The following is a 72089-nucleotide window of genomic DNA, read 5'->3' on the forward strand; positions in this document are numbered from 1 at the left end:
ATTTTTGAAGGCATGATTAAATTTTGATAACTGGGGAAGTCACTCTGAGCAGGCTGAAATAGAGATAAATTGACGGAGGGTCTGACATCTCAGTGGAGAGCAGGCAACTAATTAGTGTGTGAAGCGCACTCTGAAAGAGATGTAAAAGGGAGGCAGGTTTAATCAGAAGAGCTGCCGAGGTACCGGAATAGTCGGGGATAATTGCGGCCTAGGTAGAAATCACAGGCTCGATGAGCTGCTTTTTCGGTCCCTGTGATTGGCAGTCGCTGACCTAGTGGCCGGCACCCTTGAACCCCTACAACAGTTACAGCCTTGTCAGAGCAATTTGCTTGCAGCTCTCTGTGACCAGTTATTTGAGCTGCCGAGCTGGGACAGCCAATTTGAAAGGGCGCTCTGCTCCCCTGGCTGGCAGAGCTGGGCGGAACTGCCTCATTACTTTTGATGACTCTGCTTTTGAACCCAAGCGCCCTTCCTCGCCCCGAAACCCTCCGCTGCCCACTCACTCACAGTCGTGCTCTGGGCACAGCTTCTGTAAAGATCTTGGTGTCAGGGCCATGGTGCTTTCGTTTGGGGAGCTGTGATCCGGGGCATGATGTGATGAATGGGAATTAGATGGAAGAGGAAGAAATGCCAGGCTGGGTAGAAGCCTGCTCCTAGGAAAGCCTACTAACTGGTTGCCTGCTCTTTTATGGCCCAAGGCAGTTAGACAAAGCTCAAATGGGTACCGAGATTTCTACCGTCCTCCTTGGTACCCGGGAGCTCAGGGGCATCCCCTCTCACGACCTTCTCCCTGCTTTCACACCTTCTGACCAGAAGCAATTCTTGCCATTTTACCATGCACCTGCTGTGGTAGATTCTGCTTCTCTTAAAAAGAAGCTTTTCTGACTCGGATGTCTATATAAGAGGCAACCTGGCATCTTCACACACCATCCCCCAAATGCACAACCGATATGTGACGTTTTCTCCTTTCATTGTTTGTGGAAGAGACCAGCCTGAACTGACTCCAACCGTGCAGAGAGATGGGTGGGAAAGAGTCAGGGGACTGGAGGGTAGGACGCGTGCTTCTAAAGAAGGTAGATTAATGATGCCCCCTCCACTCCTCCTCCGCCTTTACCCACCAGCCTTTTCAGGCCCAGTTTACCTTCTCTTCCTAAGCTTATCCATCATCCTAGTCTGAAATAGTGCCCAAAACCAGAATACCTGATGCGATTTATTTTTGTAATGACAGTCGGTGCTTTAAAAGAAGCCTTTAGCTAGCAGAGACTGTTTTTCAATTTATTTTGTTTCCTTTTAAAATTTTAATGGCATTTCCCCTCAGCACGAGAGTGAAGCTGGTTGTTTCTCAGAACACCGCCACTGGTTCTTCTATAGGTGTTGTCTGGCTTTGCCAGGAGGAGCCCTGTGGCTGCCTGCCTGTCAAGAATCAACATGGCCTCAAATTATTGCTCACTTCCCTGAGCCAACTTACTTCACAGTATAAACATCAAGTTTATAAGATGATCCATTCGTGGTTGTAAAATTTCATGTTCTTCTCAGAGAACGGCCGCTTTATGTGAAAATTAGGAAACATTCTCCAGTTCTTTGGCCTAAGTGTTCCCAGGCAGCAGGAAGTTCAGGGCACATGTGCTGGTATCCAGACTGCCTAGCTCCTGTTGTCACCTCCCCTTGAGAACAGTGCCTACCATTTTTTTTTTAACATGGTAGTCATTGCTTACTATGTCCCTTTTAAATATCCAAGAAATGCAATCCAGAACAATGGAAAACCAAACGATGGATGGACGACAGTGCTTAGATAGCAAGTTGTCCCCACTCTCAGACAAATAAGGTCCTCTAATAAAGAAGGCAACGAGAAGCCCCAGGAATGCCAAGTTACACAGTAGGAGGAGTCAGAATTCTGTCAGGATATCATTTCTCTGCCCCTAATGAATTAGTCAGAGGTTACCAGATAAAGGCAGGAAGAGATAAATTGTTATGAAAGGGTCCAGAGCTTGGGGGGGGGGGAAACCTAGATATGACTTCGGAACCCCGAAGAACATTACCTTGGAGATGGCAGCCAGATTTCAAGAGGTCTTGTATGATTAAACCTCTTTCAATCCCCAAGCTTGTGTGGGAAGTGTCACACAGTGGATGCTTGATAATCATTCATTTAATGAGTCATTGGAGGAATAAGTTAATAAAGGAACTAGATGCTGGCAGGAAACCTCTTAATGAGAAGGAAAAGAAAAGAAAATAAGGAACGTACATAACTAGGGTCTAATAGGGGGTTTTGGAAAGGGGAGAGCAAATGGCAAAGCAGCGAGGGAAAGCAGGAGAGGAAAGGGGGAGGGTAGGATTGAAACTTATGTGCCCTCAGGGGAATAAGCAAGAAGGGCTAGAGTGCTGGCTCAGTGGTTAAGATTACTGACTGCTCTTGCAGAGGACCCAAGTTCAATTCCCAGCATTCATACAGTAGCTCACAACTGTCTGTAACTCCAGTTTTGGGGAATCTAATGCCATCATTTTGTGTCCCTCGGCACTAAATATCCATGTGTCTTTATAGTGCACAGACATACACTCAAGTAACACATCCATCCACATAAAATTAAATAAAAGAATGTAAACATCTCCTACTCAAAGTACAGTATTGTATTACATTCACATTTTTATCTGCATTTATAAGATGAGTTGAAGGCGAGGAGCAGGGAATGCCTCCAAGATGGTGTTTGAACACGGGGTTGCCATAAGCAGTGGGAGTTGTGAGTTGGGTTAGTGAGACCCTCTGTCAGGCTTTCACACATCCCACTGTGGTCTGATAGATCTATTCATTGCAGATTTGTTCTTCGATGCCATGCTACGATATTAGGTAAATGTGTGTTTTCTTTTGAATTTTAAAACAATAACTATAAACTCTGGTTGAGTTCCCTAGACCATCATCAAATTATTTAGATTCTATAGATGGACAATCATTTACTGAAATAATAGAAAAAAATGAGTATCATAGTATCGTAGTATCAGGATGTTGTCAATAAAAATGATTCATATAGCACATTTGTCTTTAAAATGATTGTTTACTGTAGATTCATTTAAATGTTTTACAAGTTTAAGTGATAAATTTTTTTCAAATTTCCCAGTAGGACTGTGTCATGATTACACATGAATTACAATATAGAGCCTGAGGTTAAAGAGGTTGTTATTACTTTAGGTCATGTAGCTAGTGAGTAGCAGAACTCATATTGAGTATAATGTTCCCATCATCTTTATTGCCAAAACTGCATCTTGGCTTCTTCTGTTAAACTTTTCTATATGACCTTCAACCAATTCTAGAAAAAAGTAGCTTGTCCTAGAGGGTAAGCATGTACCAATTGGTGGTTTCATGTACTGACAAAATATTGAATATTTTATGAATATAACATGTTTGACAATCTTTAATAGGTACCTTCAATTGATCTTCTGCAAAGGCAAGAAGAGGTCCATTAATTTCTTCCTGATACCCAGGGACACAGGAGTTATATCTGGCGAAATAAAGACTCAAATCTAGTTCAGGAACTCTGGAGACTCTAGAGAAACCTAGTCCTAAACAGGACATGTTGGAACCAGTTTCTCTGAGACATAACCATTGCAGTGTTGGAACATTCCACTTTGGGAGTACTCCTTGTCCTTTTATCACCTGAAATATGGGTTAGTTTATATTTGCCTTAGAGGGCATGACAATGTTTTAGTTTATGTATACAATAAGAATTCCACAAAGCAGCTTATTTATCTATTAACAGCACCCAAGAAATTAACCTGCCATCCCTTCTGCATTGGGATTTTTAGATGAACAGAACTTATTATATATCTATCTCTATCTCTATCTCTATCTCTATCTCTATCTCTATCTCTATCTCTATCTCTATCTCTATCTCTATCTCTATCTATATCTATATGCGTTTCCTATTTATCAGATTAGCTTACACAATACAATTGGTACAGGCCAACAATAGTTGCCTCAAATCAAAAATGTCTGAGACCCAGGTAATTGCTCAGTCCATGAAGCTAGGTGACTCATTAGTCCCAGCCTGGTGCTGAAGGCCAATTCCTGGGGAGAAGTTGGTGTTCATTTAGTTTTTGCTAGAATCCCAAAGAACACTTTCAAAAAGCATAGCAGCAATAGTGTAGATGACCTTTTCAGAACGTGTAGTGGTAAGTATTAGAAAAAGGTGATGGGCTCCAGTCATGGCACCATGCCATCCTACCACCAGCTACTCACTGACCCCATCAGTGGCAGCCTTCTTGGCTAGTTTCTGCTTGCTGTGGTCTCTCAGCTGCAGTCACTGTTCACATTCCTATTAGTCTGGTCAAACGGAAAACTCTTCAGGCTAGTAATTTATCAATCAGATTTATATCAGTAAATTTTCACTCCACAAAACACCCACAGAATAAACTCAGAGTCAACTGATAATGATATAAACTGCTTACTTAGATAAGACAAATTGTCCTGTAATAATCTGTAAGTCATGCATTCTCTGGTAGTGGATCCCAATAGATCTGTCACCTGAACCAGGAGCCTCCCCTACCTATATGTTGTCTGTATCTTATTTCCTGTCCAAAACGAAAGCCTCTTTTTTCTGCCTCCCTTCTACTACTCTCTGACCAGAAAGACCTGCTTACTTCGCACCCAGTAATCCATAAAATGTTTTTCACTGCCCCCATCACAGGCCTTGCCTTATCTGGTGTATGCCCTTATACACACACACATACACACACACACACACACACACACACACACACACACATACACACACACACACACACACATATATGTGTGTGTATATATATATATATATATATATATATATATATATCACAAGCAAGAGTTAAGACGAGTGAGCAAATCAGCAAAAAGCTTTTTCTCCCATTTGGGTTGCTACCAGAGGATACCACTCACATTGAGCAAGTGGTCTTTCTACAACAGTTAAAGCAAGCAAAACAATCTTTCACAAATATGCCTATAGGTCAACTTGATGTACACAATCCTACCCTGTGGTTCTCTTAGATAATTCTAGGTGGTGTCAAGATAACAATTAAAATTAAACCATTGCAAGTCCTTATAAATGTGCTTCCTGTCCCGTTATACTGCCATAAACTGTTAATACAAGAAAGATAGATTCCACCTGACAGAAGTCAGAATGGCTAAGATCAAAAACTCAGGTGACAGTAGATACTGGCAAGGATGTAGAGAAAAAGGAACATTCTTCCATTGTTGGTGGGATTGCAAGCTGGTACAACCACTGTGGAAATTAATCTGGAGAGTCCTCAGAAAATAGGACATAGTGTTACCTAAGGACCCAGCTATTCCAATCCTGGGCGTGTACCCAAAAGATGATCCAACTTATAACATGGACACATGCTTTATCATGTTCATAGCAGCCTTAGTTATAATAGTCAGAAGCTGGGAAGGACCCTTATGCCCTTCAACAAAGGAAAGGATACAGAAATTGTGGTACACATACTCAGTGGAGTAGTACTCAGCTATTAGAAACAATGACTTTTATAAAATTCCTAAACAAATGGATGAAACTTGAAGCTATCATCCTGAGTGAGGTAACCCAGCCATCCCCTTCCCCCCCCAAAAAAACCCCAAAAAAACAAAAAACACCACACATGGTATGCACTCATTGATAAGTGGATACTAGTCCCCAATGCTCTGAATACCCAAGAAACAATTCACAGACCTTTGGAGCTCAAAAAGAAGAAAGGCCAGAATGTGGATGCCTCAGTCCTTAGAAGGGAGAACAAAACATGGAAGGAAATACAGGGACAAATAGAACAGCAGGGGTTGAAGGAAAGATCATGCAGAGACTGCCTCACTTGGGGAACCATACCATATGCAGCCACTAAAACCCAGTCACTCTTGCTGATGCTAAGAAGTGCTTGATTACAGAAGCCTGATATGGATGCTTCCTTAGAGATCCTGACAGAGCTATATTGATACAGATGAGGATGTTCACAGCTAACCATCAGACTGAGCTTGGGGACCCCAATGGAGGAGGTAATGAAAAGACTGAAGGAGCTGAAAAGGTTTGTAACCCCATGGGAGGAACAACAATATCATCATCCAAACCTACCATAGCTCCCAGGGACTAAAACACCAACCAATGAGCACACAGGGAAAGACCCATGGCTCCAGTTGCATATGTAGCATAGGATAGCATTGTCTGGCATCAATGGGAGAAAAGATCTTTGGTCTAGTAAAGGAGCATTTTTCCAGATTAAGAGAATGTCAAGGCACTGAGGTGGAAAGAGTGGTTAGAGGAGGAAGCACCTTCATGGAAGCAAGTGGAGGAGAGGGGATGGGAGTGGAGGTAAAGGGGCTAACATTTAAAATGTAATTACAGGGAATACCCAATAAAAATTAAATAAAAGAAAGATAAGGTATAGGAGGGTCCAGAACTTTCTCCTTAAATATAATTATGTCTGGTGACTATTCTCATAGGATCTGTCACCTTACAGTTCCTCCGTCTCAGTTATGGCATGTCCTTGAGGTAGAAAACAACAAATCAGTGGCTGGTCTAGGAAACATTTGTGAAGTACTAGTATAGCTTGACTGTTCAGGAGTTTAGAAAATTGCATGCACTTTGTTATTTAAAATTATACAGTGTGTTTTCTAGTGAATGACTCTCTCAGGTGATGATATTTTATTTATTTTATTTATCAGAGTCATAACCCAAATCAGAAAAATCATATGGTATGGCCCCATCATTAGTTTGATCATGGTTAACTACTACTACTACCGCTGCTGTTGTGACTTTTCTTTCTTCCTTCCTTCCTTCCTTTCTTTCTTTCTTTCTTTCTTTCTTTCTTTCTTTCTTTCTTTCTTTCTTTCTGTCTGTCTGTCTGTCTGTCTGTCCTTCTTCTTCTTCTTCTTCTTCTTCTTCTTCTTCTTCTTCTTCTTCTTCTTCTTCTTCTTCTTCTTCTTCTTCTTCTTCTTCTTCTTCTTCTTCTTCTTCTTCTTCTTCTTCTTCTCCTCATCCTCCTCTTCCTCCTTTTCCTTCTTCTTCTTCTTCCTCTTCCCCCTTCTCTTACTTCTCCTCCTTCTAGAGTTGAATGTTGTTCAATTTGCACACCCATAGCAAACTGTACTAGTATTGTTTCCAAAGTAGGGCAATGGCAGCTGCCTGTCCACGCTATAGGAAGTGATACCTCACTGGCCTTGTTTACAGTGATGAAAAAAATGAAGGTTTGGTCTTATATTGCCTGGAGCACATTGGAACACATTAAGACTACACATCATAAATGCACATGTCATTAATTTTACATGTATGTACACCCTTATAACTACCATGAAAATCAAGACATAGAGCTATTTTTTTTCTTTTGTTCTTTTTATTTATTTATTTTTAGAACTATTTTTTTAACACCTAGAATTTTTTATGCTCTTTTCTGGCACTACATGCTACCTCAACTACAAGGTAAATTTCTTTCATTTAGCTTGGTCTTCAAAAGCCCGCTGCACATAAAACCCAATATTATGTACATTTGTGACCCAGTTTTTTTCTAACGTATTAGAATGAAATTCAATCAGTTGTACATGGCAGTATCATTACGCTTACTTCAGTGTAGTAACTTATGTGATTGTATAGCAATTTATTTACTTGATCACATCAGTATTCCACTAAGAGCCTTCAGATGAAGATGTAGAACTTTCAGCTCCTTCTATACCTTCCTGGATGCTGTCATTTTCCTACACTGATACTGGATTGAACCTCTGAACCTGTAAGACAGCCACAGTTAAATGTTTTCCCTATAAGTGTTGCCTTGGTCATGGTGCTTGCTCACATCAGTAAAACCCTGACTAAAACACCTGTCTTAGAATAAATTTTTAAGAAACTTATAATTTAATACTTACATATTTCAAAATATGCAATTGAATACAATTATTTGGAAAGTATATTGAAATGAATAACAGTCTTTATAAAAGAACTAGAATTTCCCACCTACAAAACTTTACTTTCAGGAACTTCATTATCTCCATCCCCCACAAAGTCTCTGTATTTCATTCCATTTGCTGTAAGGAGGAAGTTTCTCTGATGATGCCTGAGCAAGGCCTTGATCTCTGAGCATAGCAGAATGTCACCAGAGGTCATTTTATTACTAATTTGTTATATAAAAGCAGAATTTTGCTTTATCTTAGGTCCCTGGGCTATTTAGTCTCATATTCTTGACCACATGAACTATTATATTTCATGGAATGGGCCTTATGTCAAATAATATATTGGCTGGTTACTCCCACATCATTGTTCCTCCTTTGACATAACATATTCTACAGGCAGGACACCACGGTAGACCAAAAATTAGTAGATGGCTTGGTGTTCATGCTTCTGTTCTCGTAGCCTGCAGAACATCTTCCTGTACTCTGAACGCACTATTACGTAAGGGTAAAGGATCTATGTAGGCACTAGCTTGACTTCTCCCTGTTCAGAGAATTGTGTGTTTTCTTCAGCAAACGGACTTTGCTGCCAGTTTGTGGAGAGCAAGCCATAGTCTTGGAAGAAGCCTGAGTTGTTTAGGGGTTCCCATGGGACCCCTTTGGCCAATAACCAGATTAGATATAACCCAATCACAGTACTGGAAATTTTCTTTGGTACAAGAGATGTCCAGTGTGGAACCTGTTTTTCCCATTGTTTGGATATTTCATTTAGATGTTATTTGTATGTTTATATATTTTAGAAAGCTTCTACTGCATTAAGTGTCTATACTACTCTTCAGATGGCTCTTAAATTTAGCAGTCTCTGCTTTTATTTCCTCACATATCACTCTATTCTCTCCCCTCCCCAACATGACCCTCCCATCCCAGTCCTTCCTCTTATCCATAACTATCCATTCTCTGTCCTTTTTAACAAGAGCTCTTTCCCCTCTAGTCCCTTACTTTGTATAACAAATGTTTATACTTATTTGGATTGTAGCATTTTTACCACCAACTTTGATAGTATCCACTTATAAGTGAATAATATCACATTTGTCTTTCTGAGTCTGGGATGCCACATTCAAGATGCTTTTCTTTTCTATGTACCAAATTTCTTTATTCATTTTTCTGTTAAGGGACATCTAGGTTGTTTTCAATTTTTGGCTGTTATGAATACAGCACCAGTGAACATGGATGAACAAATGTCTCTGTAGTAAGGTGAACTTTCCTTTGGGTATATGCCCAAGAATGGTATATTGATTCTTGAAATAGATGGGTTCTCACCTTCCTGAGCAACCACCACAGATTTTTACATTGGCTATACAAGTTCCCATTCACACAAGCAATGATTGAATGGTCCCCTTACTCCACATCTTCACTAGCCAGAGCTGTCATTTGTTTTATTGATCTTCGTAATTTTGACAGGTGTAAGATTGAATCTCAAAGTAGTTTAATTTGCATTTTTCTGAGAACTAGAAATTTTGAATCATTCGATAAATGTTTCTCAGCCATTTGAGTTTCCCCCTTTGAGAATTCTGTTTAGATGTCTATGAAATATGTAAATTGTGCTTTTGCTTTCTGGGTATCTAGTTCTTAAGTTCTTTATCCTGCTAGCATATATGTACTTGGTAAAAACCATTTCATCAGAATGATGCCTGTTGCTGTGCAGCACGTTTTTAGTTCATAAGATCCCATGGGTTAGTTGTTTGTCTTTGTGTCCATACCAATAGTCTTCTGTCCAAAAGGACTTCCTTGTCTGTGAATTCCAGGTCATTTCATACTTTCTTCTCTATTAGATTCATTATAGCTGGCTTTCTGTTTATGTTTTTGATCCATTTGATTTTTTGATCCATTTGGAGTTCAGTTTCATGCGAAGTGATAAGCATGAATTGATTTGAATTCTTCTACATGCAGCCATCTACTTTGACGAGCACTATTTGATAAAGACACTGTTTTAGTTTGTTTGTTTGTTTTTTTTTTTTTTTGTATTTTTTCCATGTATGTTTCTGATTTCTTTTTCAGATGTCCATAGGTGTGTGGATTTATATCTGGTTCTTTATTCCAATTCCACTGATCAATGTATCTATTTTATGCTAATGCCAAGCTAATTTTTGTTTATTTTCCTTTTAACTATAGCTCTATACTACAATTTGAGATTGGCAATAGTGATACGTTCCACCATTCTTTTATTATTCAGGATTGTTTTAACTATTCTGGTTTGTTTTTGTTTTGTTTGTTTGTTTTTGTTTTTTTCCATATGAGGTCCAGAATTGTCCTGTCAATACCTGTGAAGAATTGTGCTGGAATTTTGATAAGAACTTCACTGAATCTATACTAGGATGGCTATTTTTACTATGTTAATCCTCCCAATCCATGAACATGGGAGATTTTCCATCTTCTTGTATCTTCTTCAATTTCTATTTCCAAAGATTTGAATCTTTTAGCATATTGTTCTTTCACTAACTAGCTCAAAGTGATCCCCAAGACATTTTATATTATTTGAGGCTATTGTGAGTACTGTTATTTCCCTGACTTCTTTCATAGATGGTTTGTCATTTGTATATAGGAGGGCTACTGTGTGTGTGTGTGTGTGTGTGTGTGTGTGTGTGTGTGTGTGTATTATTTTTATAGGCAGAGTCTTTACTGAAAGTGTTTATCACTGTACAAGTTTCCAATCTTTAGGGTCACTTATGTATACTATCATAATATATGCAAAATAAGACATTTTAACTCCCTCCTTTTCCATTTTTATCCTTCTGGTCTCGTCTGTTGTCTTACTGCTCTTGCTCAGATTTCAAGTACTATATTGAATATGTATATAAAGAGTAGAAAACTCTGTCTTGCTTCTGATTTCTTGAAATGGTTTTGAGTTTCTCTCCATTTAAGTTGATATCAGCTATAGGTTTGCTGTGAACTGCCTTTATGTTGTTTAAGTATGCCTTTTGTATTATTAAGCTTTTCTGTACTTTTGTCACTGAGCTGTGTTAGATTTTGTGTAAGGTCCTTTTTGTGTCTAATGAAATGATCCTGTGGGTTTTGTCTTTCAGTTTATTTATATGTAGGTTACATTTTTTGATTTATTATATATAGTAAACCATTTCTGAATCTCTGGGGTAAAGCATTCTTGATCATGGTTGATGATCTTTTGGTATGTTCTTAGATTCACGGTGGTACTGAGGAGGATGCCATAGGTGGTCTGCTGCAGAGCTAGGAATAAGACTAGGGAACTGAATTTGGAGGAGAAGGATAGGTGAAGATTTGCAATTAGCATATGTAGTTCCCTGGTCCAAGTAGCCTATGGGTTCCCAGGGAGTGCTTGCTGAATTTGAGGTCTAGGATAAAGCAATAAGTGTTGGTGTGAGGAGAGTTTGGTTTGGAAGATCTGGGTGATCTGTTGGAGATGAGGGTAGGAGAGGAAGGGAGGCTGGAGTGGTCTGCAACAGAAATTGAGATAACAGTGGGGGTTTCAGAGGAGCTGAAGGAGAGGTAAAGATCTGTAGTCAGACTACCTGCCTAGCTGGTTGGAACCTGTTTTAGCTTCTTTATACAACAACCAATTTAAAAGTACTGAGTTATCAATGAGCATATTAAAGGATGCTTATACAGAATTCACTGGGACAAAAATACCAAGAAAAACGTGAATTTCTGCCTTACCATGTGCATTTCCAATTTCTGCCAAGGAGCTTGCTGGCAAAGAGAGAAATGCCTGTTGGACACGATGCCTGGCTTGATTCCCGGCTCAACCAGCCCACACCTTGTTTGGCATCATGGACTGAAGATTTTGCATGCTCACAGGGCCAATGCATGATATTTCCACACAAACCTTCTTGTAGTCACCTCAAAAGGTCTCTCTTCATTCAAAAAGATAAGCTGCACTTTTGGTGAGCCAAGTATGGTCTAGAGATTAGCAGCAAAATATCAACAGGGAATGTGTTAGAGAGGCAAAAGTGTCAGGCCCTACACCAGACTTTCAGAATCCTTTCCAGACCCTCACATGACTTCTGCACACATCAAATTTTGAGAACAACTTACTTTTACACTCAAAGTCATTTCTTCCTGCTATTATCTCTCAAGTGCAGGGACTATAGACAGGTACCACCCATGCTTGGTTCCTTGATCTATTTAAACAAGGTTGGAAATCTCAAACCTTGAAACATGCCACACATTTTGGGACCAGTGCTCAGCTTTCCTGTTTCTTGTGCCAGTACTGTAAGGAGATTGCTTGTGAAAATCAGTCCAGAGTTGGAATGATGTTTTCATAAGGACCAAGTTCTAGACCTGCTGCACCTCATTCCCTATGCTCTCTATTACCTGGAAGAATAGGTTTCACTTTAATATGGAAGCTGCAGCCTTGGGATAAAAGAGTGTAACATTCTGCAGCATAAAGAGCATATTTCCCAGGAAACGTTTCCTATAAAATAGGATGAAGGTATTCATAGAAAAAGTATAGGGATGGAGGACTGAGGGATGGAAAATGTGCTATGGCAGAAATGCAGTACCTATAAATATTGCTCTTAAATCAAATAGAGAACTTTAAAGATAAGCAAAGAAAGTTCTTTCTGGCTGAGCTGCCTGAAAAATTAGATGCTCCTGGAATGCAAGTTAGTATGTTTTCTCCAGTTTAGTAAAAAAAAAAAAAAAAAAAAAAAAAAAAAAAAAAAAATGTTTGGATGAACCTCTTGACAATGATAATTACACAGGTGCCTGCCTATATTTTCTGCCTCGTCATTTTTCGCAGGACTAATGTTAATGGACTATTAGTTTTATTTAATGTCCTTTTCTCTTATTTTTTGGTATTAGTTTTCACTTAGTGAACTTTGACTTTGGTGCCAGGTTGGACAGGAATGTAGCTTAGAAGATATAGGTTATTACAACAACCCAAGTCCAGTAACCATGATGATTTAATTACCATGTCGGCGAAAAGACTGTGATCCTTAAGTTAAAGTATTGTTTTAAATGGTTTTTAATGTAACTTTTCAAAACTCCACTCAGTCTCTTGGCATTTGAAATGGTACCAACAATTCAAATTCAGCAGTGCTAAAGAATGGTGAATTCATGGGTGCTTTGAAACACAAGATTTCAACAGTTCTATACAGCTGGGTTGGGAAGAGGATGGAGCAGGCAAACAAAATGCAGACTACAAACATAACGAAGGCAATCAATCCATCAGGGTGACCAGCAAGCCCGTGTTAAAATGGAGCTTTGTACTTTCTGCCACAGTGACATATTCTTTAAGCAATATCCTATTATTATTTCTCACCTTAAATGGTTTAATAAAAACACTACTGAAACCAGGAGAAATCAATCTAAACACAAGCAAAAGAAGATCCTTTGATTGGAAGTGTAATGTCTTTCACAATCCCTGACAAGTAGATTATGAACAATGGCAGGAAACCTCTGTAGTCTAACAGTAGTTTGAGCAAGCTCAGGCTCTCTGTGCTGACTTTGTTTCTAGACTTTGTGTTGAGCCACTAGAGAGGAAGGAGATGGCTGCTTGTACTTTTCAAGGGTGATGGCTTTTAGAGGATAGTGGGTTAGGTTAGGACTTGGTGCTTCCCAGAGGGAGTCTTTTATGGATGTCTTACTCTAAGTCTGTCTACTCTGAGGCTGTTGGTTTATTTTCTATCTTCCTTCCTTCCTTCTTTCCTTCCTTCTTTTCTTTTTTCTTTCTTCATTCCTTCTTTCCCCCTTCTTTCTTTCTTCTGATCTTCCTACCTTTTTCCTTCCTTTCCTTCCTTCTTTCTTTGTTTTACTTTCTTAATTTCTTCCTTCCCTCCCTCCTTCCTTCTGACCTTCCTTCCTTTCTTTCTTTCTTTCTTCCTTCCTTTCTTTCTTTCAATCATTCTATTTGTTTACATCAGAAATGATATCCCACATCTGCCCTCCCAACTCCCCTTGGCCTGTATGGGAGTGCTCCTCCACCTACCCATATTCTACGGCCCCACTTATCCAGCATCCCCCTACACTGGGGTACCAAGCCTCCCCAGGACCAATGAGTTACCACCCTGTTGCTCTCAGGCAGGGCCAGCCTCTGCTACATAGGTATCTGGGGCCATAGATTCCTCCTTGGTTGATGGTCTAGACTCTGGGAGGACTGGGTGGTCAGGCCAGCTTAAGTTGTTCTTCCTATGGGTTGCAATCCTCTTCCATTCTGCCAGTCCTGCTGCCAGCTCCCCCATCAGGCTCCCTGAGTTCAGTCTGAAGGTTGGCTCCCAACATCCACATCTGCATTGGTCAGTTGCCGACTGGACTTCCTCAGGAACTGCCACAAGAGGTTCCTGACAGCAAGAGCCTCTTGACCATGGAAAAAATGTTGGGATTGGTATCAGCAGACATGATGGATCCCCAGGTCAGGCAGTCCTTGGTTGACCCTGTCTTCAGTCTTGGTCCATTTTTTGTCCCTGTTCTTCTGTTGGACAGGAACATTTCTGGATTTAAAACTCTGAGAAGGGTGGGTAAACCTATCCCTCAACTGGTAGCTATGCCTATCTGTTGGAGGAGGCCTCTACAGGATCTATTTTCCCCCTCTCTGTGCATTTTGGCTAAAGTCAAACTTATTGGGTCCTGGGAAGCTCACTTCTCCCTGGTGTCTTTGACCCTCCAGAGGCTATTGCCAGTTCCTCATACTCCCTGCTACATTTTTTTTTTATTTCCTGACCCTCTGTACCTCACATTTATTCCAAATTCCAATACGGTCACTCTTATTTCCTTGCCCTTCTTTCTCCCTCCTCAGTTCTTTCTTTTTACCTGCCACAATCGTCCTGTTCCCTCCCCCCAATGCAGGACTGAAGCATCCAAATCCCGGTCTTCCTTCTGTCTATGCTCCATATTTTTTGTGGGATGTACTATGGATATTGTGTGATTTGGGGCTAATATTCACTTACTAGTGAGTATATGCCATGTGTGTTCTTTTGTGTCTGGGTTAACTCACTCAGGATGTTATTTTCTAGTTCCATCCATTTGCCTGAAAGTCTCATAAAGTCATTGTTTTTAATAGCTGAGTAGTACATTATTGTGTAAATGTTCCATATTTTCTGTACCCATTCTTTTGTTGAGGGATATTTGGGTTCTTTCCAACTTTTGGCTATTATAAATAAGGCTGGCATGAACATTGTGTCTCATGTGCTCTTGTTATATGTTGGAGCATCCTTTGGGTACATGCCCAGGAGTGGTATAGCTGGGTCCTCAAATAGAATTATTTTCAATTATCAGGAACCATCAGACTAATTTCCAAAGTGGTTTTACCAGCTTGCAGTCCTACTAGCAATGAAGGAGTGTTTTTCTTTCTCCACATTCTTGCCAACATCTGCTGTCACCTGTGTTTTTGATCTTAGCCATTCTGACTGGTGTCATATCAGGGTCATTTTGATTTGCATTTCCCTGATCATTAAGGATTTTTAACATTTCTTTAAAAACTTCTCAGCCATTCAAGATTCTGAGGTTGAAAGCCTTTGGTCCAACAAAGGCTTGTTTTCCCAGTGTAGGAAATGTCAAGGCACAGGGGTGGGGAGTGGTTGGGAGAGAGAGCACCTTCATGAAGGCAATGGAGTGGAAGGAGGGATGGGTTTGGGAGAAAGGAAATAACATCTGAAATATAAACATAGAATATCCAGTTTAAAAAGAAAAAGACAAAAAAAGTTTCTTGCTGGAGAAGTCTCTAATTAGCTCTGGTCTCCACTTCTCATTAGGGTTATTTGGTTCTCCGTAGTCTACCTTCTTGAGTTCTTTGTATAATTTGTATATTAGCTTTTTATCAGATGTAGGGTTGGCAAATATCTTTTCCTAATTTGTTGGTTGCCATTTTGTCCTATTGAGAGTGTCCTTTGCTTTACAGAAACTTTTTAATTTTATGAGATCCCATTTGTTGATTGTTGCTCTTAAGGCATAAGCCTTTAGTGTTCTGTTCAGAAATTTTTCTCCTGTACTCAAGTAATTGAGGCTCTTCCTACTTTCTCTTCTATTATATTCATTGTATCTGGTTTTATGTGGAGAACCTTAATCTACTTGGATTTAAGCTTCATACAAGGAGATAAGAATTGATCAATTTGCATTTTTTACATGCAAATCCCCAGATGAACCAGCACCATTTGTTGAAAATGTTTTCACTGGATGGTTTTAGCTTATTGTCAAAGATTATAGATATGTGGGTTCATGTATGGGTCTTCAATTCTATCCCCTTGATTTACTTGCTTGTTTTTGTACCAGTACCATGCCCTTTTTTATCACTATTGCTCTATAGTATAGATTGAAGCATATGTGGAAGATGAGCAACTATCTACTCAATGATAACTTGGTCCGGGAATAAATAAAAAAGATATTAAAGATATTTTAGAATTCAATGAAAATGAAGGCACAACATATCCAAACTTATGGGAAACAAAGAAAGCAGTGCTGAGAGTAAAACTCAAAGCTATGGGTACCTCCATAAAGAAATTGTAGATATCATACACTAGCTGCTAAACTGACAGCTCTAGAACAAAAAAAAATATACACCAAAAAGGAGTAGATGGCAGCAAATAATTAAACTCAAGGCTGAAATCAACCAAGTAGAAACAAAAAGATCTATACAAAAAATCAACATATCTAGGACCTGGTTCTTTGAGAAAATCAACAAGGTAGATAATCCCTTAGCCATACTAAACAGAGGGCACAGAAACAGTATTCATATTAACAAAATGAGGAATGAAAAGGAAGACATAACAACAGAGACGGAGGATATTTGAAAAATAATCAGATCCTACTAAAAAGTGAATACACAACAAAACTTGAAAACTTGGATGAAACAAATGATTTCCTAGACAAATACCAAAGTTAAATCAGGATCAGACAAACTATCCAATAGAAGCAGTTATTAGAAGTTTTCCAACCAAAAAAAGCCCAGGACAAGATGGGTTTAGTGCAGAATAATACCAATGTTCCTCAAACAATTACATAAAATAGAAACGGAAGGAACACTACTCAATTCTTTCTATGAAGCCACAGTTACAGTTACACTGATACCTAAACCACAAAAAGACCCATCAAAGAAAGAGAATTACAGACCAATTTTCCTTATGAATATCAATGGAAAAGACTCAATTAAATTCTTGCAAAATGAATCCAAGTATACATCAAAATGGTCATCCATCATGATCAAGTAGGCTTTATCCCAGGGATGCAGGGATGGTTCATTATATGGAAATTCATTAATGTGATCCACTATATAAACAAACTCAAAGGAAAACAAAACACACGATCATTTCAGTAGATGCTGAAAAAGCCTTTGACAAAATATAACACCCATTCATGTTAAAAGTATTGGAGAGATCAGGAATTCAAGGTGAATACATAAATATAATAAAAGCAATATACAGCAAACCAATAGCCAACATCAAACGAAATGGAGAGAAACCCAAAGCAAGACCATTAAAATCAGAAACAATACAGGACTGCCAAGTACCTGTTCAATATAGTACTTGAAGTTCTAGGTAGAGCGATTAGACAACAAACAGAGATCAAAGGAATAGAAATTGGGAGGGAAGAAGTCAAGATATCACTATTTGCAGATGAGATAATAGCATTCATAAGTGACCCTAAAAATTCTGTAAGAGATATCTTACAGCTGATAAATAACTTCAGCAAGGTGGTTGGATATAAAATTAATTAAAAAAAAATCAGTAGCCTTCCCCTACTCTAAGGATAGAAGGGCTGAGAAGGAAGTTAGGGTAACAACACCCTTCACAATAATCATAAATAATATAAAATAGCTTGGTGTGACTCTAATCAAACAAGTGAAGGATCTGTATGACAAGAACTTTAAATCTCTGGAAAAAGACAAGAAGACTTCAGAAGATAAAACAATCTATGCTTCTGGATTGATAGGATTAATATAATAAATATGACCATCTTACCAAAAACAATTTACAGATTCAATGCAATCCCCATAAAAATTTCAACTCAATTCTTCATAGACTTAGAACAATTCTCAAGTTAATTTGGAATAACAAAAACCCAGGATAGTGAGAAGTATTCTCAACAATAGAAGCTGTTGATTTTCATAGCCTGTACATTTCTTTCTAACTAACATTTCCAAGTGACTCGTTTTAAACTTGGCACAATTTATCAAGTTATTGTTCCAGATAAGAGAATTTGTATTTTCTTTCATGGAGAAAGAACTCATTATTGCATGCATCAGCATCTAAATATAAAAGTACTAAAGATGGTCTGCAAATAAGACATGACTAAAGACAGATGTGCCATTTCTTGTATTTGTCGGACAATGCCACACAGCCCAAACGATTCTCAAAAGCACCTGGTTATAAATAATGCAAAGTTTAACTTCAGAACAATTGAAACTATGAAAATAACTTAAAAGACAAAATAATGAATAATATATTTGGTTGATAAATGACTACATGCTATATGTCACAGAATATTGACCAACAGCATACATGAGCCACAGATTCATAGATTTTTCTGTTGTTGTATAATCCTGCACTAAAGGACTATAGCTCCCCTAAGAAGTTTATTGTTATTTGCTAAATGCATAAAAAACAACACAGGACACATGTCAAATTTTACATATAATCAGTAGAAAATTACAATGTTAAACTGACCTTCCTATCATATTGCTTTGCTTTCTAATCATGTATCTCCATCTGGGGCAGGTGCTCTGATTCCATTATTGCAGTAATTTTGAATGTGTTAAAACGTTCTGTACTTTTTTAAAAGTTTTTTTATATCTGTTTTAACCCATAATTCAATGATTTGTTTATATAATAATTTAGAAAATCAATTTATAGAAACATTTACTAAGTCCATATGTACACACTGTGCCATTAATGTATGGGACAATCCATTAAGCCAAACTGCCACTCTCTTAATCAGATCAGACATAATCATGAGCCATGTAGCACCATAGCTAGTCTTGCTGACTATTGGCTTTCCTTCTTAGGAGGATGGGTGGAAATGCCTTGGAATCCTCACCCGAGTAGCCAAACACTTATCTAAAACAGTTGTATGAAATTCTGATGTACATAGGGTTTCAGAGAAGAGCTAGAATGTGGGTGTGAGATCAACTAGGGAAAGGGGTCATCTAGGCTTCAGTGGAAGAGTCATAATCCATGCTGAGTAAAGACCTTCCCTCATGGCTAATTTAAAGATGCCCATACTGCAGCACATAACCCCTCAACCCTTATTATGGAGGAAGTCTGAAAAATTTCCAGGTTTCCCAGAGTGTATTTTGATGAATGTGTACCTCAGGGTGCTTGGAACTTATGAGGAAGTGATAGCATTTTTTGCATAGGCCATAAACTGTATCAGACACAAATGTTTATAATAACAAATAAATGTAATGACATTAAAATAAACTTAAAATGATTTTGAAATTTTCCATATGTGAGACATTGTTTATTTGTAGTGTATGTGTGGTATATAATGTAAGTCTCAGAATAAACTTAGGAAGTGCCATTACTCTTCCCATTTACTGATGTGGAAACTGAAGAAAGAAGAAATTAAATATTTAAGTCTAAGTCAAAGGCTTATATATGATAAAGCAGAATTTGAAGCTGTATTTACTAGAAACTACACAGTTTGTGTTTTGAAATATTTAATTCTTTTCTGTTGTTTAAGGTGGGAGATGGACATATAATTATAATATAATTATTGTATATTTGTAAAATAAATAAAATATAGTTCACAGAGAAAATGACGGCTTTAGGTTTCAGTAAATATTTCATCAAAAGGCAACACTTTTAAAGATGTACACTTAAAAAGTTCATAGGACATTGAGAAAAAGTGACAAATTATAATAAAAGTAGATCACTGTGACCAGGTAAAACCATGGCTAAGGACACTGTCAAGAAAACAAAACGGCAGCGAACAGATTGGGAAAAAATATTTACCAACCCCACATCTGATAGAGGTCTAATATCCAGTGTATACAAAGAACTCAAGAAGTTAAATGCCAGAGAATCAAACAATTGTATTTAAACATGAGGTACAGAGCTAAACAAAAAATTCTCAATTGAGGAATATTGAATGGCTATGAAGCATCTAAGGAAGTGCTTGACATCCCTACTTATCAGGGAAATGCAAATCAAAACAACCCTGAGATTTCACCTCATACCAGTCAGAATGGCTAAGATCAAAAATTCAGATGACAACAGATACTGGCAAGGATGTGGAGAAAGAGGAACACTTCTCCACTGTTGGTGGGGTTGTAAAATGGTACAACCACTCTGGAAATCAGTCTGGCAATACCTCAGAAAATTGGACATAGTACTACCTGAAGACCCAGCTAATCCACTTCTGGGCATATACCCAGAGACACTTTAGTACATAACAAAGATATATGCACCACAATGTTCATAGCAGCTCTATTTATAATAGCCAGAAGCTGGAAAGTACCCAGATGTCCTTCAGTAGATTAATAGACACAAAAATTGTGGTATATTATACAATATACCACTATCTGAGTCCATCATCAAATGGTTGTTCAGCTATTAGAAAGAGTGACTTTATGAAATTCCTAAGAACATGGATGCATCTAGAGAATATCATCCTGAGTGAGATAACCCAGTCCCAAAAGAACAGACATAATATGCAGTCACTGATAATTGTATACTAGCCCCAGAATGCTCTGAACACCCCAGAAACAACTCACAGGCCATAGGAAGCTCAAGAAAAACAAAGGCCAAAAATGAAAGCCCCAGGTCTTCTTAGGAAAAAAATAAAAATATAGAACCCTCTCAGAGTGTGGTACACATGGACCTTAAATCATCAATAATCCAAGAGCTAAGAGTATAGCCTTATGGCAATTTTTGGTATTCAAACATTATTATGCTTAATCTATACTCACCAAGAAAACAGTTTCCATGTTACATTCTTTCCTACATGTACTTTATGCTTATGGAAACTAGTGGGATTTCAATTCATGCTATCAAACTTCTAAAAGAAATACTGACAAAAATATTCATATAGTGTTATGCCAAAATCCCTTTAAAAATCTGTATATGTATACCTCTTTTTAAAAAAATAAAGTTGTAAGAGAGAGAGAAAAAGTGAACTTCCATTTAAAGAGAGAGAGAGAGAGAGAGAGAGAGAGAGAGAGAGAGAGAGAGAGAGAGAGAGAGAGAGATTGACAGGTATAGGTGCCAAAGGCCAGTGATACTATCATGTTGATAGGAAAGAGAGATAATACTGAAAACTGCAAACATCAAGGTGAGAGGAGATGCTCAGGACGTGTAGAGGCATCAGTAGGAAACTAGTAATTAGAACAGCATCATAAGGTATCCTTCTCAGCAGCACTTCTAAGGCTAAAGGAAGGACTTGACCCAAGAAAAGTAAACATATGAGACATCATGATGCAAAAGACTATCTGAGTCCATCATCAAATGGTTGTACCCCACAGGAGGAAACACCAGCTATGTTCAGAGCCATACTGAGTACAGTGTACGTTGAGAACCAGGAAGTCACAGGTGTCTGGGTTTTTTTTTTTTTTTTTGTCACAGACTGCTAATTTGGGGACCGGCTTCTGATTATCATTTAAACTATACTTCTTACTTTTATGGGACAAGGACATTGGTACTCTAGATGAATACACTGCTTCTGTTGATGGCTGTATGGCTGGGCTGCTTCATTATTCAACAGCTATTAATGGGTATTTTCTGTTTCATCAGAACCTTGCTGAGCTGGCTATCCCTTGTGTATTATCAAGTGCCCTTTCCCCCCTACCAATTAAGCTCCAAAGATAACAGGAACAAAGTAATGTGTGATTCAATAGAATCTTTGCAATATTTAAAGGTCTAATATTAAGGGCTGTATTGGGTTATTGAGCATTCAATTAAGGCATCTCAAGTGTTTAATTTAGGATTTTCCATAGGACAGGTATTGTTTGTTAATTAGTTAATTAAATAACAAATGATTATTGAAAACGTGCATTAGGATTAAGCAAGCTGCAAGAGAGATAAAGATATCTCCAAGGCAATTAGCTCACTGTAATTTTAATGATAAATGTGTAATTAGACTCTTATTCTAAAGAGATTGTTTGGAATGCTTTTGCAAGCATTAAACAGGCATGTAACAAGCAAAATATAATTCTAATTCTTATTAAGCATCAGCCTGTGTGTTCAAATGATGCATAATTTGCTAAAAGCAAAAATTTTACAAGTATTAGTACTTATAAAAATATAATCCATTAAAAGCTTATGTAACTAAATTATTTTAAACCAGATTTATCCCCAAGCCTATTTATCTCTCTTCTTAGACAATTACCAGAGCCTCTCAAATGTATTATGACTCAGTGTGCATTTATGCATTTATGCATTAGCACTTGAGAGGATTACTAGGCACATAGAAATCCCCACCCCCACCTCAGTCTCTTGTCTACTTGCAGAGAATCAAACAGTCCTCTTATGGGTCTAGAACCTCCCACAGTTCTGACACTTGGCACTATGTACATATCCACAGAGACTTGAATGAACACAGCAAGGGAGTGTAGATGTTTCTGAAGGTGTGTAAATATGTTTATACTGTTTTATTGCATCCCTTTGGATGCCAATCTTCAGATATCATGCTGCTGTGGATTTACTGTGGGTTGCCAGCAGCCTGGATGAGTAGGGCTGGGGACCAGCAGAGCTTGTGAATGTCATAACAGTTATAATAGTGATAATCAGAATAAATATAAGCAAATACTTATTAAGTGCTGAGTTTTTTCTTGAATAGTAAACATAAATTAGACTTTTGGTTTTCCTATAAGGTTTCTATTGCTTGTTATTAACCCAAACTCATTTTCCAAATTAGTTTGTTAATGATATAAAAAATCGAAGAACTGAATTCAACCAGATTGTTTTGAGTTGCAGTCCTCAAAAAATAATTAGGTTTAGACAGGGCCACTGGTATGGAAAGCTATGATTAGATTCTGGTGACTTTGTAACAGGAATATAAACCAGGCCTAGATACAGAAACTGTGCCTTTTCTCATTTCTTGCCATGTTGCTTTGGGATGCTACCAGAAGGCCTTCATCAGAACTGGACTGATTCTAGGGCCACATCAGCAACTTCCCAAACTATGCCCTGTTCTTTGTCAAATTAGCCTGCACTAGCCATTTCCTTGCAGTAGCTAACAAGGAAATTATTCATGAATGGATACAGTTGGATAAAATTAATATTGTCTACATTTTCAGTGGAGACACAGAGAGGGGTGGTCATAGGATGTCAACAGCTTCCCTTGCCTGTTCAGTAGTGAAGGGTAGGTTGTGGAAGAGTTTTTGAGAATTATTATGTTTGTTTTTGAAAATTAAAATATAATTATGTCATTTCCTTCTTTCCTTTTCTCCCTTGACTGCTCTCTCTCACCTCTCCTGTTCCCTCTCAAATTTATGGCCTATTATAGTCACTTGCATTTATTTTATGAATTTAGGAGCCTCAATCTTTGATACATAGCCATTCCTATCACATCTTCTTGTTATTTCTTTTGTAACATGAAGTGTTCTTCTCTGTTTTCCAATTTCAGTTTAAAGTTTACTTTAGCATATGCTAGGATATGTATTTTTCAGTTTCCATTTGATTTGCTTGATCAATTGACCTTCTCGGTTTAACCCTTAATCTGCTGTCAGTGAACTATGTTTCTTAGAGACTACAATTACTTTTAAGTGTGTTAGTGTATGCGTGTTTCAGAGAGAAAGGGGAGGAGGGAAGGAGGGAGGGATGGAAAAAGAGAGAGTGAGAAGAGGGAGGGGGACAGGAAGGAGGAGGGAAAGGGAGATCCATGCATGCAGTGCAATCCACAGGAAGAACTTCACAGGACAGCTATGTGTAGTTGAATCTGTCCTTCTAAATATATGTGGGTTCTGGGGTTAGAACTCAGGTCTTGAGGTTTGTGTGGCATGAGCCTGTTATCTGCTGAACTGTTTCTCAAGATCTATATCGTGCTTTAATCTAGTCAGCTGCATGACAGTTAAACTTGTTTATATCTCAGATTATTATTAAGGGAGGCTTTATAACAATGGCAATATTTGGTATATATCATGGTAATTTTGGTGGCTGCTTTTCTGGTTAATTAGATTGTTGTCCTTTTGCTTGCTTGCTTGCTTTTTTCATCCTCTCATTATCCACTAGAGGTTTGCTGTGTTCTTTTTGACTTGATATATGATACTTTGTTAGTTCTTCCTTCATTTTAATTTTCTCCATAAATTTGTGCCCTCCTGCACGCTGCTGGTAGAGACTACCCTTACATTTCTGTGTTTAGTGTTCTTCTTATTCTCTAATGTGGCGTTTGTGAAGACTGTCATATTTTGTGCTTGCTTTAAAATGTTCTTAGTTTTTTCAACAAGTTTAAAAACATTTTTCTGGGTACAGTGGTCATAGTTGTTCATTCCTCATTTCAAAGTCTGGAAACATAATTTTTAGTTTTTGGATTTCTGATGGAAAGTCTAATGTTATTCCGATGTATTTACCTTTGTAAGTAAGTTGGCATTTTTTTCTTACAGATTTTGATATTGTTTCTTTGTTTTGTTCTTTCAGCATCTTGATTATAATTTTTCATGAAGGGTTATTTTTTTGGTCATGTATTTGGGCGTTTAAGTGCTTGGATATTTGTTTCTTTTACTAAAAGTGGGAAAATTTCTGCTACAATTTCACTTAAAAGAAATTTTTGGAGGCATAAACACTCTTTGGGTCGGGCTACCCTGGAATTTGCTGTGTACCAGGTTGATCTTGTATTCATGGAGATCTCCACATTCCTGTCTCCACCTGATATTAAAGGTGTGTGCACCACATCTAGCAATTGCATAGAAATTATATATTTAGTTTTCATCTCAGATCTTTCTTCTCTCCTGTCTGGTCTTAGATTTGGTCTCTGGAGCACACACCAGAACATACTAGCTCTAACTGTGTTTCTTACTCTTTTCTTTACTGTGCTCTAGTAAAGAATTTTCTCAGCGTTGTCCTCCAAAGCTGATTGTCTCTTTCTGCTTCGTCTAATCTACAATATGTGTTTTCTACAAGTTTTTAATTTTTTAAATGAACTTTTCTTTTCTAGCATTTCTTTTTACTGCACTTTTACCAAATATCACTGTCTCTGCTGCATTTCTCAGCCATGGTACAACTTTCTCAGCTAAATTGTTGGCATTTTTCTCCAATTCCTGAGATGAGTTGTTTACCTCATTGATCTAAGTTTTTGTCTTTTCTTTGAGGTCTTTGATTGATTTTATGGGTTTTGGATTTTTTAACGCTTGAGATGTTAACCTAGCCTTTGTACTGTTTCGGTTTGTTTGAGTTTAGTAGTACAGTTATGCTCTTTGACTGGTCCAGCTGTCTTAAGTTTTTCTTGATTCCTGGGCTTTAGTGTTACAAATTGTGCTAGTTTGATTATCTCCTATAGTTGAATTTGTGGATTATCTTGGTGTACAGACTATACTGGAAGGTTCAGTCATCCGAGACACTTGGAAGAAGAGAATAAGCTACTGTAAAGTCAGGACACTGAATTCGCTGTTATATTTTTGGTTGGGAGTTTAGCCTTTAATGGGTGAGCCATATCTCTGACCATCTTACCAAGAGAAATCTACAGGTTCAAAGAAATCCCCATTTAAAAAAAATTAAAAACAATTCTTTACAGACCTTGAAAGAGCAATTCTAAACTTTATATGAAAAAAAAACTCATGATAGTTTAACAATCCTAAATAATAAAAGAACTTCTAGAGGTTTCACCACCCCTGATCTCAAGCTGTAATTCAGAGTTATAGTGATAAAAAGTCCATGATATTGGTATAGGAACGAACAGGTTGATCAGTGGAATTAAATTGAAGACACAGAATTAAACCCACACACCTATGAACACTTGGTTTCTTAAAATTTGTTTTATTTATTTACATTCCAAATGTTGCCCTCCCTCCTTGCTCTAGGAGTGGCCCTGTTGGAGTATGTGTGGACTTGTTAGAGTAGGTGTGACACTATGGGTATAGGCTATATCACCCTCATCCTAGTTGTCTGAAAATGAGTATACTTCTAGCAGCCTTCAGATGTAGATATAGAACTCTCAATTTCTCCTGCACCATGGTTACCTGGATGCTTCCATGTTCCTGTCTTGATGATAATGGACTGAACATCTGAACCTGTAAGCCAGCCCTAACTAAATGTTGTGCTTAAAAGAGTTGTCTTAGTCATGATGTCTCTTCACAGCAGTAAAGCCCTAACTAAGGCAAGTTATTTATCCCATCCTCTCTCCTTTTGGCCTCTCAGAGGGTGATCTCCTCACCTGTCACGCCTACCTCTCACCCCACTCACTTCCAACTCACTCCCTGTCCCCTGCCCTCAGTATTCCTTTTCTGTGGAGTACTCAGTTTCTACAGAATTAGGCACATCCTTTCTCAATGAGACTAGACAAGGCATTCCTCTGCTACATATGTTCTGGAGACCACAGAACAGGCTATGTATTTTCTTTGGTTGATAGCTTAGTCTCTGGAAAATTTGAGGAAGCTGGGTTAGTTGATACTTTTGTCTTCCTATGAGGTTGCCATTGATTTCAGCTCCTTCAATCCTTCCCCTAACTCTTCCATAGGAGTCCCCAACCTCACTTAAATGGTTGCCTGTAAGTATCTACATATGTTTCAGTCAGCTGCTGGTAGAGCCTCTCAAAGGGCAGCCATGCAAGGCTCCTGTCTGTGAGCATTGTATGCATCAGTAATAGTGTCTGGGTTCAGTGACTACCCATGTAACGGATCCCATTTATAAAAAAGAAGGAAAAATTGACTAATCTCATTATCATATCACTAATAATCATAGAACTGCAAATAGCAGCCATCTAAGATATGACAGGAACTTAAGCCTCTCAGGGTAAAGGTGGTGTGTCTCTTTGTCTCTCTGTCTATGTCTCTGCCTGCCAATACCAAATTTAAATTTTGTAAATACTGTTTTTAAAGTTATAGATTAGTTGTGGGATTGGTATTTCAGAAGTTCTCTAAATTAGAGCTTAACAGACAAATAAAGAAGAGACAGCTTAGTGTAATGGAAGGTACTTAAACTTTTCTCTGACTTATGTTGGAGCTGAACCTGAATTAGATTAATGTCTTGTTATCTACGAGAGCTGTTGTAAATTTCTATGACTTTTCTTTTTTGTGTATCTGAAAGCTGTGTTGGCCACACTCAGGTTTGTTGTCTCTGATCCAGGTATGCTATGTCCTGTGTCTCGATCAGGATCTACCCAGCTTGTACACTGCTGGGAAGTTAATGATCTAGATGGGGGTGTAAACACAGAGGCTGCATAGATGGAACCATCTCTGTCCTCTCATTCCCTGTTAAATTCTAATTACCCTGCTGGAGGCACGTGGCTGTGATATCAAACAATCCACTGGAGTTTTAGTGTTCCTTGGCACAATGGCAACAAATTCTCTACAGATAGGTGGCTCGGGGCATTGGTCCATCTCACTCCTATGGCTGTCAAGCTCTAGAGTTGTCAGTTGGTGTTCTCTGCTCCCTGGCAATGAGAATGAGAACCTGTTCCTGTACACTTAACTGCCTGAATTGTGATGCCTACTACTTATATTGTCTTGTCAGCATTTCTACTCTCATGACTGTCTTCCATGGACTTTTTCACTCTGTGGTTTTGGCAGGTTGAAATCAGGCTTCATGACTTGTAATTATTCTCTGCTCTCAGGTCCCCAAGGCAGTTCAATTTTATACACTGAGTTTCCCATGGGGGTGACACAGATCAACTGTCCTCTGAGCTAGCAGAATATCTCTACTGTCCTCTCCCACTAGGGCATCTCCTATTTTCTCACCTAATTCTCCAGTTAAATTTAAGGCTTATGAGAGCTGAGTGTGACCCAAAGGTAGAGCTATTCATAGCTTCTTGTGAGAATATCTGACTTGTTCTTCAGATAAGGCATTTGCCTCCACTACTGTCCCATCACTCCCTTTGTGAATTCTCAGTGTCACACTCTATTTGGATTGAATTCCAAATGTTCAGTTTTAACACATGAAGACTCAGGAGACAGAGGCTGTAGCTCAGAGACACAGAGAAAGCAACCATCTGATCTTCCACCTCAACCAATCTCCCAAAACAAAAACAAACAAACAAATAGAAACAGTTCTTCTAAACTCTGTCTTTAGAGCCCTTGCAACTGACTTTCCCTCCTTTGTATTTCCTGTGTATTTCTCTATTTATCCTCTGACTTCCTCTCACTCTCTATGATTATTTTCCTAATAATCCTATGTTCCCTTTTTGTAAATTGGTTGATTGCTGTACCACTTGATTTATTGATGACTTATTTAATCTTGTTTACAATAAACAGGAATCTCTTAGTTTAAAGGTTTGTGCTAGTGCTAGGCTACACCACACTTAAAAAAAAAAAAACAAAAAACAAAAAAACAAAAAACTGTTCCAGTACAGGATTTCACCATGTGATCAAATATTCAACACTCTTGGATTAAAGTTATGTGCTAGGGCCGAGTCACACCAGAACTAGAGACATATTTTCTATTATACAATCTTGGGATCCACAGGGTGATCATTTCCCTGTGCCATGGGGACAGCTTCAAATTTTCTGTTCTATTTAGAAGTTTCTAGTCTGTCAAGGATTCATTTTATAAACTCAATCAGAACATGTGTTGTGTAGTGACACAGCTGTGTAACTGATGTTCAGGAGCCATCAGTGGGCGATGTCTTATACAGCTATGAATGCCATGTTCCACTCGATAACAAGTTTGATTAAAGCACAAGATCACTAATAAAGAAAATGAGAAGGGGCAAATAATATAAACATAAAACTAAATTTAAAATGTAGATAGCTAACCATCTTGGACACTACCTTACCCCCACTAAAGACATCTAAATCTAACAATATATACAAAAACTTGTTGTCAGAAAAATTAATGTACCCAACTTCCAAAGACAGTAAATGACAGACCTTGAACCCCTGACTCAGAGCATTTGAAGTTTAATTTCAATGCATTTTTAAGATACACAACTCTGCTTTACTGCCATCAGTGTGGGTAAACTTACCCGTTTACTAAGCATTGTCCTATTCCCTTGCTCCTGGGAGTAATGCTTCTTTTGTGACTTAAGAAGTTTCAATTCTGAGCATCACTTGCTTTAGCTTCATCTCTTAAATCCATGGCAGCAAATAATAAACATAAATTCTGAATGAGACAAACGTCAACCATGTCTGACTCTGGCTTGTATTTGACTTACAACTAGCACTTAGCCCCAAAAAGGCTCGTGAGCCTTGTCTGAGGCTCATATAGGTAATAAATTCACCTGAATAGCATTCAATGGAAGTCACTGAGGGCCACTGGCTTACTCTTAGAACCACCTTGTGTAAAAACTTAAGTAAGAACCATCAGACAGCTGTGGAGACTGAGAAGTCCAGTAGTGAGCCAATTATTTATAGAGGAAAATAATGTAACTTGGGGAAATCCTGCTACTTCTCTAAGGATCAGTTTATATTCATTAGGTCCAAGGAACTACTTGTCAAATAAAACCACTTGGTATCTCATTCATCTGGATAAAAAATCCAAATATTCTCACTTCATGTGTGTGTGTGTGTGTGTGTGTGTGTGTGTGTGTGTGTGTGTGTGTGTGTGTGTGCTCCTGTTGCTAGAATAAAAACACTTTGACAAAGCAGCTGAAGAGCAAAAAGGCTTATTTTATCTTACTGGCTCAATCACTACTGGATACATAGGTAAAAAGCAAAAACTGTAATTTTGTTAGGAATAACGAAGAGGAGACTGCAGTGAGGGAAGTAATGCAGCCCATCTACTAGCAGAGAGCAAAGAGAGACGAATGCATGCACATGCTAGTGTGCAGCTCACTTTCTCCATGTTATACAGTCTAGGATTCCCTACCCAGTGAATAGTGCCATCCTCAGTGGCGGAGTCTTTCTCCCTCCGTTAATACAACCAATATCAACTCTCACAGATGTCCTCAGGGGCCCATGGACCAGGTGATTCTAGACTCTATCTTGTTTACAATTAATATTTACCATCAATATTTGGATACATACAGATAATATCCATATCATATAGTTAGTTAAATATTGAGCACTCACAATATTTACTGTTTGATGTCAATTACCTGGTAATGCTTGAGCAAAGAAGTATGGAAACTTTACTTTCCTACCTTTGCTCATAAAATTCTAAATGTTCCATTACAGGGTTGTTTCCATGGTCTTAGTCATGGTTTCTGAAAATGCTTTAACTTTTAATGAGATGGGGTAGTTTTGGAACTAGTTACAACCACTCTCTGTCTTGAATGAGTCCATCTCTCCCCCAAAGTACAGTGCAAAAGACACCTGAATAACTTAAGAAAATCGGGCTTAGAAAGAACAAAGTGGACAATGGTTGTATAGTAAAAGTCACAAGACACAAGACCACAATGTTGACACTACATTAAAATCCTCTTATTAATTGGTTACAACCTTACAAAAGGAAAATAACCTATCAGGAAGCAACATACTCAATGTCTCTGCAATCTACAGGGACCTTTCTTTCTTTTTTTATGAGACTGAACAAGTCCCAAAATCATGGCCAAGAATCTAGATCTTACTGAGAAACATTTATATAACATGAAATCACCCATGTAATTCTGAGGTTATTACAAATTCTTCTTAAGGAAAGAAAAGCTATTAAGCCTCCTTCTGTAACTTGATGAAGGAACTCAGTTTTCAGGATTGGGCAAATCAATATTTAAATTCTTGCCCTGTAATTATTGTCACATTAGATTATTTTATAATTTTAGCATCAGTCTAAGTCAGAATTAAAAGCAAGGGAAATGATGGGACTGTACAGAAGGAAAGAAATTCTTTTTATTCTGGAGGCTGGTTCAAGATTTTTACCAGCCAAGAATCAGATTCTAGCACAAATATTAATTCTTGCTTCAAAAATCTTCAAAAGAGAAATACTGTGATTATATGGAAAGTTTTTCAGATATGAATGCTAACAATGAACAAGGCTTGTACCTGAAGGTGTATGATTTTAGGTAGGGTCTCCATTCACTCTTGGATATTTCCTGGGAATCTCACAAATAGGCCTATTAGTTTTTGTTTACAGTACCAATGTCATCCTGACTTCCTGTACTTCGTCCTTCTAGAGTTTGGCCTCATCTATTGTGATTCTATTTGGTGCACCTTGGACATGGTTCTAAAATCTCCTCTAAAGCTTTTAACAAGGCTGTAAAGATAAATTCAAACTCCACCAAAACTGTAGATTTGGCCATTGTGAAGAAAAATTATGACGTTTTCTTGAGAAACGCACAACTACAGAGCCCCTTTCCATTAGCCCTATAACTAACCCCCAATGCTGTGATTATAGACACATTACATCATGGCTGGCCTTAAGAATGATTAACGTGTATGTGCTTTTCCCTATAGAAAGGGACTGAACCCAATGCCTTACACACATTACTCTAATGTTTGATCCCTGAATGTCTCCAGCACCTATGGCCACCATTTATGACAGGACTGGATCCAATTTTATCTTAGAACTTGGCTCTCTTTGTTTTGAGAAAATGGTCTTAGTATAATAATTTATTAAAATTAAGGTTTGGGCTTAGAGTTATTTAAATCATGACTTAACATTCAAAAAGTTCATATTTTGACCCTGAGCATATTCTTTTATTTCCATTACATATCTGGTTTAATTATTTAAAGTTCATCTTATGAAGAGACTTTGCTACAAATATTATTGTTATTCTTGGAATGATGACAAGAAGTTTTAATTCCTTTAACGCATTCTTAGCTGATGTTCTATGCCAAACATGGTTTGGTAGTGCCAAACAAACTTTTCTAATAAAGCATTTTTAATAGCATTTGTGAGCATCTCCTCTCACTGAAAGCCAAAATGTTCTGCATAAACAGTAAAACAAAATGGGAGCATGGTCCATTTAACAAAGAATGGCTATCGACTTTAATATTTCACTGTACCACTACTCAATAGCATACAGAGGTTGTTATCTAATTATTTCGATTAACTTTTAAATTTGAGTTTTTTTATGATGTTGATTATGAACAGTAAAACTGATTCAAGTGGTACTAATAATAATTTTCAATTAAAAAACACAAGCTAGAAAATGAGCTACTATCCCAGTCTAGTTATTTGAACTCTCTTTCACGCATGCATGAATAAACATATGTATCTATCGCACACACACACACACACACACACACACACACACACACACACACACACACACACACATCCCTATCCCATGAACAAAAATGTAGTTGAATGAATGCTGGCATCTTATTATTGGATGCCAAGAGTAATTTTTCCAAGGATTTGAATGATTTCAAATTTTGGTTCAAAATCCTGTACCTTGGTCAGTTCTCTCACATGGCTTGGAGCATAGGTGGGTTAGGAATTAGGCCGGGGGTAGAATGTGTAAGGATGGTGCTCTGGAACAGTGTTTGCTCAGATCCGAGAGATGTGAATGTCCTGCTCTTGTGCATCCTGTGTGTAAAAAGAGTGAATGGGCCCAAAAAAGGCTACCTGGAATGTCCTTGTTGGCCTTCCTTTGGGACTTCGTTGTTCAGATGTTTTTCTATTTCTTAATTTCAGCTAAGGAGAGAGGTCACAGAGATATTTTGTACCAAGGGGTGTCAGCTAATGACCATTGGCTTCCGAAAGGTAAGAGCGCTGGTTTATGTAATGACAAGGTGCAGAGCGTGGACTCTTGTTCAGAATCCCGGGTTTAATCCCTCATGAGTGCACAATCCAGAAATGCCTTAAATGCATTTTTAGGTACTACGTGACATTGTACACAATTTCTATGGCATTATGATCTAAAATTGCAGGTATAACTGAAAGCAGTATGAAGGGTACAAGTCTATGCTTGTGTGTTGGAAGTAGAAAAACTCTTCTCCTGTTACTCAACTTTTATTTTTCCCTTGGTATTTTCAATACTAAAATAAATAACAGAACAAGTGGGTCTGAATGTCCAACAAATAAAATACAAAGCTTAGATAAGGCTTAGCTCCATACATAAGCATTAAGTTGTGGGACGAAAAAAATCATAGTTTGGTAAACTGTTTATTAAACTTAAAAATCTTGGCAGGAACCAAAACTCCCCCACACCCACACCCACACTCACAAGCACAGGCATGCACATAGTGGAGAAAAATGATTTGAAGATGGCTCCGTTTGTAAAGTGCTAAGCATACAGGCACAGGAGATCTGAAGTCACATTCCTAGTGATCACTTAAAATTCTGCACATGGCAGAACATAAGTGTATTGTTCAGGTACTAGAGACAAGAGGAGCCATGAGACATAGTGGCAGTCAACCTAGATGAATCCATGAGCTCAAATTGGTGAGCGGTGCTCTCCAACGTGGTAGAAACTGACTAAGGAAGATACTGCTACCACAAATACTGATATATCTATATATACATGTCCACAGCTACCCCTCCACACAAACATGCATACTTATAAAGAATCAGGAACTCCATATAGTTTAAATTGGGACTGAATGGGTGGTTTGCAGCTCTGCTATTCCCTCCTTCTTCCTTGAAAGGAATTGACATTTCACTGGACATATGGGTTCCTGCCCTAAGTTCTAATGAGAATTTTATCCTGGGTCAGGGTTTGACCATATGACTTGGGAAGATGTGAAGATGCTAAGTCCAGTGTATTACTCCACTACATTCAGAATGGCTTGCCCTCAGCCTTCAGGATTCTGATCTGCAAAAATGATTTTGTAGTTACTGACCTAACCCTAATGATAACACCTTTTCTGTCTTGACGACTGATGGTCAAATATGAACATGACCTTAGAACATGATCTTGGAACATGATAACTGGCTGTTTGTTGGGCATCTTTGTACTTTAGGAGGGCAAACATGAGCAGTTGTTCTGCCTCAACTCAACCATGCCGCGGTAGCAGATTTATTGCAGCATCCTGTCCAAATAAATTTGAATTCTGCCTTGATATTTTTAGATGCCAAAAATTGGAAGAAGCAAGCTATCTTGGTCCCCAAATTCTTACAGCAACTCACTTTTAACATATTCAATATTGTCATGAAAAATAGGTGTGAGGCGGGTAATTATGAATGCCCATTTTTAGTAACAATCTAGGGTTAATGTTTTCAACTAAGGTTTGATCTCAGCTGCTTAATGTGCCATTGATTGCTTGCATGTGGAGATTGTCCATAATGGTGACTAAATTATCTACCTCCTATTTATTTGAAAAAAATGAAGGAATGCACAATCAATATTCTAAGAATGCAACCAACTATTTGGTATGTATGGAAATGCTTGTAAGATTGAGTACATGCAGCTTAGAATATTTCATTCTCTGAAATCTTAGTTGGAAATGCCGAGTTGAGCTGCAGCAAGCCTCATCTGAACAGAAAAAGCCCCCAACCTCACTAATAAAACTTTCAGATTTTTTGATTGAATGCCATTTGAAATTACCCTCATCATGCTAACGTGCTATAGGTAGCATGCAGTAGGGCTGCCTCTCGACATGACCCTATTAGAGATTGCCACTTGTGAGGAAATCTATTCAAAGCAGGATCTGTATTAAGCTGGATACCAGGTCAAATGACACTATTTGGGGGAAAAATGGAGAGGTACTTCAGCCTAATGACTTGTGAAAAGTTAAGTAACAACAAATTCCATGAATATGAAATTGTCAGAAGAATACTCTCATCATAGTGTTCGCCCCTCAGCTCTCTACACAGAGGGTGGCTGCGAGGATTAGAAATGGCAGCTGCTGGGGTGCCTGTCTTGCCTTTTCTCTGAAGGGATGCTTCTAAAGATTGTGATTTTAGAGCATGCGAGATGTGGAAGGCGGTAGCTTCAGTTTGGGGTTCTCAAAAGTTCTTTTTAGTCAGAAAAGGTAGAAAGTGCAGTGTGAGTCGTCTGACATTTCTTACCTATTTTTGCTTCACAGAACCTTTGTATATTCATGCAGTTGGCTGCAGAGATGTTGACAGTTTCAGCTGGAAGCTGGGGAAATCTTAAGAAGGAGGAAAAATCTGCTCTCTGCATTAAGACAAGGTGGAAATAGGTTGGGTGCATATATGAATTTATGCTTGGTTCCTGAAACTTCAATTTTTTTTACAATTTGCTGAAATATAATATGTGTTAATGTATCACAAAGTACGCTGATCATCAAAGCTTATTGATAGCTAAGGATGGAGGTAAGGAGTGTGAAGCTCCCTATATGTTTACAAGCTGAGCACATCTTGTGTAATCACCCCAAGATCAAGAAATAACCTGCAAACCTTTCTCAGGCTACTCTCAAGCTTGAACTCTGCCAAAGTCATTATGTCCTTGGCTTCTAGAGTCTTCCTGCCATTTGTGCACCTCTAACATGGAATCACTCTGTGTGGACCCCTTTGTGCCTTGTATCCTGGACTCAGCATGACATTTTTCAGATATACCTCTAACTATAACATGTCATATTTAATTTTACTTTAATCATTCTTTCTTATGTTTTACTCTTTTCTTTTAAAAAAATATTAATTATTTTGTTTATTTACATTTCAAATGTTATCCCCTTCCTGGTTTTTACTCTGGAACCTCCTCCATTACACCCCCACCCCTGCCTACAAGAGGGCATTCCCCATCCATCCACCCACTCCCACCCCACTGCCCTAGAATTCTCCTACGCTGGGTCATCAAGCTTTCACTGGACCAAAGGCTTCCCTTCCCATTGATGCCAGACAATTCCATCCTCTGTTACATATGGGACTGGAGACATGGGTCTCTCCATGTGTACTCTTTGGTTGGTGGTTTAGTCCCTGAGAGCTCTGGAGGTTCTGGTTGGTTGATTTTGTTCTTCCTATGGGTTGCAAACCACATCAGCTCCTTCAGTCTTTCTCTTATGTTTTTTTCATTATGCAATTATGTACTTTATCCATTTGTGATGAGCATTGTAGCAAGTATAAGTACCATAGTTGTGATGGTTCTGTTATAGGTCCCATGGTAAGCTGTTGGATGTGTAAGTAGGAGTTGGACTTCTGGGTCAGTGCATGTGGCTAGATTTCCTTGTGAGTGCATGTGGGTGGTCAGCCATCTAAACCGGTGGCTGTTTACTCTCCTGTCAACTGTGAGTGGAAGTTCCCTGCTGCTTTCTCATGACCACTGTCAGCAACCCCCTTCTTGAGTTTAGTCACCTTTATGGATAAATGGCCCTTGGTGGATTTGTGGTTTTTAAGACTATAGAAGATTTCCATTTGTAGTCCTGGATTCAGCACACTGAGTGCAAGGAGGGTCCTTGGTTAGGGTTCTGGATTCCTTTCATCTCTGGTAGTGGGTTTGTGTATAGAGCTGCAGCATTGGTGAATTTGAGGTCTGTGTCAAGTCTGAGAGCCAATGCTTCAAAAGGGCATTGCACACCACTCTCCCAAGCTTTCTTTTGATGGCCTTGTTGTACATCTGTGCTTTGTAGGGGACATCTAATAGAAACCAGGACTTTTCTAGAAGCTGGCCCTTAAAGCCCCTTGTCATCACTGGAGGGTTAGGGAATCTCAGCAGCTGCCAAGTGCAAGGGATACTGTGTAGCATTCCTTCAAGTCAGTTTGCCAGACGATTTCCCTCAGTCGTTATAACCGCTCCCCAAGAGGCAGGTTCTTCCCAGGTTTTTTTTGGCACAGCTCAATGGCACAAAGTGTGCCTGAGACAAACTCTGGGAAGCCCAAGACTATGTACAGGGCCTTGCAATCTTCCCAGACCCTCATGGACATCTCTTTCACTATGAACTCTCTGCTTATGTGTCTAAGATTAGAACTATTTGACTGGAGGTACTTGGAAGATGAACATTAGCCTCTAAATGCAGCCTCCTCATCTGAGTCTTTCTTATCTGCTTATGGAATAAAGCAGTCCTCCCTTACCGATGAAAGAGACATTCTTAGACAGTAAGTGAATGTTTAAAATATTTTATATCATGTACATGTGTGTGTACATAGATTGTACTATGTAGACTTTTGTGCTATGTGCATGTACCTGTGAGAAAATTTCATACACAAATTAGTCACAGGGATGGATTAGCAGTGATAAATCATAGTTTTAAAACATGATAATAATATATTATAATAAAAGTTATATAAGCTGATGAATTACTTTTTTCTGAAATTTTCTATTTAGTATTTATGGGTCATGTTTCACTCCGGGTAGGGTGAGACATCAAAAGGAACAACACAGGTAAGATGGTGCTCCTGTGCAGTGGGGATGAGGAGATGTAACTGTTTCCTTCCTTACACTTATCTTCTTTAAGTATGGCTTGCTTTTCCTGTGATCTTTTGGCTTTATGATATTGAGATTAAAATTTCCATTCATCTACAAAAGTTGTGAGAAGCCACCAGCTCTTCTTTGCACTTGAGACAGTCCAGCTGTTGTCCATCTGCATCTAGTACCCTTTAGACTTAATTTGCTGTCCTTAACACATTCAAGAGGTGGACTCACTTTGGGTGGTATCTGTAGTGTGTCTTCCTACATGAGATGGAAACATATTTATACAGTTATCGCATCTTAAATGAGAGGAAAGATAAAGACAAGGAAAAAAGGGGGAGAGGGAGGGGGAGAAAAAGACAAGGAGGGAGGGAAAGAGAGAAGAGAGAGAGAAGATGATGATGATGGGGAAGGAGAAGAAAGAGGAGGTGGAAGTACTATAAAATGTGGTTTTGTATTAAAGTACTGCCCCCTTTTCCTCTGTATCTGTATTTGACATGTATTCAGGAGGTACAATACAACAGTTAGAAGACAGCCCCTGTCAGGAAGTCTGAACATTGCCACATAATAAATCTCTTTGCATCTTTCTTAAGAATATGAAAATCACAGTCTGAGTATTAAGCAAGTTCTCAAAAAATATGTGGGCTTATTTCCAAAAAGACAATTCATACAGAATGGAACAGGAGAACATAATGTGTCATGTTGATAAAACCGATACAAAAATTCTCATTTTCACATGTATTTTTTTGCCGGACCACCCAAGTGAAGTAATAATATTGTGGTGGATAATAACAAAAATTTTAGCATTCTTCTCTCCTGGGATAAAGCCTCCTAATTTTTAACAAGCAAACTTAACCTGGCACTCTTTCCACTTCACACTTAGGGTCAAGTAGTTAAAACAGGCTTGGAACTTTATTTGCTGACAGGTTAGAAACAGCTGTCCTTTCTCAGACAGCTGTAGTGAATGGCCACTAAGAGCCATTTTGATTGGTCACTTTTCCTTGATGGTTTCGATTTATTAAGATCAAGTGATGAAAATATGTCTTAATATATAAAAGACGAGGAATTCTTAATTTTTCCTCTATTTGAACTATTAGCTCATTCCTGAATACCGGTTTTCTTATGCTTTTTAAGTGTGAAGCTTCTTTTGTCTTCATGTCACAATAGATTTCTTTAGATAGATCAGAAATTATTTTATTTCCTGGTTACCCCACATATGTGAGAACACAAGCACAGAAAGAAATAAATCACAGCCCGTCATTGTAAGGCATTTGCTGTCTAGGAGTTGACATAATCATGGAAATCAAAGTGCAGTGAAGAATCACTGGTGTTGGGACAGAAGAAATACAATGAGACAAAGGCATGGGGATGATTCAGTTCTTTTCACATTGGGGAAGGTTCAAATTTTTCCATTACAAAAAGCTATGTGAATTTGGGATCAGAAATAGAAGTAGATACCCAAAGGTATAGAGAACTTATTCCCTGTCTCAGGAAGAGAGACAGAAGCAATGCTTTAGAATCGTGCAACCACATAAGATCGCTGCCATCCCTAAGTATGGTGAGTAGGCTAAAGCTGACATGCTGGGATGCGAGGCAGCTTTTCACAGTGCAGGTGGTGGAGCTGCATATGGCAGAGAAGACACACATGCAGGCACATTCGGCGTTTGACATGTCAGTCATCACGGCATTGCTTCTCGAGGTGACCAGTTATGACTCAGAATTGTTGGCATACAAGGTAAAGTTACCTACAGTGGAATCTTATTCCTTATGCTCTTTGTGTATGTAAGGCAAACTAGAAGGAGGCAGGCTGAAGCTAAAGCAGATTTTAGGATGTGTAGCCTCTTGTTAAGAACTAGTTGAGAAGTATAGGAGATGGGGGCACATCAAAGGAAACTCCTGGCATCATACTAGAAATTGTATGGTGATGATCAAGGTATCAAAAGAATTTTTTAAGATGTATTTATTTATTTATTTATTTATTTATTTATTTATTTATTTATTTATTTTATATGAATACACTGTTACCATCTTCAGACACACCAGAAGAGGGCATCTGATCCCATTACAGATGGTTGTGAACCACCATGCGGTTGCTGGGAATTGACCTTTGGATGAACAGTCAATGCTCTCAACTGCTGAGCCATCTTTCCATCCCCACAGCCCTCATCAACAGGTTTGATGAGAATAAATAGTGCTTTCACTTATAAGAGCAATTCAAAATAATATTTCAGAGGACAGATAATCAGTTTGATCTTGCTTACACTGAATTTTCTCTATTTGAGCTGGATACACAAGCTACCTAATACTTTACTTACATTTAGTTGGTTTTGATTAATAAACCCACTGATATTTCTCACTGTGATGGTGGATCTCTTCTGACCATGCAGGAAAAGGCAGAATGTCGAGGAGGAGAAACAGTCTCAAATGCTAACGAAGACCCAAGATAGACTTCTCTTAAATTCTCCTTCCTTCTGAAAGCCCTTGAAACAATTTTGCCTCAGTTTCTCATGGTGTATTTTACAAAGATATTGAAAGTAATAAATTATATATATATATATATATATATATATATATATATATGCAATTTTTGATGAAGAGGAATGCGTGATACTTTGCCAGCAACAGTTTCCCTGGAGAAATTAAAACTGAACACGGTGTGGAGAGTCTCAGTATTGAAGGCATTTCTAAGATTTGACAAGCTGGACCTTTTGAAAGAGCTGAAACCAACCACTGGTCTGACTGCTTGTTTCAGGTGGCTGCCTTTGCAAAGGTGACTTATAAACAAAACTGCACTTGACCTACAAGAGTGAACAGGGTTCAAAGATGCAATAGTTCTTACATGAGATGGGGGTAAAATAGAGTCAAAACTTTCAGGTTTGTTCAATGGCAAAACTGGCCTTATGTGACCTATAATAATTGCAGGTAAGTGTGTAAACTATTACATAGTACCTGCAGTTGATTTTTTGTGTAACTTCATGTGTTACTATGTATTTTATTTCTTACAGTTAGTTCATATTCCCTCAAATTAGGTCACACATTTTAGGCAGTGGTACTTTTTGCCACCACAGGATACCTGGCAACGTCTGGGGACTTGTTTGTTTATTACTTATGTATCAATATATAGATATATGTTTTGTATGTATTTATATTTTGTCTTTATAAGAAATTTAAGGAAGTTATTAGTGACAACTTGTGGAAAGGCTAGAGATACTGCAAATTATTTGGTACAATATAAGCATCTCCCTCCACAAAGAACTTTCTTCCCAGAATGTCAGTAGAGTGGAGGCTAAGAAATAATGGGTTGAGGACAAAATTAGTAACATTTGCCTTAGAAAGCAGAGAACCAATTTTCTCCGTTGATTTCTCACTCTGGATCCAATTTTTTCTTGGTAGTTCTATGGGGGCTGGGGGAGGGGTAGTCCTGCTGTATGCAGATATGTGCACACATTACATTGCTTGCATTCATCTAGGAGTGCGCTTTGGGTTAATTATATTTTAAACCATTGAGGATGGGATGAAATTAAACTATTCAAGTTTTTTATTCACATACATAAAGGAAACGAAACCTTGACCTTCAATGAGACTTACAAACGAGTGGGTTTTGAGTGGTTATATAGCCCGCTGCTTTTCCTTGTTTTAAAGACTCACTGATGGACTATGCTTTGGCATTGCATTATTATTTACAAAACATTTTCCTATACATTTTCTATTTAATACATTAAAGTAAATGTCAGTTGGCACTCTTCCATTTTTAGAAATGAAGAGATGGAAACCAGTCACGAAGTGCTTTTCCAGTGTGAAAAGCTGGCTAGTGTTAAAATCAAAGCAGTGATTCATTTGTTCCTGAAAATCTGATTAATGTTTACTAGGCTTCAGCCATGCACTGTATCCTATAGTGAAATCCCACAATGATATTAAAACAGCCTGTACTGAACCCACAGCAAGAGCTTCAGCTCTTAAGACTGGGATTTGAGCACATGAGCAATTCTAAAAATAGAGAAATGTTTGCACTTGACATTTTAACAGCATGGTGGTATTTATTATCATAGGGTTCTAAGAGTTGTAAATTACCTTGGAGCAGAAGAAATTCTTACTAATTAATATCTTACAGTGTTAACACTGGCAAAGTTCTCATTTTTGATGTCATATCTCTGTACCTAATGATTTCCCCTTGACTTTACTGGCTGCAGATCATGGATCAAGAAAACAAAGCAGAAAAGTAATGTGAGCTGATTCTTCAGATTGATTAAATTTCTTTTTTGAGTACTTGGGCAAGTAGCTATGGTGGTAAGGTATACACTTATATGTGCATATATATATATATATTTCATATATCTAGACAAATGGTGACACTTGATCACCCTAGGTCACATGACACACATAAGTCCTCATGAGTAAAGAATGCTGATGACAAGATGTCACATCTAGGTTCCTTTTCTGAGTAATTATCAAAAATGGACTCTTGTTTCTTCCATAGGATTGTGAGATCAGTTGACTGAATATAATTAAGCCTCTGTCTAGCCTTCTACTCAAAGGACCTTTCCCATCTCCCTTTGCTAGTAGTCTTTCCTAGTTAATTAGTTTTTATAAACCTATTCTCTTGTCCTCTTGACTCCCAAACATACCATTTTAAAATATTTTTTAAGATCACAATTAAGTTATAACCATTTTTCTCCCATTTTCTAATTCCAAACTGTCCTATAGGCCCTTCCCAGTCTTCTTCAAATTCATTTTTACTGTTACTGCATAGATATATGTTCATGTGTGTGTGTGTGTGTGTGTGTGTGTATGTGTGTGTGTGTATATGTGTGTGTGTATGTGTGTGTGTGTGTGTGTGTGTGTGTGTGTATTCCTATATATAATCTGTTCCATCTGTGTAATGTTACGAGTTTATATGTATTTGAGAGTTCACCATTTGGCACTGGGCAGCCAATAGTTGTGCTTTTTTCTGGGGAAGGCCACCATTCTCACTTCTAGCCTTTTTCAGTTGCTTATAGTTCTTTGTTTAGGGTTGAGGCCTAATAGGTTCTCAGAATTTCTTCTGTCCAGTTTGGCATGTTCATTAGTGCTATTCTTCCTCAGCTCACATTTGGGCAGTCATGTTGGTGATACTTCATAAACGTAGTTTCTGATGTTGCTAGGAGACACAGTCTCATAGCAAACCGACTCTTAAAATCTTTCTACCTTCTCTTTTGAAATGTTTTCTGAGTCTTAGGTGCAGGAGATTTTGTAGATGGATCCATTTTGACTGGACTCCACAACTGCATTGTTGGTTGTGATTTTTTACAATGTTCTCCATTCACTGTGAAGTTCCCTTCATGAGAAGTGAATATTATACTTATCCATGGTTATAAGGACAGATTTTTATAGATTATTGTTGAGATTATGCAGGTTTAGTAAATTAGCCTCTCTCTATTTTTTTGCTTAGAGGATCTTCTTTCAGTCCACTTACCTATCTTCTCCCATCGATTTCCCAATGGATTATTATTAGAAACATTCTGCTTTTTTTTTCATTGGACAACTACTTTGGGTGTCACTTCATAGTTCTTCACAACCTTTCCTAGATATTTTCTAAATGGCCTTGGTTACTTGAAATGGAATTCTTTCTGAATTCTAAAAATGTTTTTAGAAGTGATAAAAAAAAAAAAAAAAAACAGAAATGGTGATTTGCTTGTTGAGTATTAAATGCCAGGAAAGTGAGCACATTTGAAACATCTGCCTCGTGTATGAACTATGCTTTCAGGGATGGACAAAGTTTAGTATTCATTTCTAGGTCCCAGTAACAGTACAAGTAGAACTCTAGTCTGCTAGTGAGCATGTCTGGGATATGGCTGACTCAATTGTCATGATAACTAAAAACTATCTCTAAATTTTGTAAAAATCCTATTTTTGTGTTTTAAAGTGCTCAGAAAAAGACAAATGTTTGCCAAAATGTGAAAAGTATATCTTCCTTATAAATGGCAGCCCTCTTATCAGTGCTTATCTGACCATCCTAAGAATGCTTGCATAACGAGATTCGGCATCACAGCTAAAGAATGGCTCTAATGAAAGCCAGACAATAGCCACTGCTGAGCATATAGAGAAGACTGAAGCTCCTGCTTCTGGAAATGGAAAATGGCACAGCCATGTGTAACATAGTTTGTCACATTCTCAAAATTTAAACACAGTCATTTTCTTACATTCAGAAATTCAATTTTGGTGTTCCTTCAAGAAAAATGAAATAGAATGGCTACATGAAGACTTACACACACGCACGTGCACACACACACATACACCCACATACACAGACACAGACACACCACACACACACACACACACACACACACACACAAAACCTACACCCGGGTGTTCATAGCAACTTTGTTCAGAATTGAGGATAATTAGCAGTAACCCAAATACCCATCACTACGTGATAGATAAACAAGTCATAGAATAGTCATACAATCAAATTCTCTGGGGGATGGGCAGGGAATATTAAGGATAGAACTCAAAGTCTCTCACTTGCTAGGCAGGAGATCTACCACTGAGCTAAATCCTCAGCCTTCATAAAATGGAATGCCATTGCAGTTCAAAAGACTGCACACATTATATTGTTAAGCTTAAAGAACAGTAGGTTAAATGAGAAACTAATCATATTGATCACATTTATATCTGTTAACTTTACTTAATCTTTACTACATAATCTTTTTATATGAAAGTCAAGAAAAGGCAAACATAGATCAGGAGTTGCCTGACCCCAGTACAGAGGGGTGATAAGTAGACTAAAGTCCTTTTTCTGGATGATAGATATGTTCTAAAATTAGATGGTTGGTCCTGATAGTTGCACAACTCTGCAACTTTATTAAATACTGTTAAATCTAAACTACCAACCAAAGAGTACGCAGTGGATGTGTAGCAGAGGATGTGTAGCAGAGGATGTGTAGCAGAGGATGTGTAGCAGAGGATGTGTAGCAGGGGATGTGTAGCAGGGGATGTGTAGCAGGGGATGTGTAGCAGGGGATGTGTAGCAGGGGATGTGTAGCAGGGGATGTGTAGCAGGGGATGTGTAGCAGGGGATGTGTAGCAGGGGATTTGTAGCAGGGGATGTGTAGCAGGGGATGTGTAGCAGGGGATGTGTAGCAGGGGATGTGTAGCAGGGGATGTGTAGCAGGGGATGTGTAGCAGGGGATGTGTAGCAGGGGATGTGTAGCAGGGGATGTGTAGCAGAGGATGTGTAGCAGAGGATGTGTAGCAGAGGATGTGTAGCAGAGGATGTGTAGCAGAGGATGTGTAGCAGAGGATGGCCTTGTCAGGCATCACTCCACTCGGAGGGGAGCCTTTAATCCTGTGAAAGCTTTAGGACCCAGGGTAGGGCAATGCTAGGGCTCTGAGTTAGAAAAGGGGGAGAGCACCCTAATAGAGTCAGGAGGAAGATGGGAGCTTATGGAAGGCAAACTGGGAAAGGGGATAACATTTGAAATGTAAATAAATAAAATAACTAATAAGATGAAAAGCTAACTGAAGATGATATTTTTTTTTAAAAAAAGAACAACAAAAATAATCACAAAAAAAAAAAAAAGCCAAATCATTTATTTAAAATTGGTGAAATCTGTTAGGACCAAAAAAAGTGCTGTAATTCAATTTAAAATAGAAATTTTTTTATTTATTATTTTTTAAATAGGAGAATCAAGAACACAACATAAATTTAGACACCAATAAGTATAATTTGAGATTGTATTTTATAGTAAAAGATTTTCTAAAATTTACTAAATGGCATGCAATCTCTGTCATTTGTTTTGGTTGGCAGTCCCTCCTTTTATCAGTCTAGTGTGAATTCGTTCTTTCTGTCTTTGTGTCATCACCAGGTAACCATTTGCTAACATTTAAAGTAAGAGTGTTAATGTTGTTGTAGATCAATGTTATGAAGAGTTTGGATGATTTTCACAGTGAGAAGAAAAAAACCTAAGTAGGAGCTGGAGATGTAGCTCAGTTGGTAGAATGCTTGCTTATTAGGCCCAAAACCCCAGGTTCAACTTCAGAACTCAGATTACAAATCTAAGTCTATCCTTATAATCCCAGCAATTGGAAGATAAAGTCAGGACGATAAGAAAAAAATTAACGTCACTTTTGTCTACATAGTAAGTTCCAGAACAGACTACATATGAGCCCATCTTTAAAATGCCAAGGAGAAGTCTTCCAATTACAATTCATGGCATTTTATCCTTCAGGAATAATGACCTTTGGTATCCTCGCATCTGTCCACAAGATACCCTTAATGGCAGGGCAGATACCAGGTTTTATAGTCAGACTCCAGCAAGGTACAATCAAAGTGTCCTAGACACCTGCCGTAGGCAGAGAAGTAAGGGAGTTGTGCCCAACCATGGAAAGGAATGAATGAGAAACAGAAATCTTTACATTTTTCTTAAGGCTTCTGAAGAGGCCCTTGAAGTTTGGAGGCTAATTTGGCTCCCCCACAGTCTTTTTTCTCCCAAAACTGTGGCTACTTGCCTTTGATTCAGATAGAGACAGGAAAATCAAGAATCAAAGTTCATCTTTGGTTGCCATTTTTTTGCATAATACTTGGAAGTCACCCCCGTTGTACAAAGCAGAGAGAACAAATCAAAGCAGCAAATGGAATGTGTAGGTTATTTGCAGATTGTTTGCAGAGAAAATCTAATCACCAGTGTGCTGAAACTCCATCATTATTTCCCTTGACTAGAACACCACAGACTTAAATTTTGCAAAGAAGGGAGAAGTGGCCATAATCCAACTATAACAGTAACAGCCAATTTTGCTCTGATGGGAAGAGGGGCTGTATTAGTGCCAATACATTAACCAACTTCCCAACTGCAGTGGGAAGCTGATTGCCATTATAATTCCCACAGCACTCCTCTGTGAAGGTAACTGAATTGCTTGAGTAAAGTTCACTCTCATCTCTGCTTTTCTAGTGGGTAGAGAGAGAAGGAAGGAGAGAAGATTTATTCACATTCTATGTGTGTGAGAGTCCAGTGCAAATTACCAGCTTCTATGCATCTTGGATGGCATTAACAACATAAGAGGGAGAATACCTACGGAGGCATAAAAGTACCACACATTCTTTCTCTCCCTTTTCAAGAGACGGGTGTCTACATCCTCTGTCCTTGGATGTCATGTGGATTCTGTGACAACATTGATGAAACTTGATAGAAATGGCATTGCACCAACTCTAGGACAAAGATAATAAGGGTCAGACAACTTTTATTCTCTTGCTTCCTAGTAATCATGAATGGTTTCCTGGACAAGTTCCACTGTGATCCAATCACCAGGTTGGAGGGTAAACATGCCAGTAGCTCAACTAAATGTCCCTGCGGGTCTATTTTTGAATCTATCTTGCCTGAGGATAGTCAGGGGAATAAAAAGCTATTGGATGAACCAAATGAGTCTATGGGCTGTATCATTGTAAACCAAGTGACACAAGCTAACAGCATATGCAACATAAGAAGTGCAGGGCTAAGCTCTGCCTAAATTCCTTACTTATAACTGCTAGATGAAAATTTAATTAGTGGCTGTATTTATACTGCTAAATTTGTAGATAATTTCAATAAAGAGCCAAATAGCTACAGAAAAGCTGTTAAAAATTAAGTAAAATAATAAAAATGCTTATTAAATAGTAACCTTTAAGGGTATTTTATTACAAATCTTCATAATACTAATGAAAAGTAAATACTGTGCCTTGTCCTGGTAGAAAAAAATTGGAAACTTTTGAAATAATTTAGAGAGCTAAAATCCTTTATGACCTGCAGGTTTTATTTTTAAGAACAGATAAAATGAAGGTGGAGAGATGGCTTAGTGTTTCAGAGTATCAGTTGCTGCTCTTCTGGAGGATATAGGTTCAATTCTTAGCTCCCATATGCTGACTCGATTGTCCTGGGATTATAGACATATAACCCTCAATATTGTCTAATAGGCGCATAAACTTCTACCACTTAACACCTATTGTTTCAAAGAACCTGAGTCTTTCCTAAGAGCTTTATACATGTTGGTAACTTCAGTCCTCATAGCAACCCTGAGATAATTTCCCAAATGAGAAATTATAAGATATTGTTAAATAACTTAGTCAAGATCACACAGTATATTCTAGTAGGGACCAAAGGCTTATGGTAGATATCTTTGAAACTGAACTTACAACCTTAAACACTAGCTTTTCTTTTATGTATACAAGATAATCTGCCATTTTTCATCAAAAATCCCATAGTCAGTCATATATCTTTCTGTTGTCTCCTAGTTTTATTCAAATTTTATATGTATGGTGCCAATTATTCAGTTTAAGTACTTAAAAATGTGAACAGGATTAGATGTACTTGTGATAGCAATAGCCTGGAGCCTTTCTGTGTTTTCTGCCATAGTGTGGAGAAAGTACTTTTCAGTGTCTGAGAGGTCTCCACCAAATTCAGGATTTTGCCTCTTATTTTCCACAATGACAGTTCACTCTATCTCCTACCACATGAAGACATCCCTTACTCATTAGACCTACAACACTTTAGAAGCACTGCCTGGCTCTTAGTTCCCTTCTTTGCACCTGTGCTTCCTTGAGATGCAGATTGGAGATCAGCCCTTCTGAGGTCCTCCATGTGGATGAGGATTGACTTATCCTTAGTGAATAAGTAAAGAAACAGACACAGCTGGCACCAGAAATGACCCACATCATCCATGTGCTCCAACAGCCTTCTTAGAACAACACTTCACAGATTTCTTGCTTACTCACACAGTGGGGGACATTAAAATGTCAGTGAGAGTTTGAGTCATCCTTCTGTCCCCATCCTTCTCCCACCCTAAATGTCACCTTAAAGTATCCTTTAACTCAGGAAGAAATAATTATCTTATTGATATGTAAAAAATGTATTGTCAACAAAAGTTAAAATGATGTCATGTACCAGAAAGAAGAAAAGTCACACATGAACTGAGAAGGACCAGAGGACTGACTGGTTTCATACAGAAATGGAGGAGGGCCAGAGGAGTGGTTTGTTTTGTAATATTTACACCTATTCACTGGTTTGTATTCTCTGTGAGACATCTTAGTCCAGAAAGATAGCTTTTGTTCATATAAGTATTTAGTATAGTATAGTATAGTATAGTATAGTATAGTATAGTATAGTAGACAAGGTATTCTTTTTATAGTGTTTGTAATTTCTGCCTAGATTGGTAAATGGTGGCTAAATATGATTTAATAGAGAGTGATCTCAGAGAAAATACAGACTGCTCTCTCTTTCTAGCACAGGAAAAGACAGGAAAAGCTGAGCTGTGTGATCTTAGTGATTTCACCTAGAGAGAGTGCTGGATCTGAATAACAGCAAACTTTTACAGTAGTTCCACTGTAGACCACAATCATTATACTGAGTTGGGTAGCTAATTCCTTGTCTAAGCTGGGGGTTAGGGGGGAGAAAGGAGGAAATGCTGTAGAAGTTAGGTTGTGGAGACAGGAGAGAGACATTTTTATGTATACTCTAGTTGGTGATCATGTATACTACCCATTGAACTCAGATACCACCTGTGTAGTCCTATGTGACCTGTTTAGATTTCAGAGTCATTAAAATGAGCACTCTAAACATTGTCTATAGTATTTCTGGAAAGATTGACTAAGTTAATGAAATCTCTGGATCAGTAACTTTATTGTGGCCACTGTTCTTTACGGAGTGTGTATGTGTACTCCTTGCACCTGATGCTTGCTTCCAGAACATACACTCCCCTGGAGCAATTGCCATCACCTATCATTTGTTTTATTTCTCCTTTTCCCGCATGATTTCTCCTATGTCTTATGATTATTTTCCGTGCCCAGGTCCAGCATCATTTGCATCCCAGCAGAGAACCCTTGTCACGACCTTTAACCTCTCAAAGTCTCAACTTGTTCACCTGCAAAACCAAACTAATGCACATCCTGATTTTAGAGATGGAAATCAGACACATGTTTTATTCTACTACTTTAGTATATGTTTTCAAAGAAATTCAACACCTTTTGAAAAACTAACTATTCCCATTGAGAAAGGATACCTTCAAAGAGGTGTCAGTTTATTGCCTAGGAGCTACTCATCAGATAGACAAAGGGACAAGTGTCTTAGGTCCAATACAAGCCATTCCTGAAGAATTTCAAGGAACAAATGAGGAATGCAGCACACACCTGCCTCTTAGGATTAATTCTCAGGATACGGTGAAGCTCAGAAAATTGCTATTTCTTGACCCAAAGAGAGGTTAAACCACTTTTGGTGAAAATCGATTCACTTTGAGGTATTTAGCACTGTTCATATTTTGTAAAAGTCTCTATGACAGGGCTGCTTTCAATTGGCACTTTATGTGGTAGTTGTAGGGAGCTCATCACACACAGAGAGAGGAATCTGAATGAGTGTTTAACAAGATGGGCTATTTTCTTTGTTTCGCTTCAAGAATAAAAGTGGTCCATGCCCCAGACCCTAGGCAGGCTGTGGTATTAGGAATCTCATACATATCTGTAGTGTAAGAAGTTGACAAGTGATTGCTGGAAAAATAAAATTAATTTTTTCTTGTTGCTTCTATTTTTCTCTTGCTAGGGGAATTTATGTTACACATGGTCAAATAGCATTATGTACAATGAAGGAGATGAGGTGTGAGGGAATCATTCAATAAAAATGATAAATCAGGAAGGATCATTTAGAGGATATGCTGGCAGCAAGTGTTTGAGAAATAGGAAGGTCTTGTCATAGGTTTTTTCGGAAATGCTTTCTTAGGAAATTGCACCATTTATAGAGTTGTTCTTTTCCTCTTTGAAAAGATAGTGATAAATTTCCAACGGAATTAAATAAGAAATAATGCAGTCTGTCAGTCATGACCTGAGAGTAGTTGAAGAAAATTGCTTTCTGAGAGAAAAACGTACAATCATAGTCACAACCAACAAATCAGAAAACAAACCCCCAAATTATGCAAATTTTTTCAAGGACTAATGGGTGACCAAGGGGAAAAGAAGGCCAGGATGTGGTCAGCTAGGGCATAAGAGGAAAGTGGAGTAAAGGTACACTGTGAGCAGACAAAATGGTGCTGTTCTTATGAACGCTCTGTTCACATGGAGGGAAACTGAATATCATACATTGCAAGGCCTCAGATCATACATACTCTTAAATGGAAGTCTTACCTGAGCACAAAACAAAAGACACATGAGAATGTTAATGATAGTATGTCTTGGACAGATACAGAGTAAAGCAAGCCAGAAATATGAGAGATAATAAAAGGCAAACTTTCATATCTATTACTCAGAAATTATATGATATAAGCTAGTTGTTCACATTGTCTTATAAATAGATCAAAACATTATCTGTGAGGGCGCGACCCATATGCCACCAGGATCAGCAGCTCCTAAAGCTTTAAGGACTGGTGAGTAGGAGATCTGGGTAGCCAGGGAGCAGAGAGATCTCTGTGGAGTGCGCACAGTAAGCACACCCCCAGCCCTCCCTGATCCAGGGACCAGGAACAGAACTTTGGAACTTCTGTTTCCACCCGGCAGCGACTTCAGGGTGCAGAACAGGGCACGGCCCATCTGCCACCAGGATCAGCAGCTCCTAAAGCTTTAAAGACTGGAGAGTAGGAGATCTGGGTAGCCAGGGAGCAGAGAGATCTCTGTGGAGTGCGCACAGTAAGCACACCCCCAGCCCTCCCTGATCCAGGGACCAGGAACAGAACTTTGGAACTTCTGTTTCCACCCGGCAGCGACTTCAGGGTGCAGAACAGGGCACGGCCCATCTGCCACCAGGATCAGCAGCTCCTAAAGCTTTAAAGACTGGAGAGTAGGAGATCTGGGTAGCCAGGGAGCAGAGAGATCTCTGTGGAGTGCGCACAGTAAGCACACCCCCAGCCCTCCCTGATCCAGGGACCAGGAACAGAACTTTGGAACTTCTGTTCCCACCCTGCGACTCTGAGGCATAGAACAGGGCTTGGCCCATCTGCCACCTGGACCAGTGGAGATCCAGGGACACAGACCAGATACAAGGGAAAGGCGAGAACATATCACTGACAACAAAATGGCAAGAGGAAAGCGAAAGACTATATCCCAAGGAAACCAAGACAACCTGGCAACTCCAGAACCCAGCTCTCCAATAACAGCAAACAAAGGAATGCCAAACACTCCAGAAAAAGAAGATGCAGACCTGAAATCATACCTCAAGATGCTGATAGAGATACTTAAACAAAAACAGGAGGAAAAGCAAAAAGATTCAGAAGCTTTTAAAGAGGAAACAAAAAAAAAAAAAACATTCAAAGAACTCAAAGAACTACTGGAAAACACAACCAAAGAGACAAAGGAATGGAAGAGGGAATTTAAAACAGAAATTGGCACAATAAAGAAATCACTAAAAGAGATAACCCTAGAGGTAGAACACCTAAAAAAGAAATCAGGAATCACAGAAGCAAGCATTTCCAATAGATTACAAGAGATGGAAGAGAGAATCTCGGGGGTAGAAGACAACATTGTAAACATAGACAAAACAGCCAGAGAAGATGAAAAATCAAAAAGCTCCTAAACCAAAATGTCCAGGAAATCCAGGACACAATGAGAAGACTGAACCTAAGGATAATAGGAATAGAAGAGGGAGAAGAGTATCAACTAAGAGGCACAGTAAATATCTTCAACAAAATCATAAAAGAAAACTTCCCTACCCTCAAAAATGAGATGACCATGAGCAAAACAGAAGCCTTCAGAACTCCAAATAGGTTGGACCAGAAAAGAAATACCTCACGACACATAATAGTCAAAACACCAAGTGCCCAAAGCAAAGAAAGAATACTAAAAGCAGTAAGGGAAAAAAGGTCAGGTAACATATAAAGGCAAGCCAATCAGAATCACTCCCAATTTATCAACAGAGACTATGAAAGCTAGGAGAGCCTGGACAGACATCATGCACACCCTAAGAGAGCACAAGTGCCAGCCCAAGCTGCTATACCCAGCAAAACTATCAATCACCACCGATGGAGAGATGAAGATATTTCAAGACAAATCAAAATTTACACAATATCTTACCACAGACCCATAACTACAACAAATTATAGGTGAAAACCCCAATACAATGAGGGAAAATACAGCCTAGTAAAAACAAGAAAACTCCTAAACAAGAAAACTAAAAGAAGAAAAAAACACAGACACAACTCAACCCAAAAAAGCAATAATGGCAGGAAACAGAAACAACTATTCCTTGATGTCTATTAACATAAATGGCCTCAACTCCCCAATAAAGAGACATAGACTATCAGACTGAATACATAAAATCCAGCCTTTTGTTGCATACAGGAAACTCATCTCAGAGACAGAGACAGATACTATCTCAGGTAAAAGGGTGGGAAAAAAACTTCCAAGCAAACAGCTCCAAGAAGCAAGCTGGAGTGGCTATTCTAATATCGAATAAAGTAAATTTCCAACCAAAAGTTATCAAAAAAGATAAGGAAGGACACTTTTTACTCATTACCGGGGAAATTTGTCAGGAGGAACTCTCAATCCTTAACATATATGCTCCAAATAAAAAAGCACCCACATTCATAAAAGAAACCCAACTAAAGCTCAAAAATACACTTCACCCCACACAATAATAGTGGGAGACTTTAATAGCCCACTCTCACCAATGGACAGATCAGGGAAACAGAAACTGAACAAGGACACTGCAAAACTAGCAGAGACTTTGAACCAACTAGAATTAATAGATATATACAGAACATACTATCCTAAAGTAAAAGAATACACCTTCTTCTCACCACCCCATGGCACCTTCTCAAAAATTGACCACATAATTGGACACAGAACGAGCCTTCATCGATATAAGAAGATTGAAATACTCCCATGCATCCTCTCAGATCACCATGGTCTACGGCTGGTCTTTAACAACAACAAAGACAACAAAAAGACCACATACACATGGAAACTAAACAATGCTCTGTTAAAGTATAGCAGTTTCAAAGAAGAAATAAAGAAATTAAGTATTTTCTAGAATTCAACGCAAACGAAAACACAACATACCCAAACCTATGGGATGCAATAAAAGCAGTATTGAGAGGAAAACTCATAGCCCTAAGTGCTTCCAAAAAAAAACTGGAGAGAGCTTACATCAGCAACCTGACAGCACAGCTAAAAGCCATAGAACAAAAGGAAGCAGATATACCCAAAAAGAGTAGATGGCAAAAAATAATCAAAATTAGGGCAGAAATAGACCAAATAGAAACAAAAAGAACCATTGAAAATATCAACAAAACCAAGAGTTGGTTCTTTGAGAAAATCAACAAGATTGATAAACCCCTAGCCAGACTAACTAGAGGGCAAAGAGAGAGTATACAAATTAACAATATCAGAAAGGAAAGTGGAGACATAACAACTGAAGCTGAGGAAACTCAAGAAATCATCAGATCCTACTACAAAATTTTCCACAAAATTGGAAAATCTGGAGAAAATGGACGAATTCCTAGACAGATACAAGATCCCAAAGTTAAACCAGGACCAAGTAAACCATCTAAATAACCCTATAACACCTAAAGAAATAGAAGAAGTCATCAAAAGCCTCCCAACCAAAAAAAAAAAGCCCAGGACCAGATGGGTTCAGTGCAGAATTCTATCAGACATTTATTGCGGACATAACACCAATACTCTCCAAACTATTCCAAAAGATAGAATCAGATGGAATACTACCTAACTCATTTTTTGAGGCTACAATAACCCTAGTACCCAAACCACACAAAGACCCTACAAGGAAAGAGAAATTCAGACCAATCTCACTTATGAACATTGATGCAAAAATACTCAACAAAATTATTGCAAACCGAATCCAAGAACACATCAAAACCATCATTCATCATGACCAAGTAGGCTTCATCCCTGGGATGCAGGGATGGTTTAATATAAGGAAATCCATCAATAATCCACCACATAAACAAACTCAAAGAACAAAACCACATGGTCATCTCACTAGATGCTGAGAAAGCATTTGACAAAATCCAACACCCCTTCATGTAAAAGTCCTAGAAAGAACAGAATTCCAAGGTCCATACCTAAACATAATAAAAGCAATATACAGCAAACCAACAGCCAACATCAAACTTAACGGTGGGAAACTTGAAGCAATCCCACTAAAATCAGGGACTCGACAAGGCTGCCCACTCTCCCCCTACCTATTCAACATAGTACTGGAAGTCCTGGCTGGAGCAATTAGACAGCAAAAGAAGATCAAGGGGATACAAATCGGAAAGGAAAAGATAAAAACATCACTCTTTGCCGATGACATGATAGTGTACTTAAGTGACCCTAAAAATTCCATGAGAGAACTCCTACAGCTGATAAACAAGTTCAGCAAAGTGTCTGGATACAAAAAAATCAATAGCCTTCCTATACACAAAAAACAAACATGTGGAGAAAAAAAAAATATGGAAAAGGTACCCTTCACAATCGTCACAAAAACTATAAAATACCTTGGTGTGACTCTAACTAAGCAAGTGAAGGACCTGTATGACAAGAACTTCCAACCTCTAAAGAAGGAAATTGAGGAGGATCTCAGAAAATGGAAAGATCTCCCTTACGCATGTATTGGAAAGATCAACATTTAAAAAATGGCCATCCTACCAAAAGCAATGTACAGATTCAACGCAATCCCCATCAAAATTTCAACACCGTTCTTCATGGAATTGGAAAGATCAATGTGCAATTTCATATGGAACAACAAAAGACCCAGAATAGTGAAATCCATCCTCAACAACAAGAAAACATCTGCGGGAATCACTATCCCTGACCTCAAGCTATATTACAAGGCAATTGTGCTGAAAACTGCATGATACTGGTACAGAAATAGGCATGTGGATCAATGGAATAGAATAGAAGATCCAGAAATGAGCCCTCATGCATATGGTCACCTGATTTTTTACAAAGGAGCCGTAAACATTCAATGGAAAAAGGACAGCCTATTCAAAAAATGGTGGTGGTCCAACTGGCACTCAGCATGCAAAAGAATGAAAATAGACCCTTTCTCCTTGTACAAAGCTCAAGTGTAAGTGGATCAAAGATCTCCACATTAAACCAGATACACTGAAACTATCAGATGAGAAAGTAGGGAAAACTTTAGAACATATAAGCACAGGAGAAAATTTTCTGAACAAAACACCAATGGCTCAAGCTCTAAGGTCAAAGATTAACAAATGGGACTTAATGAGATTGCAAAGTTTCTGTAAGGCTAAGGACATTGTCAAGAAAACAAAATCGCAGCTAACAGAATGGGAAAAGATCTTTACCAACTGCACATCAGATAGAGGCCTAATATCTAAGGTATACAAAGAACTCAAAAAGCTAGACACCAGAAAATCAAATAACCCTATTAAAAATGGGGTACAGAAAAACAAAACGTTCTCAGTTGAGGAATATTGAATGGCTGAGAAATATCTGAGGAAGTGCTCGACATCCTTAGCCATCAGGGAAATGCAAATCAAAACAACCCTGAGATTCCACCTCACACCAGTCAGATTGGCCAAGATCCAAAACTCAGATGACAACAGATGCTGGTGAGGTTGGGGAGAAAGAGGAACACTTCTCCACTGTTGGTGGGGTTGCAAACTAATACAACCACTCTGGTAATCAGTCTGGCGATACCTCAGAAACCTGGACATAATACTACCTGAAGACCCAGCTATTCCACTTCTGAGCATATACCCCAGAGACACCTTAGTACACAACAAAGATATATGCACCACAATGTTCATAACAGCTCTATTTATAATAGCCAGAAGCTGGAAAGAACCCAGATGTCCTTCAGAATATGAATGGATACAAAAATTGTGGTACATTTACACAATGGAATACTACTCAGCCACCAGAAACAATGTCTTGACCAAATTCTTAAGAAAATGGCTGCATCTAGAGAATATCATTCTGAGTGAGATAACCCAGTCACAAAAGAACAGACATAATATGCAGTCACTGATAGTGGGATGCTAATCCCAGAGGCTCGCACTGCCCCAGAAGCAACTCACAGACTGTATGAAGTCCAAGAAATAAAGAAAACAAACAAACCAAAAAAAAAAAAAATCTTTACACAACAAGAAAACTTTGACTATTTCCATGTTACATTTTGTTTTGCATGTACTTTGTGCTCATTGTAACTATTGGGTTTTTGATGCATACTGTCAAACCTTTAAAAAGATCAAGTACTGACTATTCATATAGATTTATGTAAAAATTATTTTAAAATCTGAAAAAAAAGTACTGAAAAAATTGTATTGTATAATTTTATGCAAAAAAATGCTTGAAATCTGTACATTTACCTTTGTTTTGTAAAATAAAGTTGTTAAAAAAACATTATCTGCACAAATTAAATGTCTATGTATCTAAATTCCATGTTTTTAAGTAAGTCACACATAGAAAGTATCGGCATACTTTATACATTGATATATATGTACAAAAAATAAAATATGTAAAGTGGATCTGGAGGACAACATTAAAAAATGCTGAATCTGACATGTTCAAGCTAAGGGAAGCAAAGTAATATCCCATACTGACAAATGTATAACTTAAATTAGAACCTATTATCTAGTTATACTGTATCTGTCACCTGTAATCTACGTATCATCTGGTTATAATCTATCATATGTCCTACTTAGAATTTTTTGTTGTTTTTGTGTTTATTTTTTGGTCAAGTTGACCCAAGATAGAATAATTTGGAATGAGGGAGTCTCAATTGAGAAAATAACTCCAGCAGATTGACCTTTGGAAACTGTGGAACATTTTTTTTGATTGATGATTGAAGTTGGAGTGCCCAGCTTACTGTGGCCAGTGCCAAACCTCATCTGTGGTCCTAGGTGATATTTAGTGGTGAGATTGCCACTAAACCCAGTCACTATTGCTGATGCCAAGAAGTGCTTGTTAACAGGAGTCTGATATGTATGTCTTCCGAGAGGTTCTGCCAGAACCTTACTGATAAAAATTTAGATGCTTGCAACTAACCATCAGACTGAGCACTTGGACCACAATGGAGGAGTTAGAGAAAGGAATGAAGAAGCTGAAGGGGTTTGCAACCTTATAGGAAGAAGAACAATATCAACCAACCAGTCCCTCCAGAGCTCTCAGGGATTAAACCACCAACCAAAGAGTACATATGGGGAGACCCATGGCTGCAGTCACATATGTAGTAGAGGATAACCTTGTTGGGCATCAATAGGAGAAGAAGCCCTTGGTCTTGTGAAGGTTCATTTCTCTAGTTTAGGGGAATACAAGGGCAGTGAGCTGAGAGTGGGTAGTTGGAGGGAAAGCATCCTTATAGAAGAAGAGGTGGGGTATGGGCAAGGGGGAAACTGGGAAAGGGGATAACATCTGAGCTGTAAATGCATAAACTATCCAATTTAAAAATAAGAAAAAAAATTGAACAACTTATAGGAGCAAGCCAGAAGGCAGTGCTCATCCAAGGCTTAGAATTCCTGCCTTGACTTCCATCAGTGACAGACTGCAATCTTGTAATTGTAAGATGAAAGAAATGCTTTCTTCTACATGTCCCCATGTTGTTTTAGTTTATGGCATTTTATCACAGCCATAAGAACCTAAGATACCATTTATCTATGAGTATAATCTATATCATTTATCTATATCAGTACCATTTACCTAACTACGACATATCTGTCATCTCTGAAGTACCCATCATCTACTTATATGGCTATTAATTATAAAATTGCATATATTTATGATTTATTTATTTCTATAATCTATAATATATCTTACATTAATAATTAATCTGCCACATATTTTTCTCTAGACTATCAATTATCTATTATTTGTCTACCAGTAATCTATGTATGAATCATCTATGTTCATTCTATTTATCTATCATTTATCTGTCATCTGCATATGATGCATCTCTTAAATCATTGATGTGTCTGTCATCGATAATTTATCATTTATCATCTATCTACCTATCATCTATTTATATATCTTTTGACATTGATTTTCTAACTACCTGTTTATTTACATAGCTCTCTGACTATCATCTATAATTATCTTCATCTCTCTCTTTTTACTTATCCTGTAAGAATTATTAGTGTGCCTGGAACTGATTTTTTTTTTATAAAATTGGTTTAAATATTATTTCATTAACTCAAAAGCAAGATAAACTGTGTTGTGTAATATAGAAGCTAAGAGAGAAAAATTTCTCCAGACAGAACTTCCAATGTTGGTCATGGGAACATTGCTTTATTATATTTCTTTGTCCTGTATGCTCTTATGCCTTTCCCAGGCATTATGGACTCTCCCTATTTGATACTTAAGTCAAAATATTAAGTCAAAATAAATTCTTCCTTCTTTAAGTCAACTTTGGTCATTTTATCATGAAATCAGAACAATAATGAATACATTTAGGATGAAAGATATGGAAAGTTCCAAGTATGTTGTCACTATTTGCTACCCTCCAGGGGAAGTTTTATGAAATACCGGCATCTCGAGGCTGTAAGTACTTGCAGAAAAGTTATATGGTAGGAGTAGAGCAAGAGTAAGCATCCTGAGGTAGTAGAATCTCCTTTGTAACAGTTTATTTTCTGCTGACTAATGAATGCTTTGAAAATAGCAATTCATTGTGATAAGTGTATGACAAAATTCTAATCACTTCCTACTAAACTCTCAACATGGTCATACTAGGGATGAGTTATACAATACACGAACCTGTACTTGTGTACACAGCCCAGATCATATTCAATTCAGCAGTCTCTCTAGGAAGCAGACTAGGTGCTCACAGGTAGTCCCAAACATTCAGTGAATTCCACATCCATCCCCAGAGAAATATTAAAAAAAAAAAAAAAATGAAGTAAACTTGAGGTTTTTTTTTAAAAGAAAATTATTGGAAAACTGTTAAAGTGATTTTTTTTTTACTTAGAAAAACTATTTGTTGACTAAATATATATAAAACAGGCTGATGATAAATCTGTTGAAATGTCGTAAACACTAAATTAATTAGTGATTGGCTTGGAGAAGACAAGACCAAAGGAAGGCAAAGCATCAGCCACACAATACATGAATATTTTTACTGCTTTGAGAAGGTAATCGGCAGTTAATTGATAACAAAGATGATTAAAGACCAAGAAGATAAATTACTTATTGGTCTTCCCTAACAGAGTGCATTGGGGCCTGTTGGATCTGATCTGTGCTCCCTACATCCTATAAAGGACATTGTTGTAGTCATATTCAGAGGTGGAACAATGTCACCTAATAAAGTGTTCATTTCTAAAAGGTAATGAGCTTGATGAGGCTTTACAGGCATTTTTAATTAAGAAAAATTAATGTCTCAGCAGTCTTATCTACTGACTGGTCATATGTGAAAAATTTTCCCTGTGGTTTTTGGTATATCAACTCTGCAACAGTTACCCAAGAGATTAAGATAAGAAAATCTTTATTGTTGATAGCAGTCCTTTATCCTTGTACTTAAAATAAGTTACAATAATTTTACCTCAGAACTTTAATTTGTACATATTTCTCATTAATGATTTAGAATTAATATTTTAGTCCATTGTTATAAGAGAATTCATATGCTATAATGCTTTCAAAAATTATAACAAATATCACATGAAACTTTAACAGGACTATTTTTGCTGATCTTATAATTCTAATCCTTGAAGAGTAGGGGTGTGGAAAATAATTCTTTATGTTTCCAGAAAAGGAGACATATGGTTTGACATCCTAGGGAACAACTTAAAAATGTATATGCAATTTGTGATGGTTTGTATATGTTCTGCCCAGGAAATGGCACTATTAGAAGGTGTGTGAGTACAGAGTCAAAACTTTTAATTGTAGAGGATTGATGATTTTAAAAGAAATTCAAGATGAAAAATCTAGAGCTATTATTACAAACTTAAGAAAGCTATTTAGAAATTGTACACCTTTACATCTTATGGATGTGCAAACTATGTAAGCCCTGATTTATATGACCCCACACTTACTTGCTGACTACTATTCTGGGTGTCAGGCAACTAGAATCTGCATGTACTTGCTCTTTGAGATGAGTTCATCCACTCATCAAGAAAAATGCTATCTGTGTAAAACCCATAATTTGCTGGATAGTGAATATTATGTTAATTAATACATATAAATTTTGCTATTTAATGTTTAAATTAATAATATATTAATACATATAAATTTGTTTAGAAAACATGGAAAGATGATTTATAAATGCTTAACAATTAGCTGAATCCCCTTGCTGTGCCTTTTCACTTATCCACTCCTTACTTGCCATGAGAGGTATCCCTAGAGAGGAGTACTATGTCTAGCAGTAAGGTGTTTGGGGTTCATAGAAGTAAGACTGTCAGAGGAGCAGAAGAGATTAATAGAATGTGGAGGTAAAGAAGAAAAGGAGGGCATTGGGCTATGAGAGGGAAAGAATATACTTGTAGCACATTATATATATATATTTTATAAATTGGCTTTAGAAAGGAAGAGAGTCACTTCTTCCATTTCCAGTATCTTACTGTTACACTCGAGAAAGGTTTTTATCCTATATAACACAGCTGAAACTTTCAGTAGACTCCTGACTACTTTGTATTTATCAACTGGTCTTAGAAACAATTCCTCTAAACAGCTATGACAGAAAACTAGGGTGCCTCAAACTCTTGCCCTCTGATCTGAATATGCTCTCAGCCTTTCATATACAGCAGGGAGAGACTAATTCTTTAGAACTCACACCCCACTGCATGTTTAGCCATGGGTGTCCTGGACTGAAAGCAGAGACAGGGGCATTGTGTCTTCATGTTAAGTACTCTTTAATCTTTGGTTTCATCCATAAAGTCCATTTCTTAGTCCATGTATTCTGCTCAATTTACCCAGATTACATGCAGCTTGCCCTGTATGGTATATTCATGTGTTATTTGAATGTAATGTAGTGGTGAAGGAGATGAGTCATTGGATAAGAACACTTCCTTCTCTCCTATAGGTCACATATTCAGTTTCTAGTGCCCACATGGTGGCTCACAAACATCCATAAGTCTAGTTATTGGAGGATCCACTTCTCTCTTTTGACTTCCAGTGGCAGTGTGTACGTGCTTATCTATAGGTGCACACAAGATACTTATATGCATTAACAAATCTTAAATGTAATGTATACCTAAAAAATTTGTCAGATTTCCATGGAAAATATTGTTTGATGCTTATACATTTATTTATTTATTTATGTAATCATCATCAGTATCAAGGTATAAATTGCTTCAATCTACTGGAAACTCAGATTTGTGTTGCTGGAGATAGGAGGCAGTCCTCCACACCTGCTCCTACTATAGAAGCCATTGTGTGAAACATAGGAATATTCAGAAATAAAGAGCCAAGTATTCAGGGAAACCATTTGATTTATGCTTAGATTTCATGAAGAATGGATAGCCAGGTAAAAATGTACCACAGCTTATTAATCAAATGATAAAAGAATGAAGGAACCATTGCAAGGTTATTTCTAAGATTCTGCTGACTTCTCAGGGTATTGTCCATTGCTGTTATAGCCACATATGGTCCTTGTAGAATGAAGATTTTTCCTTCTAAGATTTATGTATGTGTGAGTATTTTGCTCATAAACACATATTCACCCACACATGCACACATACTCACACACATACAGGTGCATGAATGCATGCACACACCTGTACAGGGTCCAGGAGCCACAAAGGACAGAAGAGTGTGCTGGACTCCTTGGAACTGGAGTTACAGATGGTTATGAGCTTCCATTTGGGTGATGGGAACCAACCTGGGTCTTATGAAAGAGCAGTGTATTCTCTTAGCCACTGAACCTTCTCTTCAGTTCCTGGAAGAATGGTATTCAAGGGAGATAGAAATCCATCTTTCTGGATTTTATGTTTGCCTTGAAAAAGAGAAATCTGGTTTCTGAAACCTGCCTTGTTGTGGATGGAAAGAGATAACAATGTAGGAGAAAGCCAAACACTTTGTTCCTGAGGACTTGTCAATCTTACCTCAAAGTACAAGTATGACAAGGAGGCTAGTTAGGCTTTTTTTTTTTTTTTTTTTTTTTTTGAGCACCAAAACTGGAATGCTTTGTAAGTGATATCCCATGTTGTATAGCTTTTATTGTAGTTTCTTTAATGTAAACACAAAATGCTTCTAACAAGCAGGAAGTGGCAAAGTCAGAATTTGAACTCATTATCTGATATCAGCATCTGTCTTTAAAATAGCTTATTTGGGCAAAAAAAAAAAAAAAAAAAAAAAAAACTTCTAAAAAAAAGTCTTATCAATGCCCATGTTAGTGATTTTCCTTTGTGTTACTGAGCAATACTCTACCTACTATATTTCATTCATTGTTTACCCATTCTTGGTTAATGGATATTTAGATTATTTCAATTTTTACTACTGTAAATCCCACATTAAATATTTATATACAGGCCTTGGTATGGACACACATTTTCATTTATCTTGGGTAAACAGCCAGAAGGTGCATTCTGTATCATACTCTTCTGAAAGTTAACTTGTGTGATGGCTAACCATTTTCACAGTAGGTGCTCCATGCAAAATTTCCAACCTGCAGTTCATGAAAGTTAGACTTGTGCCACATTTCACACGTGCTTTGAGTTATTGTTTTTGTATTTTATCTGTTCCAGAAATACTAAAGTATTGTTTTATGGTGATATGACTTACACTTACTTAATAACCTAAGAACTTACCCACTTAACACATGCATATATCTTCTCTTTTAAACAATTTCCAACCACCATTTTTAGTTGTGTTATGTCTTGTTATTAGTATGTTGAAAAGGTTTTAAAAAGTTATATATATATATATATATATATATATATATATATATATATATATATACACATAATGTATACATATAACATATATATAACATAATACCATACATGTAAAACACATACATATGTGAGTGTTTATAAACATACATACATTCATATATGTTTATAAAAGCCTGTGTGTGAATGTGTGTGTGTGATTTAATGTGTGTGTGTACTTTTGTTTGTGTGTATTGTATCAAATTTTTTCTAGTTAGTGGTTTGATTTTTAAGCTCCTCAGATGAATCTTTTAAAGAAATGAAATTATAGTTTGGATCAAAAGCAAGTTATTAAATAGTAATTTTATGTTTTATCTAAGAACTTAGTAAGTTGTTCCCATACTTATGTTTTTTCCTACTTTTCTATTATAAACATTGTAAAGTAGACTTTTCAGTTTTATGTTATGATAGATGATATTGTTTAATGAAGAGGTAAATAGTTATCTTTGTTGTTTTTGTTCTAAATATCTAAATACCTTATTTAATAATAGAGATTTAACAAATATGTAAATATTTATTAAACAGAGCTTGTTAAGCATTGCATCACCTTAGTACTACTACTGAATGCTCAGTGCGGTATTCCTGCACTCAGTTCCACCATTGCTGCATCCTTTGATCCTTACAACAGAACTCTACTCTCTTGATGTTGTGATTGTATGATACGTCTTGGAGTCAGATGGAAGGAGAACTTTAGTCATGATATTTCTTTTCTAATTAATTTTATTTCTTTAAATTCTTTACATTATTCCATAAAGTTTAGCACCATTCTAAGTGTGGATGGTCAAGGATACCCAAAAATGCATCGTTGTTTTGTTTCTTTAATTTTCTTTTTGAAAAAAAGAAAGACACCTTTTTAAAAAATCGTGAAAGCACCTGTGGCGTATGTGCAGAGAATAGCAGTGGAGACTTTAAGATGCCTATTTTATATCAAGCTCAAAAAGTCTCAAACAACTGGATCCCTTCCTATGTGGTAATAATAAAAGAAATGCTAGAACTAGAACCCAAGACCTCTGGAAGAGAAGCTAGTGCTCCTCACCACTGAGATATCTCTCCAGCCCCAGATAATAGCTATTTTGTTCACTATAGGACCTTCATCTGGCATGGAGCACATTAGGTCCATATTTCACAAGGGAATGACTGAATGCTCAGTACATACCAGGGCATCAAAGCACTGACTCAGATACACTGCTCCAGGGAGATCAGGCTTTGGGGGAAGAAAAAGAAATATGAACAGGCAGCTAACAAAAAAGTCCCCCCCCCATTTGTTGTACCTAGGCTTCAGGAAAAATACTTAAAATCACACACACACACACACACACACACACACACTCACATAGAGAGAGATACGGGGGGGGGGGGATATTTGGATCAAATGGAAAACCGAGGTTAAAGTGTATAAACCATAGCAAAGACAGTGAAAGAGTATTGTATGGGAACCTATCTTGAAACCTCTGACAGATATAGCTAGAGTAAAAACCTTATCACATTCTATGACCTACCAGGCAGTTTTTTCCTAGTTTACCAAAGTCAAAAGTAAGGCAGAGAACAGTGTCATACCACTCAGAAGCACAGATGTCAGGAGATTCTGGAAGCCAAGTCTGCTACTAGTTTCTATGACTTGTTTAATTGTTTCTTCTCACTGAGTGGTCAGCACAGGTAGGGCTCATTTTTAGTTCAATGGTATGAAGGCACATTGTCTTTATGGTTAGGTAAGCAACCCTGTCTCTGAGAACTAAATTTATAATAAAAAAATCAATGTCAAACTATAACTAAAAAATTACCATGATCATGTTCACAGAATAAAATTATGTGTCAAATGTAAAAATTGATACTGGAACCTTAAAGAATGTAGATGAACAATTTCATATCACATTTGTTCCCAAGACAATAAAAATGTGTGTTTTCCTGCTTATGGTTCATTGCATTTCTTCTTGACAATACTCTGAAATTCTACTGAGCTAAATTCTGGCCCTAAATATCCTCACATAGAGTTGAATGACTGCCTCCCCAGTACTTTCTACTCAGTACTGCCTCCCCAGTACTTTCTACTCAGTACTGCCTGCTCAGTACTTCTTCAGCAGCTAGACCTACAGACTACATTCATATAACCTCAAAAATTATGAATGTTCAATTTTTTTCTTGTATTTTTTGTGCCAAAATATATATTTAGGTAGAGACCTCAACTTGTATATTACCAAAAATATCATTTAATATTATCAATCATATCTTTAAAACACCAAACTGGTTGAATATATATTCATCTCAGAAATAAATGGAACATTTGGAAAACTTGACTTAAGTTAGGCTCAAATAAAAGCTTAATATACAGTTGTATAAAGTGATTAAAATTATGTACAGTTGGTTAGATAACAGTTACAGGAAGATTTGTTTAATTCCCAAGTAGCTAAAAATTAAATGGTACTTCTAAATAATTGTCCTTTGGGTCCTGACTTGTTATTTATTGTGTCAAGAAAAAAACACAAGGACAAATAAAAATTAATTTGAGAGGAAAAAAGACAAAACTCAGCACGACCCGGATTTTAAGATATATCTGAATTATCACTGGCAGGTTCCATATGCTATAACCAGAAGTTCCAAACCAACTGAGAGCTAAAATGAGTACCCTGATTTCTCAATGTTTCTTACTTTATATATCGAGTTTCACCAGGACTAGTGGCATACCCGCTCACAGGTCCCTGGGAGCTTGCTGGAGCTGCAGGGGTACATTTCATCAAAAGTAGAAGGGTGAGTCAACTTCTTCTGCCCATGTTCTACCCTGGGAGAGGCTGCCCAGAACTCTAAGGGTTCACACAGTGGAACTGCTTGGGGGTGTACACTTCCGGCCCAAGGCCAGACCCAGGTACATCAGGACTGGGAACTGCCACTGGGGTTCACAACCTACCCTGAGAAAGAAACACACAGAAACAATCTTCCTCTGGAGACCACAGGCACACAGACCCACAAAAGGGACAAGCTCCAGTAAGAGGCAACAAGATCACCTATAACAAGATGGCAAGAGGCAAGTGCAAGACTCTAAGAAACAGAAACCAAAACATCCTGGCAACATCAGAACCCAGTTCTCCCCCCACGCAAATAATGGATATTCTGACTCACCAGAAAAACAAGATTTAGACTTAAAATCATACTCAGGATGGTGATGGAGACCTTAGAGAAGTGCATAAATAACACACTTAAAGAAGTACAGGAAAACCAGGAGAAGACACGGAAACAAGTAGAAGCCCTTAAAGAGGAAACATGAAAATCACTTAAAGCTCTAAAGGAAAGCACAAACATTCAGGTGAAGAAACTAAAAACAGAAATAAAAACAATGAAGAAAAAACTAAAGGAGACAACCCTGAAATTGGAAAACCTAGAAAAGACATTGGGAGACGATATAAGCATCAGCAATCGAATATAAGAGATGGAGGAGAGAATCTAAGGAGCAGAAGATGACATAGAAATCATTGACACAACAGTCAGAGAAAATGCAAAAATCAAAAAGATTCTAAGCCAAAACATCAGAAAATCCAGGGCACGATGAGAAGACCAAACCTAAGGATAATAGGTGTAAAAGAGAGTGAAGAATATCAACTGAAAGGCACAGTAAATATCTTCAACAAAATTATATAATAAAACTTCCCTAATATAAAAGAGAGAGAGAGAGAGAGAGAGAGAGAGAGAGAGAGAGAGAGAGAGAGAGAGAAAGAGAGAGAGAGAGAGAGAGAGAGGGACAGACAGACAGACAGACAGACAGACAAAGGGGGGGCAGGGAGAGATGACCACAAACACAGGAGAAGCCTACAGAACCCCAAACAGACAGGACCAGAAAAAAAAAATTCTTCCTGACACATAATAGTCAAAACAACAAATACAAATGCTCAAAAAAAGAGAAAGAATACTAAAATCAGTAAGAGAAAAAGGTAACATATAAAGGCAGACCGATCTGATTACACCAGCCTTTTCAACAGAGACTATGAAGCTAGAAGATTATAGACTGACATCAGACAGATACTAAGGGAAAACAAGTTCCAGTCCAGGTTACTATAGCCAGAAAATTTTTCAATCACCTAGGTGAAGAAGCCAAGTTGTTCCAGGACAAAAACAAATTTACACAATATCTATTCACAAATCAAGCCCTAAACTTCACCCTAGGAAAATCAAGAAACTAATCCTCTTGCAACAAGCACCAAAGAAGAAAAGCACACAAATATAACTCTATTTGTAAGAACAAAAATAGCAAGAAACAACAATTACTATTCCTTAATATCCCTTAACATCAATAAAATTAATTCTCCAATAGAAAGACATAGAATATCAGACTGGATACGTAAACAGGATCCAAACTTTGCTGCATACAGGAAACTCTTCTCAGCAGCAAAGACAGGCACTACCTCAGAGTAAAGGGTTGAGTAAAAAAGTTAGAGTAGTCATCCTGATATTGAATAAAACTAATTTTCAGCCAGAAGTCATCAAAGAAGACAAGGAAGGACACTTTTTACTCATCTAAGGAAACATCTATCAATAGGAACTCTCAATCTTGAACATCTATGCTCCAAATACAAGAGTACCTAATCCATAAAAGAAAAATTACTAAAGCTCAGAGCATATATTACACCACACATATTAATAGTGGGAGACTGCCACACCCCACTCTCATTATCAATGTGCAAATCATGGATGCAGAAACTGAACAGAGACACAGTGAAACTAACAGAAATTATGAACCAAATGAATTTAATGGACACCTATAGAATATTTCATACTAAAATAAAAGAATATACCCTTTTCTCAGCAGCTCATGGCACCTTCTCCAAAACTGACAATATATTTGGTCACAAAATAGGCCTCAACATATATAAGAAGATTGAAATACTCCCATGCATCCTATCAGATCACCATGGACTAAGGATAGTCTTCAATAACAAAACAACAAAAAGCCCACATACTCATGGAAGTTAAACAATGCTCTACTCAATGACAGCTTGGTCAAGGAAGAAAAAAAGAAATAAAAGACTTCTTAGAATTTAACAAAAATGAAGGTATAACATACCTAAACTTATGGGATACAATGAAAGCAGTGCTAAAAGGAAAACTCATAGCACTGAATGCCACCAAAAGGGAACTGGAGAGAGCATACACTAACAACTTGACCTCACAACTGAAAGCTCTAGAACAAAAAGAAGCAAATACACCAAAGAAAAGTAGACTGCAGTAAATAATCAAACTCAGAGCTGAAATCAACCAAATAGAGACAAAGAGAACTATACAAAGAATCAACAAAACAAAGAGCTGTTTCTTGGAGAAAATCAATAAGATTGATAAACCCTTAGCCAGACTAACCAGAGGGTGCAGAGAGAGTATCTAAATTGACGAAATCAGAAATGAAAGGGGAGACATAACAACAGAAACTGAGAAATTCAAAAAAATCACTAGATCCTATTACCAAAGCATATACTCAATAAAACTAGAAAATCTAGAAGAAATAAGCAATTTTTTAGACAGATACCAGGTACCAAAGTTAAATCTGGATCAGATAAACCATTTAAACAGCCCCATAATCCCTAAGGAAATAGAATCTCCCAACCAAAACACGCCCATGACCTGATGGGTTTAGTATAGAAGTCTTTCAGACCTTCACGGAAGACCTAATACCAATACTCTCCAAACTATTCCACAATATAGAAATAGCAGGAATATTACTCAACTCATTCTTTAAAGCCACAATTACAATAATTCCTAAACCACACAAAGATGGTACAAAGAAGAACTTTAGACCAACTTCCCTCATGAACATTGATGCAAAAATATTCAACAAAATTCTTGCAAACCGAGTCCAAGAAGACATCAAAGCAATCATTCACCATGATCAGGTGGGCTTTATACCAGGGATGCAGGGATGGTTCAATATACAGAAATACATCAGTGTCATCCACTTCATAAGCAAACACAAAGAAAAATTACACAATTACCTATCTGTATGCTGAGAAAGCATTTGACAAAATTCAACACCCCTTCATGTTAAAAGTCTTAGAGAGAACAGGAATCCAAGACCCATACCTAAACATAGTGAAAGCAATATAGAGCAAACCAGTAGCCAGTATCAAAGTAAATGGTCAGAAACTTGAAGCAATCTCACTAAAATCAGGGACTAGACAAGGCTGTCTTCTCTCTTCCTACCTATTTAATATAGTACTAGAAGTACTAGCTAGAGTAATAAGACAACAAAAAGAGGTGAAAGCGATACAAATTGGATAGGAAGAAGTCAAAATATCACTATTTGTAGATGATATGATAGTATACGTAAGTGACTCTAAAAATTCCACCAGGGAACTTTTACAGCTGATAAATACCTTCAGCAAAGTAGCTGGATATAAAATTAATCCAAGAAAATTAGTAGCATTCCCCTACTCAAAGGACAACCAGGCTGAGAAAGAAATTATAAAAATAGACACTCTACAAAATAGCTACAAAGAGTATAAAATGACTTGGTGTGATCCAAACCAAGCAAGTGGAGGATCTGTATGACAAGAACTTCAAGCCTCTAAAGAAGAAATTGAAGAAGATATCAGAAGGTGGAAAAATATCTCATGCTCATGGATTGGAAGAATCAACATTGTAAAAATGGCCATCTTGCCTAAGGCAATCTACAAATTCAATGCAATCTCCATCAAAATTCCAACTCAATTTTCTATGAAGTTAGAAAGAGCAATTTACAAATTCATTTGGAATAATAAAAACCCAGAATAGCAAAAATGATTCTCAACAATAAAACAACTTCTGGGGGGGTTTACTATCTCTGACCTCAAGCTGTATTACAGATCAATTGTGATAATAACTGCCTGGTATTGGTACAGAGACAAGCAGGTAGACCAGTGGAATAGAATCAAAGACCCACATATGTACCCACACACATATGGTCACTTGATTTTTGATGGAGAAGCTAAAAATATTCATTGGAAAAAGGACAGCCTCTTCAACAAATGGTGCTGGTTCAACTGGCAGTAAGCATGCAGAAGAATGAAAATCAATCCCTTCTTATCTCCTTGTACAAAGTCCAAGTACAAGTGGATCAAAAACCTCCACATAAAACCAGGTACACTGAAACTAATGGAATAGAAAGTGGGAAAGAGCTTAGAACACATAGTCACAGGGAAAATTTTCCTGAACAGAACAACAATGCCTTATGCTCTAATATCAAGAACCGACAAGTGGGACCTCATGAAATTGTAAAGCTTCTGTAAGGTCAAGTACACTGTCAAAAGAAAACAAGATGGCAACCAATAGATTGGCAAAAGATCTTCCCCAATTCTGATAGAGGGTTAGTATCCAATTTATACAAGGAACTCAAGAAGATATACCCTAGAGAATCAAAGAGTCCTATTAAAAAATGGGGTACTGAGCTACACAAAGACTTCTTAACTGAGAAATAACAAACGGCTGAGAAGTACTTAAAGAAATGCTCAACATACCTAGTCATCATGGAAATGCAAATCAAATCAACCCTAAAATTCCACCTCACACCAGTCAGAATGGCTAAGTTAAAAAACTCATGTGACAACAAATGCTGACAAGGATGTGGAGAAAGAGGAACACTCCTCCACTGTTGGTGGGATTGTAAACTGGTGCAACAACTCTGGAAATAAGTCAGGTGATTCCTCAAAAATTGGACATAGTACTACCTGAGGACCCAGTTATTCCACTTCTGGGCATATACCCAAAAGTAGCTCTAATATCTAATAAGGACACATGGTCCACCATGTTTATAGCAGCCTTATTTATAATAGAAGCTGGAAACAACCCAGATGTCTCTCAACAGAGGAATGGATTCAGAAATTGTGCTACATTTACACAACAGACTACTACTCAGCTATTAAGAACAAGTTCATTAAATTCCTAGGCAAATAGATACAACTTGAAGCTATCATCCTGAGTGAGGTAACCCAGTCACAAAAGATAACTCATAGTACAAACTCACTTATAAGCAGATACTAGCCTCTCCTCCCCAATAAAAAGAGCTCAGAATACCCAAGAAACTGTTCATAGAACTTATGAAGCTCAAAAAGTAGAAAGACCTGAATGTGATGTTTCAGTCCTTCTTAGAAGGAAAAACAAAATGGGAGAAAACCCAGAGCCAAATAGAGGAGCAGATATTGAAGAAAATACCAACAGAGACTGCCTCACCTGAAGAACCACCCCATATGCAGCCACCAAACCCAAGCACTATTGCTGATGTCAAGAAGTGTTTTCTGGCAGGAACCAGACATGAATGTCTCCTCAGAGGCTCTTCCAGAATCATACAGATACAGATGAGGATTCTTGCAGCTAAACATCAGACTGAACATGGGGACTCCAAAGAAAAAGCAAGAGAAAGGACTGAAATAACTGACAGATTTGCACCCTTATGGGAAGAACAACATCATCATCAACCAAGGCACGGAGGTGGAGAGGGTGATTGGAAGCGGGAACACCTTTGAGGAAACAAGTTTAGGGAAAGGAGGGAGGGGAGTTGGGGGAAAGAGTATAATATTTGAAATGTAAATACAGAGAATATCCAATAAAATTTGAAATATACCATTAGTTGTAATGACTTGAACTACATCTTATCTTGAATCCTATGAATTTCTAGTTAGTTTAGTCTAAGTAACTATTCGGGAAATATCTTCAGTGTTCTATTGCTGTGAAGAGATCACGACTACAGTAGCTCTTATAAAGAAAAGCATTTAATTGGGCCTTGCTAACAGGTTCAGATGTTTAGTTCATTATCAGCAAGACAGGAAACAGGCAGCATATAGGCAGACTTGGTGTTGGAGATAAAATGAGTACATCTGGATCCACAGGCATCAAGTAGAGAGGAACACTGGGTCTAGCTTGAACATTTGAAACCCTAAAACCCTCTCCAAGTGACAGACTTTCTCCAATAAAGCCACACCTACTCCAACAAGGTCACTCACTTCTCCAAATGTTACTCACTAAGCATTCAAACATATGAGCCTATGAAGACCGTGCTTCAGATTTCAACTCAAGGAGCCTAGAAAAGTGCCTAAGAATCATTTGCTGATGATATTATTAGTACTTTTACCCTTCCTTTTCCTTCTCTCTCCTTCACCTTTTAAAATATAATTTATTCATTTTCATTGATAAAAATTAGATATGATTATGATATTCAAAATTCTGTTTTATATAATTTTTGTAACTTGGATTGTTTAAATATGACTAGTTAACATCCACAGCATTTCCTATGCTTGTAGTGTTTTTGCACTAAATGCATCATAAC

This window comes from Micromys minutus (genome assembly GCF_963924665.1).
Source record: "Micromys minutus genome assembly, chromosome: 2".
Lineage (NCBI taxonomy): Eukaryota > Metazoa > Chordata > Mammalia > Rodentia > Muridae > Micromys > Micromys minutus.